The sequence below is a fragment of the Budorcas taxicolor genome, chromosome 7 (assembly GCF_023091745.1).
Source record: "Budorcas taxicolor isolate Tak-1 chromosome 7, Takin1.1, whole genome shotgun sequence".
Taxonomy (NCBI): domain Eukaryota; kingdom Metazoa; phylum Chordata; class Mammalia; order Artiodactyla; family Bovidae; genus Budorcas; species Budorcas taxicolor.
In genome coordinates, this window is record NC_068916.1 from 7,036,176 (window position 1) to 7,106,006 (window position 69,831).

Consider the following 69,831-nt stretch of genomic DNA (forward strand, 5'->3'; position numbering starts at 1 on the left):
CCCTTTGGACCCAGCGCGGCCCCAGCCTCCTCCCTGACCTTCCTGTCATCATCTGGTTTTCCCCAAACACACAAAGCTCGGGTCTCGTTCTTGGCCTTTGCAACGGCAATTGCTGCTAGGACCGCCCTTCTCCAGGTCTCCATGCCCAAATGTCACCTCCTCGGAGACGTGCTCCGGACTTAATTCTTTGTGGCTCTGGCCGCTGTGTTTGTGACTGCTGCGTTCACTGTTGTGCTTCCTCCATCAGACTGGGTGTCCCCAAGGGCGAGCCCTGTGCGGGCTTCAGCACCTGATCTCACACAAGAGGAAACTGAGGCCCCCCACAGGGGCAGTCGCTGGCCAGAGGCACCCAGCGGCGGCTGACTCAGAACTCGAACCCATGTCTGACCTCAGCCCACCGACACCTCCCCAGGGCCTTCTTGTTCTTGTGTCCCACCTATCACCCCCAGGCAGGTGGCCCACGGCTTTATCAGAGGCTGCCAGAGCCTGGGCTCTCAGCTGGATCCAGAGTAGCCTCCTTCTCCACAGGGCCCAGCATCTGCCAAGAGCCTGCCTCCCCACCTGACTCCAGCACTCTGAGCCCAAGGCCTGGAAGGACCTTTCTGATTCTACTTGTCTGAGACCTTCCCCTCCATTCTGCCCCAGAGAGGCCTCTCTAAGCCCAGGATCACAGCAGTCCCCTCCCCATGGAGTGACCTCCACCGAGTCCATTCTTCCCCTTGGCCTATGGATCCCTGAATTTAAATCCTGGCTCACCCCTCTTCACTCTGTGGCCCCAGGCAGATGGTTTCACTTCTCTGTGTCTCCCCATCCTACCCTGGTCAGGTTCTGGTGAAGAGTCGTCATTATATTGGCTGTATACAGCAGGTGCTCAATCCATGTTCATCAAAAACAGAATGGCCCTCCTCACTCATGTCACTTCCCCCTCTGGACCGTGACCTACAGTCCCACTGGAGCCTGACCCCTACAAGGTGCTCTGGCAGAGCGAGCTGGAGGGACGTCCTGACCTACTTCCCCTGCTCTCTGCAGGGTCCCTCTCTTGGTACCAAGTGGGACTTGTGCAGATGTCCTCAGGGAGGTGTGGAGTTCAGGCCTGGAAGACCACTAGGCTAGGACGGGACGGGCTCACCTTGACCCCCACATCCGGTCTGGAATCCCCAGGGCCCTGGTGTCCACTTCCCATGTTGCGATACGAGTGTCCACCAGCCACACACAACAGGCAGCAAGTGGGCTGGTCCTGCTTTATTTGGAACTGGCAAGGACCCCTCTCCTGGCTGCCCCACACCCACCCGGGGCCTGGAGAGAGCCGAGGGCCAGGGAGGGGCGTACCGCGGGAATCAGGGGACCAGAGGAAGCTCCAAGCTCCCCCAGCTCCCATCAGGGAGGAAGCAGACCTGCCCTCGCCTGCCGTCTGGCCCTACTCTCTGCCCGAACAGTCTGGGTGGGGTGCAGTGGTTCGGGCCCCAGTCCACTCAGCCCAACTCAGCTTCGGCTCCTTGAACTCCAAGAGGCGCCACTGTACAGGGCTTCTTGGATGGCGTGGAAGTGGCGGCCACACGATGGCCAAAATTGAGGGGTCCGGTGGCAGGCAGGGCTGTCACCCGCAGTCTGAAGGGGCCACGGGTGGCCACCAGTGTGGGGGACTCCGAGCCACCTGGTCTAGGGGACCAGAGCCAGGCCAGGGAGGCAGGGCGGGTGGGGGTGGGTGTATGGCTTGGGCGATGAGGCCAGGCAGGGCCTGCAGGGAGGTGCCCAACGCATCCAGGCGGCTTTCAAGGGCAGCCAGGCGGGCCTCAAGCTCCTCGTGCTGGGCGTGCAGCTCGGACATGAGGTCGTACATGACATTCTGGGTCTGCCGGACAGAGAGGCGGGAGAGAGAGGAGAAACCAGGTGAGCGAGAGGGAGGGATGGGCACAGAGAGACGGCAGGGCAGCCCCGGTTGGGTGGTGACCCACTAATTGGACCCAGCCCAGCCGAAGGTCTCCTGGGTGGACCCCAGGGAGTGGTGGGAGAACAGGTGAGGCGAGACACAGGTCTTGAATGCCAGGCTTAGGCCCAGCAGTCCAGGGGAAGGTCAAGGGGGTCCTGGGGCCCAGTGGGTGTGACCAGAGTTGCTCTGAGGGGATGAACTAGCCACATGGTGCATAAAATCAGAGGGTGGTCTTGGGTGATTCTGGACTGACATTGCTCCAGGCTGGGAACATGGTCGAGGGGGAGGAGGCTAGCTTGTGAACTGTCGCCCGCTTCCCACATTAGGCTGGGGGGGATGGGGGTCTTGGGGGAGAGGTGACCGCGCCAAGAATCTGACTCCATCACAGACCAGCGGACACGACTGCCACAACAGTCACTGTTACAGCAGGTGGTGGGGTGTCCCTGCCACCTCGACTGCTTCTCACAACCCAGCAAGCAGGGGTGTCCAACCAGATGAGCCGGGGAGTTGTAGGGGGAGGGAGGCGGGACACACACGGACAGCCCTCGGTGCAGATGTTGCTGTAGCCACCAGGTGGCGCTAGACCGCGGTCTAGCGTGGTCCAGTCTCAGCCCAGCTCTCTGCCGACTAGACCTTGTGCCCCGGTACCCACCCGCCCTCCGGTCCGCAGCTCACCACCCATTCTGGCCTCAGGCTTGTGTCACCCCACCCTCCCTCGCCATGCTCTGGCTTTGTGGGAGGGAGACTGGTCATCCACACCACAGCTCCTTTCTGCACCCGCCCCGAATCTTTACCTGGGCCTGCCTTCCACCCTTTTCTGTTACTGGTAAACAAATCCCATCCCAGGGTGAACAAATGCCTCTGGGGCCCTCCTAGGGCCACAGACCCTCATCCCAGCCTGCCTCAAGGGACCACACAGTCCCCAAGGCCAGGGAGTAACATCTGGAAGCATCCAGCCCTTGGACTGGAGAAGGAAATGGCAATCCATTCAGGTATTCTTGACCTGGAGAATTCTGTGGACAGAGGAGGCTGGCAGGCTGCAGTCCGTGGAGTCACTAGAGTTGGACACGACTGAGCAACTGAACAAACAGTCGCTGGATGGTTCTTTTTGGCCCTCTCTGAGGTTTAAGTTTTTATTAGAATATATATTTTGTTTTTGTTGGAGAGATACAAATTAAATCAGCAACCTTGGAAAGCATTAAAATTTAATACTGGAAAACATTTTAACCTCATTAAATTAAAAAAAAAAATTAGAAACCATATCATCTAATCCAGTGAAAGACTTACTTCAAAGAAACCTTCCTTAAATGTATTTTGAGAGGAGCATACTGCTGTAATTACAGGTTTAAATAACTTTTAGCAATTCACATTTTAATCATCTATACTCATGAAGTAAGGATGATAATGGATAGTCCAGACTATAATATACCTGAATTTTTCAAAGGCATTTAATATATATATTTGGAGCTGTTATCTCATTTGCATCAAATTAATTGGCCAAGGACTTCTATATGTTCTTCGGATTATGCTCTTTCTACTACCAACTGAATTATTTCTTCAGGCTTCTAGAATGTTTTTTCCTCTGTAACACTCCCTTCCAAATTAAGTTTATGTAGGTTAGTAGTAAATTAAATTGCATTCTTGTTTTATTTTGGCCATACTGAACGGCTCGCATGATCTCGGGGGGTACAGCAGTGAAAGCCTGGAATCCTACCCACAGGCTACTGGGGAACTCCCTTAAATTGCATTCGCTTGCTAATGATGAAGAGAGTGAGTTCAAAATGTGATGAGTATGACTAGTAAAATGGAAGAGGACTTCACATTTTCTAAGGATAATATTAAATTGGGCTCAGATCTATTAACTGATTAGGAGATGGAGTCAATTGGCAAAGTTCACACGTGAACTACTTGCGAAAGGGCAGATGGGAGTTGAGAAGAGCGAGACAAATATTCTAAAAGCTTGCCCAACTGAAGTTGAGTCAGCTGACATATCTTCTAATGGATGAATACAAAGCAAGAAATCGGAAGGGACCTGACGTTAGAACTACCAACCAGATCCATGTCTAACTCAAAGTGGCCTTACAGAGCTCTGGCGACCAGCTTTAATCCCCTCAAAGATATTTAATTGCTATACAAATAGGCTTTCTCCCGAGGCTCTGCTCTCTTGCTTCTTTAGTCGCCAGGTCATGTCTGACTCTTTGCGACTGCATGGCCTGTAGTCCGCCAGGCTCCTCTGTCCATGGGATTCTCCAGGCAAGAATGCTAGAGTGGGTATCCATTTCCTTCTTCGGGGGATCTTCCTGACCCAGGGATTAAACCCGGGTCTCCTGCATTGGCAGGTGGAGTCTTTTACCACTGAGCCGCTTGGGAAGTCTATAATTTGAATGTATATTCATAGCAAAAGAAATTTGTTTTTCTTTTAAACTTTAGAGCCTTTATGTAGCTGACATGTCTAAATATGAAAGTACCACTTCACCAATTTAGCCCGCTAATTACATATTCTTATTAGAGCTATTACTTCAAAGTGTAAAATAGCCGCCAACATTCCAAAATAAAGATTTTACACACAGATGTAGATTTCTGGCATCTCTCTAACAAGGCAGGACCCTTGCAGACAGGACTCACCTGCCCAGTGGCTGCCCCCTGCCCTGCACCCCTGGCCTATACCATGGGCACCAGCACTTTCTCCCTCCCTGGCAGGAGCTGGGCCTGGTTCTTTACTGAACACCCCTCCTCCTCCTCCTCCTCCTCCTCCTCCTCCTCTACCCGGCTTCCCTGATGGCTGAGACGGGAAAGAATCCGCCTGCAATGCAGGAGACCCAGGTTGGATCCCTAGGTTGGGAAGATCCCCTGGAGAAGGGAATGGCAACCCACTCCAGTATTCTTGTCTGGAGAATTCCATGGACAGAGAAGCCTGGTAGGCTACAGTCCATGGGGTCACAAAAGAGTCAGACATGACTGAGCAATTAATATTCCTCATCCTCCCCTGAAGGCCCAACAACCCCTTCTGACCCCCAGAGCTGCCCCACCTTGCCCTGCCCTCCTCACCTTGGCCAGGTCTGCGAGTGTGTTGGTCTGGTCATTCAGCTTCCCTTGCTCAATCTTCACACTCCGGAGCCTGGGGGACAGGTGGGCAGGTGGGGTTGTGCAGAGGCTACAGTGGGGTCAGGGGTCTTCCATGCAACTCACCCCACCCAGAGTCACCTTGTGGGGTATGCAGTTGGGGGATGAGGGGCAAGCTGGAGGTCCCCTTGCAGCCCGTCCCCTCCTGGCATGCAGGGGGCAGCAGGGCCTGGGGGATGGTTCAGCACACATGCACTAACCCCCAGGGAAGAGACTTACTTCTGCGCTCTGGTGGGACCCGGCGGAGCAGAGAGAAACCACAAGGCAATTTTAATCTCAGCACAGCTGGGCAGCCCGTACCCAACCCGGCCCACCTCCCATGTGCGCCACCCCATGGCCCTTCCTCTTGGGAGAGGTCCAGCCTCTGAGGGGGTGGTACCCGCCCTCAGGGATGCATCGTCTCTCTGCTTCCTCTCTCCAACAGGGCCCTCCCAGCAAATGCAGCTGCCTGCAGCCCTGCAGCCGTACTGTGTGCCAGCCTGTACCAAGCTCCTGGCCCTGGAGATGGCATTTAGTCCAGAAAACTGTGCCCACACATTTCCTGAGGGGGAAACCGAGGCTTAGAGCGGGGCAAAGCCAGTGCCTACTAGCCTCCTACCAGGACTTGAACCTGCACTGCCACCCAGCCTCTGGGACCTTGGGCCTAGGGACGGCTCCCTATGCGGGCGTGGGGGTTCGTCCTCACCCCTTCTCTCCGCCTCTTCTGTAGCCAGCCCAGGGAGACCATTTCAGGCAGGCCTCTTTTTTTCCTCCTCACTGGTCCAAACTCAACCCCTGCACATCCAACATGTGACAGACGCTTGGAGAGGACCCCTGGGTCCCACCCATCCTGGGTGTTGTCAGCAGCCCTGGGGTGACCTACTTCTCAGTCTGGAGAAGTGGAGGCAGATACTGGCAGCCCCAATACTGGAAGTCTGGGGGTGCCCTGGAGAGGAAACGGAGGCTTGCTAAGGACCCACGGACATGCCTGCCCTGGGGAAGTCATTCTTGGCATCTCTGGAAACTTCCTGTTGCAGGTTGGATAGTGTCCCCACAAAAGACATGCTGAAGTCCTAACCTCCAGCACCTCACAATGTGACTGTTTGGAAACGGAGTCTTTACAGATTTAATCAGGTTAAGATAACTGGTATACTGGTATCCTTATAAAGGGGGGAGATTTGGACGCACACAGGGAGGGCATGTGAAGATGGAGGATCGGAGCAATGCACTGGGGCTGCCAACAGCTAGGAGAGATGCCGGCGACGCCCTTCCCCCGGTGTCCTCAGAGGGAGAATGGTCCTGCCAACACCTTGACGGTGGACTTCTGGCCTCCAGAGTGGTGCAATCACAAGTTCTGTTTGAAACCACCCAACTTGTGGTACTTTGTTAAAGCAGCCCTAGGAAGCGCGTACACTGTATGCTGTCCCCAGTCCGTCCCCTCTGAGACCCTGTCTCCCTTTCCACCGGCTGCTCATACCACACTCCCACCGTGGGGGCTCTCCAGCTCAGAAGGTGCCACGGCTCCCTCATGCCTGCAGGCGGCACCTCTTGTCTGCTGGGCACTCTGCTCATTCCCACCACCCACCTTTGTCCAAACTGGGCGCGCTCCTTGGTGTGCATGCCCACCTCTTGGTTCCTACCCAAACCCCATCCATCTTTCAGGCCCTAGTCCAAATGTGCTTGATTTAATCAGCTGTTCTTATGAGGCTGATCTGAGGGGGGTGCCGGAGGACCTGAAGGTGAGTGAGATAGTCCTGCCCCAGAGCAAAAGAGCACAGGCCACTCACAGAGCAGGTGCCTTCGCCACTGACCTAACTGTCCTCAGTTCCTACCCTCCAACTTCTCCCAGAGAACTTTCAGGGATATCCCTTAGAGCAAGGTCCAGAGCAGAGACGTGTCTGTGCCCCGCAAGCCTGGCACACCAGCTGGTGGAGGAAATTCTTGTGGGATAACCAAATGAACATATCGAGGGTGTCAACAACAACAGCAGTCCCCATTTTCAGGAAATACTATGTGGCAGACAGGCGCAGGCAAGCCATCTGGTCACCCCAACTGTGTTCGATCCACACTCCATTCCTGGAGAAGAGGGATGTCACTACTGTTTCCACTTTACAGATAAGCAAACGAAGCCTGAAGTAGCATAGTCACTGTGCTCAGGCCCCACAGTTAGGTGGCAGAGACCAGACTGGGACCCCGTGGTCAGGAAACAATCTTTGAAGGGTCAACAAGGAGGGCTGTAGGGTCTTGTGAGCAAACAGGACAAACACTTGGGCACAGTGATGCCAAGTAAGTGGGGTACCGATTTCTTTCCCTGCTTTATAGGTGACAATGGAAGCAGAGGTTGGGGTACCATGTGTTAACTGAATACTTGCTCTGTGCCATGAACTATGCCAGGCATTTTTGCATATCACTCCATTTAGACCTCCCCACAGTCTTGTGAAGTAGAGATTGCTATCACGATAAATTAATTCAATCATAACAGTAAACACAATAAATGTAAATGGATTAAACTCGAGCTAAAAAACAAGAGTGGTACAGTAAACACAATAAATGTTAATGGACTAAAGTTTCTAGTTAAAAGACAAGGATGATAGGGGCTCAAGAAGACTTTCAGGTTAATGGATCTGTTCATTATCTTGACTATAGCAATAGTTTCATGGGTGTACACATATGTTAATACGGACCAAACTGTGCACTCTAACTAGCTACAGTTGACTGTATGATTATACTTTAATAAAGCTATTCTTTAAAAAGAGGCAAAATGAGTAAACAGGATTTAAAAAATTAAAGTCAGCTAGCTGAGCTTCCTCACTCACGGCCTGATCTTCTACGACCACACTACCCTGCGGTGCCCCAGTAGCTGACCATGCTAGCCACACCCTGGAGCCTCCCCACAGCAAGCTGCCTGACTCTCCTGCTCACACAGGGGTTTGCAGTGTTGCCTCCCATCTCTGTTCCTTATGGCTGACTCGATCGCCTTCCTGCTGTACTAGTTCAGGCCCTAACATTGTTTTCCTCACTCTCTGATTCATCAGCCCCTGAGTCTGGTGGAGTTCTTAGGGCAAGAATCCATCTGATTTTCCTGCTGCTGCTGCTAAGTCGCTTCAGTCGTGTCCAACCCTGTGCGACCCCAGAGACGGCAGCCCACCAGGCTCCCCCATCCGTGGAATTCTCCAGGCAAGAACACTGGAGTGGGTTGCCATTTTCTTCTCCAATGCATGAAAGCGAAAAGTGAAAGTGAAGTCACTCAGTCTAAGGAAGCCCAATTGTGAATGAGGTTTTCCAGAATGTAAGAGCTGGGAATGCATAGGCTCATTCTGAAAAGTGCCTTAAAACGCTTGAAAATTTTAAATCAGGTACTATGTGACTCAGCTCTAATTTATTGTTGAGGGCCGGATCCCATAGAATTTGGACCCGTTTAAATTCTAGGCTGCGCACTGTCCCATACCTCCTATATGTAGCCAGTGAACATTGAAATGTGACTTGTCTGAATAAAAACAGGTTGTAGGTGTAAAATACTCACCAGACTGCAAAGATTTAGTATCAAAAACTTCCTAAAATATTAATGATTTTTATATTACTCACATATTAGTAAGTGATAGTGATTTTTATATATTAGGTTGAATATATTAAAATTAATTTAACTTATTTCTTTTCACCTTTTAGAAATATGGGTACTAGAAAATTTTAAACTATGTATGTTACTCACATCATATTTCTTGTGGACAGTGATTGGCATATTATGGTTTATAGGCCAAATTCTGGGCAGCTGTTTGTTTTAGAAAACAAAGTGTTACCGGAGCATAGTTACACCCATTCACCTTGCTGCCTTCCTGCCACAACAGCAGAGCTGAGGAGTTGCAATAGAGGCATTTTGGCTCACAAAGCCTGAAATAATAAATATCTGGTCCTTTACAGAAAAAATCTGCCAGCTCTGGCTGAACACTGGATTCACCTGAGGAACTTAAGCTTGAGCTCAGGCTGTATCCCAGACTCTACTGTAACTGGCATTTGGTATGGCCTACGGGATTTTAAAAAGCACTCCCTAGGTGACCCCAATGCGCAGTCAACATGATAACTACTTGATTAAATAATTCTCAGGAAAAAGGGACAACAGAGAAAATTAAGTAATCTCTAATTACCCCCACATGATCATACAAATCAGGCCACAAATTTAATTCTGAGCTTCCTGGAAGCCAAAGCAAAAAGGGGAAGCTGCTTTCGTGTCCAAGGGGAAAGGCATTTTGGCTATTCCAGAGAATAAAATGTGCTTCCTGCCACTGATGTTGGGTGGTCTGCGTGATTTATCAGAGGTGATTGTCCTGGAAAAGTGCTGGTCCCACTATCCCACCCAGCACCGAAGCCGTAGGCCCCAACCAACCGACCACCCGGAACGGGAATGGTCCTGATGTATGTAGCCACGACGAGCTGCCTGGCCTCGTCTGCAGCCTCCTCCCCGCGAGCCAGGGCTGCCTCTGTGCCAGGTGGACACAGAAACGCGAATGGGAAAGGTGCTGGACTTACTGATGGATGGCTTGGAGGAACTTACGCTGGTGTTTCCGAACCCGGGCCTGGTCTGGCTTTTTCACCAGCCTGGTGTGTTTGTAGATGAGCCACGTCTCCCTGAGAACATTAGCAGCGGCGTTTTTCACCTGAGGCCGAAGAAAGAACAGTTCCTTCCTGCTGCTGCTGCTCACTCAGTCGTGTCCACCTCTTTGTGGCCCCAGAGACTCTAGCCCGCCAGGCTCCTCTGCCCATGGGATTTTTCAGGCAAGACTATTGGAGTGGGTTGCCATTTCCTCCTCCAGGGGATCTTCCCGACCCAGGGGTCAAACCTACATCTCCTGCATTGACAGGTGGATTCTTTACCACTGAGCTACCTGGGAAGCCTTGAGTAGGCACAAAACTATGGAGGGCTCTGGAAACTTCTGGAAACTTCCAGAAACTCCCAGAAACTGGAATGGAAGTATCCTTCTGGGGTCCTGGGACTGTAAGGCAGGGCCATGTTTACCCAGCCGCATCTGTACTGTGTGTGTGTGTGTGTGTGTGTGTGTGTGCATGCGTACCTAACAAACATCACTCACCACAGGCCAGGCCCTTGCTATACATCTCGCTAATGTTACCTCGGTGAACCTACACATGGTGGAACCTCTCTCACTTTATATGTGAGGAAACAGGCACAGAGAGACCCACCTGCTGAGGTCATACAGCTTATAAGTTGCACCTGGCTGCCTGCCTCTCGTTGAGCGGCCCACGGCTGGGCTGTGACTGAGCATGGAAGTGGCCGTAGCCACGACTCTGTGCACAGCTCAAAGGCGTTCACATGGCGCAGCTCAGGGCACTCGGCATACACAGGCAGCATGGTGTGACCCACGGGCACACGTGCAGAAGTAAGGTGGGGAGACTCAGCCCTGAGGACCAGGAGGTGAAATGGCTGTGTCGGGGCTGGTGTCCTTACCCGCTTGGTGAGCTGAGTGTCCATCATGAAGTTGTGCACGTGTTTCTCTGCCTTGGTGAGCTCCAGCTTCCGGGCCACCACAGCCACCACGAGGGCCGTGCAGCCAGCCCCCTGCATGAAGAAGGTGAGGGGGCATGTCAGAATCCACCTCATATGGGTCGCAAGTAGGACACCCTCCCTCCTCCAGGAAGCCTTCCTGGTTCCCCTCTCACCTTTGCCCTCCAAACCTGCAGGGTTGGCAAATCTCATCTTCTGAGTTCACTGACTCTAACCCCCTCCTTGCTTAACACCATCCAATGTCCAGGGAGTCTGTGCCATACATTAGTCCATTTGATTCCCAGCAACCCCAGGAGGCAGGACCACTCTTATCCTTCTTTGGCAGAGGGTAAAAGTGAGGCTCAAAGACAAAGAAAAGGACAAGAAGCAGGAAGGATCTGCCTGTGCATTTGGGGCTGATGCCCATGGAGGTGGAAGATGGGAAGAATTTCCATCCAGGCTTCAGGGTCTACATGATGGAGACAGAGACCCAGCTGACACGTTGCTGACCAGTAATGCGGTAACTGGTAGGGTAGAAGGGTGGTGATAAAGAAGGTCAGGTCAGCTGACCATGGTGGGGCATTTTCAGGGCAGCAGGGGCAAAGTATAGGTCCCAGGATACGGAGAAGTAAGGGTCGTCTCCCCTGTGATGGGGCTCCCTGCTCTTAGCAACCAGCCTCCCCAGTGTGTCCTGAATGACAGCCAGTCCCCCAGCAAGGGAAGGAGGCCAGAGAGGACTTGCTTGTCCACTTGGCAGCCACTTGAGAGGCAGAAGGGCAGGAGGGAGGACCCAAGGAGGAGGGCAAGGCTGCCAGGCAGGAGTAGGGGGTGGACAGTGAAAAGTGATGGAGGAGGGAGAGAAAGGGGGCATTCAGCCACTGAGAATCGGGATCCTGGGAGCACAGGACATCCAGCTTTCGTCCGCCCAGGAGTGGCCAGGGAGCAGGTGGCAGAGGCCGGTGAGGGGGGCCAGTGAGGGGCTGGAAGGCGGCTCCCTGGTTGTACCAAGGCTCTCTCTGGCACCTCAGCTGCCCACTGCTTCCTCCTGTGGGTGCTGCATACAGGATGGAAGGAAGGAAGAGACCCAAACCCAGCCCCTGGGGACCAGGGAGAGGCTAGTTTTTCTTACAGATGGAAGCAAACATTTGTGGGGAAGGGTGGGCACAAAGTCACCCCTTGAGGAGATCCCATCATGCATTTCTGGCCAGGATATGGGTCTTGGGAGGACTCAGGAGTCTGTGTTCAAGAAAAGCCCTGTCAAAAACATTCTCTGACATAAATCGTACCAGTGTTTTCTTAGGTCAGTCTTCCAAAGCAATAGAAATAAAAATAAACAAATGGGAACTAGTCAAACTTACAAGCTTTTGCACAACAAAGGAAACCACAAAAAAAAAAAAAAAGAAAAAAGACAACCTACAGAATGGGAGAAAATATTTGCCAATGATGTAACAGAAAAGGGCTTAATTTCCAAAATACACTGACAGCTCATACAACTCAACAACAGAAAACAGACAGCCCAGTTGAAAAATGAGCAGAACACATTAACAGATATTTCTCCAAAGAAGACATACAAATGGCCAATAGGCACATAAAAAGATGCTCAACATCTGTGACAGAAATGCAAATCAAAACGATAATGAGGTACATCCTCACACCTGTCAGAATGACCACCATTAAAAAGTCTACCAAGAACAAATACTGGAAAGGGTGTGGAGAAGAGGAAACCCTCCTGCACTGTCGATGGGGATGGACGTTGGTTCAGTCACTACGGAAAACGGTGTGGAGGTTCCTCGGAAAACGAAAAATGGAATTACCATACCATCCAGCAATCCCACTCCTGGGCAGATACCCAGACAAAACTACAATTCACAAAGGTACATGCAGCCCTATATTCAAAGCAGCACCATTCACAATAGCTAAGAAGTGGAAACAATCTAAATATCCACTGACAGATGACTGGACACAGATGTGGTTACATATACATGATGGAATACTACTCAGCTATAAAAAAAAGAATAAAATAATGCCTCTTGCAGCAACATGGGTGAGACTAGGCATTATCATACCAAGTGAAGTAACTAAAAACAAGAAAGACAAATGCCATATGGCATCACTTATATGTGGAATCTAAAACGTGGCACAGATGAACCCATCTACAGAGCAGAAGCAAACTCACAGACATAGAGAGCAAACCTGTGGTTGTCAGCAGGGAGAGGGAGGTGGAAGGGAGGGGTGGAAAGTGTGGCATTAGCAGACACAAACTGTCACATACAGAATGGGTAAACCAGGCCCTACTAATACAGCGCAGGAGACTATATTCAGTATCCTGTGATAAACCATAATGGAAAAGAATATTTAATAAAAATAATGTTTTCTGTGTATAACCGGGACATTAGCTATAAGCAGAGATTGGCACAACGTTGTAAATCAATGATATTTCAATAAAAAGTTAAAACTCCCTGTCAACTGGGGTGAAGAACATATTGGGAACCTCCATGTGGAATACTATGCAGCCAGGAAAAAGACGGGCTGCTGGCCAGTGTGCCACACAATAGCACAGATGCCACATCCAGCCAGAGACTCTGAGTTTCGAGGAGGCCATACTGGGATGCCTTGAAGTTCAAGGGTGAGCACATGTGTGTTCTGTAACATACTGGAAGGGGGTGGGCCACGGAACAGTGACAGGGAGGGGACACACTTGGACAAGGATGGCAGAGGAGACGATAACAGGAGAATAAGAAACAGAAGGTAGCTTGAAAGACCGAGGTGTGGCTTCATGTGGCGCCTGGCTATGTGGCAACAGAGAAGCAAGAAATACCCCAGGGTACAAACACTCCTGCATCTGCCGGAGCCGAAGGCCAGGAGTGAGCTGCAGGCTAAATACCAAACTCAGTTTCTGGAAGGAGGCTCATTCCAGTGGAGATAACACGGCTTTTCTGTTTCACTGTGGGTTTTCTGGGTTTAAAGTCATCTTATCTGAATACTTTGGTTTCTTTATTTGTAAAGTTCATTTGAGGTCTTCCCTGGTGGCTCACTAGTAAAGGACTCGCCTGCCAGTGCAGGAGATGCGGGTTTGACCCCTGCATCAGGAAGATCCCCTGGAGAAGGGAATGGCTATCCACTCCAGTATTCTTGTCTGGAGAACTCTATGGACAGAGGAGCCTGGCAGGCTATAGTCCACGGGGTTGCAGAGCTGGACATGACTGAGAGACTGACATGCTCACGTTTTTTCATAGCAGTGGTTGGGGGGTGGGTTGCTGATAAGGCTCAAGAGTGTGTGCAGGACCTGCGTTCCTTTAACCTGGCCTCTCTGGATGAGCTTCTGTGGTTCTCCTGATTGTCAAACTGACCTCTCTGGAATGAAGACCGCTTCTCCAAGTATTTCATCGCCTTCCAACGGTTGGAGGTTTTAGTTCAGTAGAAGAGCTCAAAGATACTATTATGTGTGTCCCTGAGGCAGAACCGGGACCCTGCTCCAAGGTTGCGCTGCAGGTTCCGGCTGCTCCTCTCCTGTCTCGGTATCCCCTCCCCTGGTCAGCCACTCTTTGAAAGGCTTCTGGGCCCACAGGGTCCTGCTCAATTTCAATTTGTGAAAAAATTAACACAAACAAGCCAAAGGAAGCCAACCTAATCCCCCCCGCAATGGTCCTTCCCAGGCCACTTATTTTCCTTTGTACAGAAATGGGTTTGTCCCTATGAAAGTCCATCATCGTCCCCACCATGGTTTTCATTCCTCCCGCAGAAGGAGGGGCTGTGTTTCCACTGGGCCCGCTTGGCCCCCTTCACTGCACGTTGACTGTCTCACGTTGTCACCATCTCCCCAGGCCCGTGGCTCTCTCCCCTCTTCGCCCTTTGTCTCTCTTTTTGGACATGAGCTGGGGGTACACATCCTCCTCTGGCCCTGACTGGGTCCTTGCTTCTATAGGCTAAGCTGACCCAGCCCTTTCTTAGTTAAAAGGCTTTATGCGTCTTTCCTTATGTTATTTCACCATCTACTCCAGCACCGCACCCCCAGAAAATTAAATTTGTTGTTGTTTAGTTGCTAAATTGTGTCTGACTCTTTGCAACCCCATGAACTATAGCCCACCAGGCTCCTCTGTCCATGGAATTTTCCAGGCAAGAATACTGGAGTGGGTAGCCATTCCCTTCTCCAGGGGACCTTCCTGATCCAGAGATTGAACCCGGGTCTCCTGCATTGCAGGCAGATTCTTTATCACCTGAACCACCAGGGAAAACTCCACCCTGGAGCCATTGCTATGAAAACGCTTCACCAAATCCTCCCGGGTTGGGACACACAGTTTTGAGGGGCACAAGCCTGCTGTGTCCCCTTCTGTCTGGCAAAGCAATAAAGCTATTCTTTTATATTTCACCCCAAACTCTATCTCCAAGATTTGATTTGAAATCAGTACACAGAGGCCAAGTTTCTGGCATCAAAATGAACATGTTAACTGGGCACTAGGGATAGGCGTTCCCTACCATATGTCAAACGAGTCATAATTCAAAATATGGAAAAGCACTTATAGAGATCAAAGAACCTTGGAGAGAAAGAAGGTTTCAGCAGGAAGGGATGGGCAGGGAACCTAATGATCGAATCACGGTAAAGACAAGGCACCAGACGTCAAAGGTTGCTCACACAAGCAGACGGACTTAGGAAGACTCTAGGGAAGACGGGGTGCTGCCTGGGCCCAGAGTCACATGAGATAAGCTTCACACCCAAGGGGCTCAGTGGGGATGCTCAGCACACCCTGAGAGTTAGGCAAGGATGGGGAACTGGGTTGTGATGGTAGGGGTCGGGGGTATTGACTGGGTATCTGAGGCATTCATGGCTTTAGACATTTCACAAAAATGAAGGGACTGAGTCCCTGCAAGAAGCAGAGGGAGTGGGCACTGGTTACAGCCAGGGAAACCAAGGCACAGAAGCATCAAGCCCCTTGCCCTGGATCCAAGGACCGTGAGTTACGTGGGCTGTGGGGCACAAAGGGGCAATGGTGACTCTTGGTTCAGAGTGGACCACAGCATTTGGCCTGGCAGGCACAGAAGCTGTATGACTCAGGCTGGAAGAAGCCAAGAAGAGATGTCCCCTGGAAGCCTAAAGGGGTGGGTTTCATGTCCCATCAGAGGGAAGGGGGGCAATGGAGGGCTGGCACACAGAGGAACTCTGAGCAGGCCCAGCTCGAAATGGGGGGAGCTCCTGTCAGTGGGGACATGCAGGGGCCCTCGCCCTTACCATGATGCCGGTGAGCAGGCACACGCCCTTCCCGCAGTAGGTGTGGGGCACCATGTCACCGTAGCCGATGGACAGGAAGGTGATGGAGATGAGCCACATGGCCCCCAGGAAGTTGCTGGTCACTTCCTGCTTGTCGTGGTACCTGAAGGGGAGCCAGGGAGGGCCTAGTCAGTCCACGCTGGTCCCTCTGCCTTCATCACAACCCCAGGGGCAGTGCCAGGAAGGCAGGGCCCTGGGTCCACCTGACGGCATGGGGGCCTTGACCGCAGGAAGCTGACCACTCTGGAGGCTCAAAGTGTCCAAAGTGTTGCTGTGGGGCAGTGTGGGGCAATGGTTAGTGCCCAGGACCGCCCCATGGTCCTCCTGAGGACACCCCAGGGCAGAGGGCACCCATACCCTCCTCCCCAGCATCCCTTCCAACACCCTCCTTTCACCTGACCACCAACCTGCTCGTTACAGGGCAGTAGGGGTCCAGGTGAGAGAGCATCCACATGTGTCCACACATAAGCACACGATCCCCCTCCCAAAGACAGACACACAGACAGATGCAAACACGGGTGGCCATGGGCACCAGAAGCAGCAGGAAGTAGAGGCGAGGATTCAGGGCAGACACCGGGAAGAACTTCCCTAGTCAGCAAGGCCCTGGGGAGGGAGGAGGGCTCCACGGGGAGACAGAAGCCTACAGGAGCAAGCCCTGGGGATGGGAGTCCTAGGACAGTCAACACGTGGAGGGCAACTGCTCCAACTTCAGGCCTGAGAATCTTCTGGTGTTAGGAGGGAAAGGCGGCAGCATGTTTAGCTCTGGGAAGAGACCTGGGACCCAACTTTAGTTATTCAAGACGGCAGATTCCAAGCCCTTGCAAAGGGACATGATTTTGTCCCAGTCAAAGCCAAGCCTGAGACTCTGGCCGCACAGGCTACAAACTGATGGTATCTATGGTCAGCCTGAGGCTGAGGGACTGGTGCTCTGGATCTGGGGGTGGTTCAAAGCTTTGCTCCAGCCCAGTCCCCTGCTTGCAAAACCCCTCCAGCTTAGGGAGGTCAGGAAGCCCTTCCCAGATGACCCCTCTCGTTTTGGGCCACAGAGGCTGGGCAGGGGGAGCTGGTGAGGAGGGCTGCTCCAGGCAGATGGGGCTGGGGTCAGGGGCTCAAGATAGGGAAGGGATGGAGACTTCCCCGGAGGTCCAGTGGTTAGGACTCCGAGCTTCCAATGCATGGCGCACAGGTCCAATCCCTGTTCAGAGAACTAAGATCCCACATGCCGTGGAGCGTGACCGAAAAAAAAAAAAGACGAGATGGAAACCCAAAAGGTGGGAAGGAGGGATGGAGGCCTTTCCATTCAGCCTGGGCTTCCAGCTGCCTGCTGGGTGAGGGGCACCAGGGACTGAGCCTCATCTTTCACTGTGGCACCCGAGCCTGAAGCTGCACCAGCTTCCACTTCTCCAGAGACCAGCACCTCACACCCAGGAGGCAGGAGGAGCCGGGAACCTATCAGCCATCAGCCATGGGCGCGGAGGCTCCAGGCCTGGCTGGAGCTCTGGTGGGGGCTACTGGGTCACCCCGGACCAGGGGGTAGGGGGCATGCAGGAGGTGCGGTGGGACAGAGCCACTGGGGTGGAGCAAGGCGGCAAGGGGGCGTCAAGCGGTGTCACAGGGCTCAGAATTTAGGATTGGCTGCCCCTGACCTTGCCCCGTTCCCCGCCCTCAGCAGGCGCCCCTGCAGTGACCCAGCCTGGACCTCATCGATGCCTGACGCGGGGCACCCTCTCCCACTCCCCAGCCCCCAGCCCTCGGGTCTGTGGGAACTGGCACAGAGGCATGTCAGGGGAATAAGGAGCCCCCATATGATCCTCAGCCTTGGTGACGGGAAGAGCTGGGCCCTCTCTGCCAGGAGCCCCACATCCGGTGGAGGCGGGGCCAGGGAGGGGACAACTGAAGGGGTGAGGATTGGGGTTCTGGGGACAGGTCCAGCCCAGGGACCTCCCGGGAAGCCAGTGCCAGCACCACCCATTACAGCCCCTACCCAGCTCATCAAGAGGCAAGAGAGACCCCCTCCCAGACAAGGCATTTCCCTGCCCTGAGAGATCCAAGGGGACCCTTCCCTCTCCATGAAGCCCTGGGGGTTTCTGGAGAGAAGCAGGAATTGGGCCCCCAGGGTGTCCCTTTAGCTCCTCAGAGCCTCAGCGTTTTCATCTGTAAGTTGGCCGGATGGCCCTGCACCCTCCAAGGCCATTCAGAACAAACCGCCGTATGGGGGTCTTAAAAGCTGGGCCTGTGCCCGCTCATCCCAGACCCACTGAAGGAGCTGTCCCTGCCCCCTGGGGCCAGCTGCCTCAACCGGGCACCAGAGCTAAACTCTTCTTCCCTCTACTCCCTTCTGCTGCCCCCTCCTTGGTGCCAAGGACCCCAGGGATGCCCAGAGCACCAGGCCCAAGAGTGACCCAGACCCACCTGCCTGGTGGCACTGGGACAAGCTCTCCCCACGGCCCATGGGCTCTGGGCGGGTCCCGGACACCCGCCTCCCCTTTCCACTCCCTCCCCTGGTGGCAGCTGATCTTAAATTCCTGGCGGGCAGGACAGCTGGCAGCTTTGCACACATAGCTCGGCTGAGGGTAGGACTCACATGTTTTCCCTACAGTCCGGCAGGGTGGGCAGAGGGGAGAAGGAGAGCAGGTTAACTTGTGGGGGATGCAGGTGGACGAAGGGGGTCCCCGTTCCTGCTGCCTCCACCACCCTGGGCCAGAGACGGGGCCAGTGGAGGGGCCCCTGGAGGGAGGGGAAGCGGGAAGAGGGATGGGGTCCTGGAGGGGTGAGGGTCAGGGCAGGAGTTGGGGGTGGCTGGGGACAGAGGGCTGGAGTCCCAGGGAGGAGGAAGCTGCATGTGAGAGACAGTCGCTGAGGCCAGGAACTGGGGGGAGGGGTCAGCAGGATCAGGGTTCACGGGGATGGAGCCATGGGTGGGTACGGGGTTCAGCAGGGTCAGAGTGATGGCTGGGGGAGCCCTGGGGTCACTAAAATTGTGGGTGGGCCTGAAGGTCATGGGGGGTCAGGGCCCAGGGGGTCAGGGGCGCACCTCTCGCAGACCCGCACGGTCCAGGCAGCAATGACCCAGGAGGAGATGCTGAAGACAAGGAGCACAGTGCCCGGGCAGATGGTCATGAGCGTCTTCATGACGAAGCGCGTGTTGAAGGTGATCTTGTTGAGGGCACCGATGCTGCGGCTGGAGGCGTCCGTGAAGATCTTGCTGTGCAGCAGCATGACGCGGCCCAGCAGGTAGAGACGCAGGAACATGGGCACGGAGAGCAGCACGTCCACGTCGGCCTCAGCCGCTGACGGTGTGTACGTGAAGGCCAGCCGCGCTGTCCACGTGAAGCGGTAGTGGCCAGGCACCGGGTGGATGGCGCACACGGCCAGCTCCAGGGAGATGAGGAACACGCGCTCGCACGTCATGGCGATGCGCCAGTCGTCAGCCCCGTTGTCCACCATGAACAGCTGCAGAGATCAGGTGGGCGGGACGCAGTGGGTGTTGGACACATTCCCAGGCCATGGAGGGAGGGAGACCCCAGCCCCAAACTGCACCAGCTTCTACAACAAACATGGCCTCACAGGCGAAACCCCCTAGTGCCCCGGGTTGGCCCTAAGTCCAGCTAAACAGGGCACAGGTGTTTCCCCAAAAGTCAAACACAGAGTTACCACTGACCCAGCCCTCCCATTCCTAGGTGTATGGGCAAGAGAGATGAGAACAGTTGTCCAAACACATCCTGTGTGCGTGCAATCACAGTAGCACTGTTCACAGGTGCTCAAAGAAGAAACTAGCCAACGTCCATCCAGGGATGGAGAGAGAAACAGAATGTGGTCCTTCCAGACACGGAACATGTCTTGGCCATGAAGAGGAGTGAAGCGTTGGCACATGCTACTCCATGAAGACATTATGCTGAGTAAAAGACGGCAGTCACAAAAGGCCACCGGCCAGGGTCAAGGAGGCAAGGCTGCGCCTCAGTAGGCCTGGAAGGTGGGGCGCTGAGCCAGTGAGGATCATTCTCCAGCCTTCACACCCAGTGGAATTTGCCTGGGCAGGTCTGAGACAAGTTTAGGACCTCTCACTCCTCTCCTTTCATATTTGTCGGCTTCGGGGATGGGAATGTCTATCCTACGCTAGTCCCACCCCTGTACTTTGGAAGCACGCAACTTATCTGGTTCACAGCTGGAGGAAAATTTTGTCTCCAGAGGAATTGTACCTCAAGTCTCACCCATGTCTGTTTTAGATGATACTTAGCCTGCCAATCTAGGAGATGTAGGAGATGCAAGTTTGATCCCTGGGTCGGGAAGATCCCCTGGAGTAGGAAACTGCAACCCACTCCAGTATTCTTGCTGGGATAATCCCATGGACAGAGGATCCTGGTGAGCTATACAGTCCACGGGGTTGCAAAGAGTCAGACACAACTGAGTAACAGAACACACACATTTAAATATAATCTTTCTTTCTTTTTTCCTTTGGCCACACTGCACAGTATGTGGGCTTTTACTTTCCTGACCTGGGATCGAACCTGGGCCCCTGAAGTGGAAGTGTGGATTCTTAACCACTGGACCACTGGGGAAGTCCCTAGGTGATATTTAAAGGAGATTTTGGACTTTGAGTTGATGCTGGAATGGGTTAAGACTTTGGGGGCTGCTGGGATTGATGCATTTTGCATGGGAGAAGGACATGGATTTGGGAGGTGGGCCAGAGTGGGGAGAGTTATGGACAGAACTTTGTCCACTCAATATTCAACTGCTAAAGCCCTAGCCCCCAATATGACTGTATTTGGAAATGTGGCCTTTAAAGATATAATTAAGATTAAATGACCTCATAGGGGTGGGGCCCCCATGCTACAGGACTGGTGTCCTTATAAGAAGGGTATATACAGGGGTATATGTGCATAGAAGGGTGTATGCCCATAGAGCAAAGGCCGTGTGAGGTCACAATGAGAAGACAGCCGCCTGCAAGTCAAGGAGAGAGCCTCAGGAGAAACCAACCCTGCCAGCACCTGACCTTGGCCTTCCAGCCTCCAGAGATGTGAGAGAATACATGTTGTGTTCGTCACTCAGTCATGTCTGACTGTTTATGACCCTGTGGACTGTAGCCTGCCAGGCTCCTCTGTCCATGGGATTTCCCAGGCAAGCATACTGGAGTGGGTTGCCATTTCTTTCTCCAGGGGATTTTCCCAACCCAGGGATCGAACCCAGGTCTCCTGCATTGCAGGCGGATTCTTTACTTTCTAAGCCATCAGGGAAGCCCCACGAGAAAATATACTTCTGTTGTGTAAGACACTCAGCTGTGGTGTTGCAAACGTATGGTGCTTCCTCCTTCTTTTGTTTGGCTGAATAGTATGCCGTTGTATGGACGGACCACCGTTTGTTTATCGATACATCAGTCAGTGGACATTTGGGTGGTTTCCACTTTTAGGCAACCGTGAATAATGCTGCTCTGAACACATGGGTACACATCTTTGTGTGGATGTAGTTGTTTCTCCTGGGTGTGTGACTAGGGGTGGAATTGCTGGGTCATATGGTAACTCCATGTTTAACTGTTGCTGTTCCCAGCTGTCCCTTTAGAAATGCTTCCTTTACTTCAAGGGTCACCGTCCTCCTCCCCTAACCCCTAGCCAGACTGAGGACCCCCTCCCGTGTACCAGACTCTGGGTGTCCGCTGACAGGTCTGCATACAGTACAACCTAGGTAGGATTTTCCTATGCCCATCTCCTGCCAGGCTGTGGCTCCTTGAGGTCAGGGGTCAAAGGCCAGAGTCAGGAGCCAGATCTGACCCCCTTTGGTGTCCCCAGGCCCTGGTGCTGGCCTGCTGTGGTAACACGTGCCTTATAAGCCCTGAACTTGCCTCTCCAGGGACCTGACCAGGTTTTGACCAACCCCTGAAATAGGAGAATCCTTGGCACATGAGAAATCTTTCAAACACAGGTCCAGTGGACTAGGAGAAGGAACCTGGGGCTACAAACACTGGACTCCATGGCTGCAAAACCTCAGAAGACCCCAGGGCTGCAAAAACAATCCACGTGCACCTCAGAACCCCAGCCCACTGCCTGCTCCCTCACTGTTCGTCTTCTTTACCAAATTATCGATGAAAATTAAAATGACGATGCGCATTCCAGGAAATTTAGAGTGATCTAAACAGTGTGTTTCCATGGAGATCTTTTTTTTTTTTTTTCTTCTATAAAGTGGCTATTGATCCCTCTATGTTTTAGAGGGTTCCCAGGTCCTGGGGGTTTCCCAGCTGGCGCTGGTGGTAAAGAACCCACACGCCAATGCAAGAGGTGCAAGAGAAGCAAGTTCAATCCCTGGGTTGAGAAGATCCCCTGGAGGAGAAAATGGCAACCTACTGCAGTATTCTTGCCTGGAGAATCCCATGGACAGAGGAGTCTGGCAGGCTACAGTCCAAAGGTCACTAACAGTTGGACACAACTGAGTGTGTACGCATGGAGGTGGCTGGTGTCGGGGGCTCCGGGGTGCAGGAAGGGGAGCTGCCCTAACCCCACTGAGCACTGACCTGGATCTCTCGGGCATGGTAGAGGATGACCAGGCCCAGCAGGATGACCGTGGAGAGGCTGATGAGGCATTTGAGTGCAAATGAGTACAGGGACTCCTGGGCAAAGAGAGAGCAGACGGCAGGACAGGCACTGTGGAGGCGGGCAGCCCTCCTGACCCCCCCACCTGGTCACTTTGCCCAGGAAGTGAAGCTCCGGTCCTTACTCCTGAGGCTTGGGCTCACAGCAAGGTGGCACTTCAGTTTATAAGGCCAGGCCTCACATGGGCACAGCACTTCATAGTTTATAAAACCAGGCCTCGAGCAGATGCAGCACTTTACAGTTTACAGGCTGACTTGGCTCTCATCTCCCTCCGTCCTGGCACCACTTGGGGACCCACAACCCGGCTCATAACCTGGCCCAGCTCACCCTCAAAAGGGGCAAAGTTCTTTCCCTGCTCCTCAAAGCAGCTCTTCTCTGGTGCTCCAGCAGCCCCCTTCCCACGTTCAGCGAAAGCGCAGCCCCATGGTGCAAGGTAGAGGCAAGGGGCTGGAGACTTTGGGCCCCACCTGAGGCCTTCCTGCTGCCCCCAGGGGGTGGAAACAACAGGAGGCCCTGGGTGCCCCCACCTTCCCACCTCCAGGGTCCCCTCAGCATCCCCCGCCCACGTCTCCTAGGGCCGATGTGGTCCCAGACCCCATGCCCAAGGGGGTCTCGGGAAGCCAAGTGGGACCAGCAGGGCCTCCCTGGGGTGCCAGGGGGAAGGGCCATGCCTACCTTGGTGTAGACCCCCCAGGACAGCTCCGTCTCTGTCACCATGACAACGATGCCGAACATGCCGAAGATTAGGGCATAGTCACTGAGGCGCTTCCGCTTCTCAAAGAGCGCCCGCCGGTGGCCCAGGCGGTGGCCAACGCTGGGGGGCTTCCCTGAGCCCCTCTGTCTGACCGCCTCATCTTCTTCCTCATCTTCTTCCTCTTCCTGGTCCTGGGGCTGCCCCCGGGGGCTGCCAGGCGAGGGTTGCGCCGGCTCGCTCTTGGCCACCACCAGCTGGATGCCTGGGCCATTTGGAGGCTGCGGGGGGTGGCCGGCCTCGGGGTCCAGAGGCTCTCGGCCCAGGGCACCCAGCCCGCCACCTAGTGGCCGTCCCTCGCAGCCCCTGTGTCTGTGGCTGTTCATGACTATGTGGGTGCTGGCGTTGCGCTTGCTGCCAGCCGCCTGGGGCCTGGCATGGCTCAGCAACTGGGCTCCCGCGCTGACCTGCAGGGCACAGAGAACACGGTCATGTCAGGGCCTGGCCAACTGACCAGACGGCTAGGGATCCCCACCCCAGAACATCCTGAGGCTGGAGAGGCCATGAGCCCATTGCAGCTGACATGTGGACTGACCACCCCAGAAACCAAGCCAACCTATGGCCCTCCTTGGCTCAGAACCTCCACATGGACTTCCCTGGGGTCTAGTGGTTAAGAATCCGCCTCCCAGTGCAGGGGATGTGGGTTCGATCCCTGGTCGGGGAAACAAAGATCCCATACGCTGCAGGGCAACTAAGCCTGCACGCTGCGACTACAGAGCCTACGCACTCTGGAGCCCACGTCACAACTGGAAAGAAGTCTGCGGCCCACAAACGAAGAGCCACATGCCGCAACTAAGACCCAGTGCAGCTAAAAATAAGTAAACAAATGCAAAACAAAAACAAACCTCCCCGTGGCTCTCCAGCACTGTCGCATAAAAACTCCTCCCTGTGGCCAGGAGGCCTCTATCGTCTGGCTCCTACCCATCTTATCCTTCTCACTTTCCCAGAGTCACCCCCTTTCAGCCACACTGACCTCCCCATCACCAGGTTCCAACAAGCCTGGTCCTGCTTCAGGGCCCTGGCACACTCTGAGGCACCTGCTGTACCCTCTGCCTGGAACACCCTCCTACCAGGCCTTTGCCCATGGACTTTTCTGTTTCCAAGTACCTAAAGCAATGGACGCTAAAAGCAATAAACACCTAGAGCAATAAACACAGGCAGCACTCAGTAAACACCTCTGAAAGCCTCAAGATGGAATTCTGCTGGCTGGTTTGCCTGGGAGGATTAGAGGCCACCTAAATGAGCGGTCTGGAAGCACTTTAAGGCGGTCTTAAGGTAAGACCACTTTACCTTAGCTTACCTGTCTCCTGAGAAATCTGTATGCAGGTCAAGAAGCAACAGTTAGAGCCAGACATGGACTGGTTTGAAATTGGGAGAGTACATCAAGGCTGTATATTGTCACCGGGCTTATTTAACTTACATGCAGAGTACATCATGAGAAATGTTGGACTGGATGACCCCCAAGCTGGAATCAAGATTGCCAGGAGAAATATTGACAACCTCAGATATGCAGATGATACCACTAACGGCAGAAAGTGAAGAGGAACTGTAAAGCCTCTTGATGAAGGTGAAAAAGGAGAGTGAAAAAGCTGACTTGAAACTCAACATTCAAAAAACTAAGATCATGGCATCCGGTCCCATCACTTCAAGGCAAATAGAAGGGGAAAATGTGTAAACAGGGACAGATTTTATTAATATTTTCTTGGGCTCCAAAAGCACTGTGAATGGTGACTGAAGCCACGAAATTAAAAGACACTTCTCCTTGGAAGGAAAGCTATGACAAACCAAAACAGTGTATTAAAAAGCAGAGACATTACTTTGCTGACAAAGGTTCATATAGAGTCAAAGCTATGGTTTTTCCAGTAGTCATGTAGGGATGTGAGAGTTGGACCATAAAGAAGGCTGAGCATTGAAGAATTGATGCTTTTGAGTTGTGGGGCTGGAGAAGATTCTTGAGAGTCCCTTTGACAGCAAGGAGATCAAACCAGTCAATCATAAAGGAAATCAGTCCTGAATATTCATTGGAAGGACTGATGCTGAAGCTGAAGGTCCAATACCCTGGCCACCTGATGAGAAGAGCCAACTCATTGGAAAAGACCCTGATGCTGGGAAAGACTGAAGGCAGGAGGAGAAGTAGGGGCAACAGAGGATGAAATGGTTGGATGGCATTACTGACTCAACAGACATGAGTTTAGAGAAACTCCGGGGGATAGTGGAGGACAGGGACGCCTGGAGTGCTGCAGTCCATGTGGTTGCAAAGAGTCGGATACGACTTAGCGGCTGAACAACAACCAGTGAGCCGTCACGAGGCGGTTCCAACCCAGACTTGACTCCTGACTTCTGGAATCTTGGACAAATTAATATCATTCTACTGAGCCTCCAATTCCCCACCACCACCACGTACAGCTATCCAAAGGCCTGAACATACTTACAAAGGTATGGCCAGGGAGATATTAGGGACCATGACTATGGCTGTGAGACCCTCAGCTCCCTCCTGCCTGGATTCCAGGACCAAAGGAACAATCCAGGGTTTAATTCTAAGATCCCAGAATTGAGGAATGCCCTGGCAGTCCAGTGGTTAGGACTCTGTGCTTCCACAGCTGAGGGCCTGGGTTCAACCCCTGGTCAGGGAACTAAGACCCCACAAGCCAAGGTGTGGCTAAAAACAAAGACATAAAATTTAAAAAGAAAAAGATCCCAGGGAACCCCATGGGGGTCCGGGAGTTAGGGCTCTGTGCTCTCACTGCTGAGGAACGGGTTCAATCCCTGGCTGGGGAACTAAAAACCTTGTAAGCCATGTGATGCAGCCAAAAGACAAGAAGACCCAGCACTGATTCTACAGCACCTTGGTCTGCCTGCGACCTTGGGCCAGACTCAGTTTCCCCACAAAGGAAACTGGCTACCGAGAAGCAGACAGGCTGATATGCTCTGACATCCTCAGATTCTGCGCCTGCCTGGGGCCAGGTCCCACGTGTCACGTGCAGGAGCAAGGACCTTGAAGACGGTGACGGGCACAGGATGAGCCTGCCTGGAGTCCAGTCTTGCCAGAGCCTCCACTGGTCCACCCACTCCAGCCCACTCGCTCACTCCTCACCCCCACAGGCACCCCCAGCTGCCACCACAGCCTGTGTTTACTGAACACCCACTCCATGCCGGGCTCTGTCCTTCACGTAGAGTTTTCTCCTTAATTCTCACAACATCCCCAAAAGAGGGGTCCTAGGATTTGGCCTGTTGTACAGATGGGGAAACTGAGGCACCAGTTTCCCTTCACTGTGCAATGAAGGATCCGTCTCCTTACAAGGCAGATCCTGCATCAGGCTGCCTTGTGGGATTCTCCCAAGCCAGGCGGCAGTGGGCTGTGGGTCCAGTGTTGTCCTCTTGGAAAAGGCTAAGCTGGCATGTGCTGGGAGCTCGGGAGAGGGGGCTGCATGCAGAGACAAGACACCTCCGTGGCCCTGAAACCACGTTCCTGGGGGTGAGAGACTCAGACAGTGTCACACCAAGACACACCACGATGAGCAAGGTTGCCAGGCAAGACGCCGGTGACCTTGGCCAGAGCACCAACCAGGGCACGCACTGCAGGACTGCCTGTGTCCATGTCCACCTCGCCGCCAGTGTCTGTCCCACTCACTACATGTCCCCAGACGAGGGCACCAGCACCCAGGAAGAACACCAGAAACATGAGTCTTAGGACACGTCCCACTCCATCCATCCTACCAACCAGGCTGTGGCCACCTGCGACCTGACGCTTCACAGTTTATAAGAGCTGGCCCCCCGTGGGCCCAGGACATTACAGTTTGTATGGGCTGATCACCTGCAGGCCCAGCACTTCACAGTTTCTAAGGCTGATCTTGGCCCTGATCTCTCTCCTTGTCTTCACAAGCAGTCAGGCGCCACTTCTTCTGGGGCTATGGTCCCTGCTAGCCACCTGAAGGGCTGTGAGCTGCTAGGTGGGACTAAGAGCCTGCCCCCGGGACACACACACAGCCCCAGCCCTTCTCTGCCCCAAGAGACAAGGAGACCCAGACAGTCCTCCCAGCCTCCCTCCTGAAGGTGCAGAAGGGTCCCTGCCCAGGGCTTGGGGAGAGCAGGCTGAAGAGGGGATGGCCTGGCAGACAGGACTGGGAGGGGGTGGGGGCGCTGCAAACGACCTTCTGAAACGCACCGATGAAGATGCAATTTGGGGATGTGACTCAGCCACCTAACACACAGGCCAAATTCAGCCACGCGGCGGCCATGCTCCTCCTTGCCTGGCGGCCGCGTCCTGACATGCCCTGGGCAGAGAGGGAGTGGGGTGGGGCATGCGGATAGGCAGCAGGTGACTTCCAGGAGGGCGGAGGCCTGGAGGGCCTTCCTAGGGCCCATCACATTAATGCGGTTATTTGTTATTTAGTCGCTCAATCATGTCTCTTTTGCGACCCCATGGACTGTAGCCCGCCAGGCTCCATTCATGGGATTTTCCAGGCGGACCAAGACCTTGGTCAGAATTACTGTATTTAATCCCTATGGCTACTCAGCGAGGCAAGTGGCATTCTTACTCACATTTTACAGATGGGAGACGAGACTCAGAGAGGTTCAGCATGTTGCCTGAGGTCACACAGCCAGGAAGGGCTAAGTTAGTGCAGTCTGGGGGTGGCAGGATCTGCCTTGATCCCTCTTGACCAGCGACTATTCGGAAAGGGAGCCAGTCTGGCGCAGCCCTTGAGGCATCACAGAGCTCAGGGCACAGGAGTGGTGGCTGTCTGACACCTCCCATGACCTCATAGGAAGTGGAAGGACAGAGAGGCCTGCCTGAGATCTCACGGAAGAAGGGGCCAGCCCATAATCTAAAGACTGGGTGGGACCAGAGGGCCTTGGGGACAAAAGACCCCACTCCTCCCCAGGTTCACCTTCCCCTCCCTCATTGCAACCTGAGCCTAAAGGTGGGATCCCCAGGATCCTCAGAGTTTTCCCAAAGAACCAGAAACTCCTATAAAACCCCAGCCAAGGTTTCGATGTCCATGAAAGGGTATGTTTTTCTGGGTGAAGGCCCCGAGTTCTTCAAGCACTTCTTCTAAAAAGGAAGAAACACCCTGTGGGCTGTATTTGGTTTTGAAGGTTCCTGGAATTGCTAAAAGTGTCTCACATGTCTGGGGCACAAGACCTCTGTTCCCTGAATGCTGGGGTGAGGAGATGAGCAGACCCTGCCTTCTGCACCATTTCAAGAGATGCTATGGGAAACCTGTAGGCCAAGAAGGGCAGGGGGAACCCAGGCAGGCTCTTGAAGCAGGGAAGACAGTGTGCAGGCAGCAGAGACCAAGGAGGCCAGCTCCTCTGAACTTTCCCACCCAAGAGGAAGAGAAAGAAATGACCAGACAGCAAAGGCCCTCGAGTGAGCTCTTTTACAAATGATGGGTTGATTACAGAGGGACCTTTGGGTGTTCCAGCCAGGACGAGGTCACTGACACTTCCTCAGCTACTTCTTTAGTAACAGGGCATCTTAGTGCCAACCCAGCAGGGTCGGTGACCAGAAAGAAATGAGATCTCACGTGGAAAATGCCTAGCACACAGTCATGGGTACGTTGTGGTGCCACTGCCCAACTCTGCAATCTGTCCTTCAGAGCTGGACCAGGAGAAAGTTCCCCCTGCCCATTACGCTCAAAGGCAGAGCCTCCCTGGGGCAAAACGCCCACCTCACTGCTCCCAGGAACTGTGGACAAGAGCGGTACATGGCAGAATCTTGTAGGTTTTGTGGGCAAGTTGTGGGCTGTGCGTCCCTGTAGAGCGTAGGGAAGGACCCCAAGACACTCCTCCACCATTACTCTTCAGGCCCTAGCTCTGCTGGGCGGACAGGATCCATTTGTCCTCCCACCCTCTGGGCTGTTGGAGAGTGGGTGCAGCAAGTCATTGGCTGACTGCCCCATCCCTTAGGCATTCCGCCCTTCACCACCCATCAGGGTGCAGTTAGCCTGCCCTAGCCTGCTCTCCCCAGTGCCCTCCACTCTGATGCGTCTCCATCAGCATCTCTGGCGCACCCCCAGCCTCCAGCACTCACATCTGAGGCCCCACCCTCCAGGACAACCAGAACAGTGCGCTGTGCTGGGTACCCGACCTCTGTCCTGGGAGAGCTAGGGGACCCGTTTTACGAACCCTGCCATGCTGCCCCTAACGGCTGGACACAAGGGCCAGTGGTGAGGGTCTCGTTCCTCCCATTTCCAAGTCAGTCCTGGGTCACTGCCTCCAGCCCGAGAGCTCCCCCACCGTATCTATGGAGTTTGGAGACTCACTGCTCTGCCCCCGCCAAAGTGAACCCAGTACCCTCCCCCTCCAGGATGGGGATCCGCGAATCGACTCACTCGGGCGGTGCACATACACACATTCCCCCACTGCGCTGTCCTCTCGGTTGCGGACCCCACGGAAATCCTCCCTCCTGGCCGCTACCCCAAACGGCATCTCACTCCGGGACACGTCTCCCTGGGTACCCCTGCCCATACCACTCATTACCTGCGGGACGCGGCGCGGGCGGGCGGACGAGGCTGGAAGGGAGAAGGACCCACGCGGCCACGGACCCCCAGGTCGGGGCCGGAACCGGGGCCGGGGTTGCGGACGGGGCGGGCAGCAGCGGGCGGGCGCGAGGCCCCGGGGCTGTGGGGCCGGGGGCAGCGGCAGAGCTCGCATCCCCCGCCGCCCTGTACACGGGCCCGGCCAGGGGGGCGAGCTCCCGCCCCGGCCGGGAGAGGAGGGGGCGGTGCGACGCCAGCGGCGCGGCCGATTGGTCGAGCCCGGGTTGGCACCGCCCCCGGCGACCCCGCAAGCCCCGCCTCCATTTAAAGATCCCTCATTCCCCGGTGCCCCCTTCGCCCCTCAGCGCGCGGCTGGTCCTCAAACTCACCCTCCTGCCCCGCGCGATGTAGAGAGTACCATGGCAAAGCGAAAACTCTCGTCCTCGATTGTCTTTGAGAACTCCTAGCCACCCGTTTTCCAAAATCAGGTCCCCAAACTCCAGCCACCTCTCAACATATGCGCACCAGGGGGCTGATCACAGCACGCACTTGCAGAGGTGACAACTTTGCCAAGTGACTGGCCACCTCCCTCCTGAAATGACCTCGTCAAACTTCCGCTCTGTGTGTGTGTGGGGGCGGGGTCTTGGGGTGGGGAAACAAGATGATGGCAAGTAGAAAGTGCCTTGGAGCTGGGTGTGGGGGCTTTCAGGGCTGGGGGTGGGGGGTGCTTGCTGGGGCAAAGGCCATCTTCTTTGAGAGGAGAGAATGCACTCAGATTTAACCCCCTCCCCCAGTCCTAAACTCCCCAAACCAATGCCAGGATGGCAGGCCAACAGGAGATTATTTTTTGGTCCCCCAAATGGTGCCCCTTTCCCCTGGTACTGAGGATGACCTTGGGCAACACTTATTCAATGTTCATGGAAGCTCAGAGGAGCCCTGGGGACTGGAAGGTGGAGAGCCCTTACCTCCTCTATTCTCAGGCAGCCTCACCACCTCAGCCTCACCCTATCCCCACCCTGTCAGCTGGGTGACTGAACCTGGCTCTGTCCTCCCCAGCCTGAGGGCTCCTGGGGGCAGCAGTTCCCCCGTCTCTCTCCCAGTCCCCCATCTATTTTCCTCCTGGCCCTGAGCTTTGGGCCAGGTCAGAAACATCTGACTGCTCACCACTGCCTTGGGGCATCTGTCTGTTCTTTCTGTGGTGCCCAGAAAATAGCTGGGCTGAATGAATGAGTGAGCGGACAGTGGCTTGGGCAGGGGTAGTCCCATGGGTCAGTGATGGCGGTGAGGGTAAGCGGAGCCAGGTGATGGGTGGGAGGTCAGCAGATGGGACTCCTGGTCCCTCATCTCCAGAGCCTGTCCTTTATCCCAGCCTGCTGGGAGCACCCTAAGGAAGGCCTAGCCATGGTCTATGCTAGTTTGGCAGTGGAGGCCTGGGGACCCCCATGCCCTGTTGTGTCCACAGGGGCTCCAGGAGTAGGATTTGGGAACTGTAAGGGGATGCATTCTCAAAGATGCTTCATCCTGCATCCCTCCATCCACTTACCAGCCCCCCTTCCCAGGCCTCCTCAGACTCCCCTTAGCTCACTCCAGGCCTTTGCACTTGCTGTTCCCTTGCCTGAGCCACTGGGGCCTCTTTCTGAAGCACAACAGTGATGGAGCCACCCACATCTCCCTCGGGGTCTGGCACACATCCCTGTGTCGCATTCAACGTCCTGGCCCCTGACAGCCTGTGCCTGCCCCCGTATGGGTCCCTGCCCCACAAAAAGCATTCTCGTCGTGCCCACGGATTGGCCCAGGCTTGCACAGACTGCTGTCATGCCCCTGTAGCACTGTGCATGTGTGCTGAGTCGTGTCCAACTCTTTTGTCACCCCCAGACTATAGTGCACAAGGATCCTCTGTCCACGGGATTCTCCAGGCAAGAATAGTGGAGTAGGTTGCCATTTCCTACTCCAGGGGATCTTCCCCACCCAGGGATCAAACCCGTGTCTCTTGCACTGGCAGGTGGATTCTTATCACTGCGCCACCTGGGAAGCTGCTGCAGTATCCAGTGCTTTCTGAATTCAAGTCCCCTGTATAAACAACCAGAAATTCACAAGAGCATCCACCACAGCCCGCAGAGGCCTGTCCACTCCTCCCATCCTACCAGACCCTGCAGGCTCTGTATTTACCATCTCTCTCTCTCTAGAAAGATCCCTATCTCTCCTTTGGGCTCACATGCCCCAAGAGATCAGGAAATTCTTTCACGGAGCTGCATTTAGGACAGTCAATCTGGTGACCGATCACCTCCTACCCAAATTGGCCCTGTTGTCTGCTTGAATCTCATCCCTCTGAGACAAGGCTGGCATTGGTGGACAGAGGTCAGAGGTGAATAAAGGCAGTGCTCTGGGCTTCCCAGGTGACACTAGTGGCAAAGAACCCGCCTGCCAGTGCAGGAGATATAAGACGCATGTTCAACCCCTGGGTTGGGCGGATCCCCTGGAGGAGGGCATGGCAACCCACTCCAGTATTCTTGCCTGGAGAATTCCATGGGCAGACAGCCTGGCAGGCTACAGACCGGGGTGGGGGTGGGGGTCACAAAGAGTCAGACACAACTGTAGCAACTTAGCACACACTGAGCGGGATATATCTGAGTTTCCATTCCAGGGCCTCTCCGCAGCCCACAGTTAGCTGGTAGGGACTCAGAGAGCATGCACATGAACTTCAGCTGGGAGACCCTCAGGACTCAGGCCCCAGGAAATGACCTACAGACTGGTAAGGGGGAAGGAGGCTAAACATGAAGCCCCTCTCCCAGGGCCCTGAGGGGTGGACCACAAGTTCAGGGCAGTGGCTGTGGGTCTGGGTGCAGGCGACCTGGGAGAACCTCACAGGAACTGAAGCACCCAGAGGCAGAGGCAATGGTCTGAGCTGGGACAGACTGGCCACCTTTCCATCCTGCCCCCAAGCTGCAAATTCACAGAAGTCTCAGACCCATCCTGGGTCTAACCAATGACTGCCTCAAAGGAGGCGGGACCCTGAATCCCCTGTGAGTGTGGGAATGCCAGAGTGGGGAAGGTATTCACTCACTCTCTCATTCATTCATTTATCCACACATTCACTCATTCATTCACACATCCACCGAGTTTCTTCTCCAAGTGTGGTGCAGCGGATGCAGAGTCTGAGACAGGTATAAATCTTCCCCTCTTGGGGCTGATCTTCTCGAGGAAGGGAGCAACCTTTACTAGTAAAGGACAAGTAAGGTTTCCACACAAAAGCATGGGAGGGACTTCCCTGGTGGTCCAGTGGTTAAGACTTCAAGCTCCCAGTGCAGGGGACCAGGGTTTGATCCCTGGTCAGGGAACTAGATTCACATGGCACAACTGAAAGACCCTGCATGCCCCAACTAAACATTCCGCATGCTGCAAAGACGACTGAAGATCCCATGTGCCACACCTAAGACCCAGCACAGCCAAATAAATTAACTTAAAAAAAAGAAAAATACCTTCAAAAAAAAAAAAAAAAAAAGCACTGGAAAAGAATCCAGTGAAGCTGAGAACACAAGAACGGAGGTGGGAGCCTTTAACTAGGGTGTTCCGGGGTGGCCTCTTGGAAGAAGGAACATTTGAAGGCGGGCCAAGAAGCCAGCCCTAGAAAAGCTGGAGAAGGGTACACCCAGAGGAAGGCACTGCAAGGGCAAAGGCATTGAGGTGAGACCACTGAGAAGGATGTGATGGGGGAAGAGAAGGGAGACTGGTGGGGCTAGAGTGAGGGAGCAAGTCGGGGGGGGGGGGGGGTCACAGAGGCAAGCAGGGGCCCCACTCTCGGGGCTGTGTGCAGGACTCTGAGCAGAGCAGAAGTCATGAAGGGTTTAGCTCCCTAGTGTCCTGGCAACTGTGGGGACTGGGGGGAAGGCATTCCAGAGGGTTTTCTTCCTGGGTTTTTCAGTATTCAGGGACACCCCCCCCCCCCAGAAGCTTCATTCATTCTATCAGCATTTACTGAGCACCTCCTGTCTTCAGGGCTACTGTGATGACGAAGACACCCCAAATCCCCCAAACGCAGGGTTTCAGGCCAGCGGGCAAGATAAGATATTGATTCAATCAATAAATACAACTGGTGCTTGCAGATGGCTCACAGGGGAAATGAGGCCAGGGAGGGGTGGGAAGGGACTGCGCCTGGCCTCTCTGTTACTTACCACGGGCAGCCCACTGAGGAGCCCTTGGTCCCTACTCTGGAGGAGGAGATGGAAGCCTGGGGGTGGCTCGCAGGCAGAGAAGCCTCTGTTACTAGCACAGAGATCCTGTGAGCAGCAGGGAGACCCTCCATACCCACCAGGGGACCTGCCCTGGGGCTGTCTTGGCTCATTCAGCTGGTAGCTGTATCCTTGCTCCAGACTCTAGCTTGCCCTCCCGCCCTTGCCACTCTCAGGCTCCAAGGGCTCAAAGGCTCCAGACTAACTCTTCCTCCCCAGAGTCCCCCACATCTGACAGACCAGTCCATGATCACTTCTGAATTCATTCCAGCCCACCCCTCTGTCCCCATCCCTACAGCCCCTGCCTCGGCACAAGGCTTGATTCTGAAGTATGGTGCCCCGCTGTGTGGCTCTTCTGATTTGAACAGTATCCCTCCCCCTAATTCTAGCTCATCCAGGATGTCAGAACGGGACCTTTTTTGATCACATTATTGGTCTTTGAAAATGTAGTTAAATTAAGACGAGGTCTTAATTTTATTGGCTCAGACAATAAAGAATCTGGCCGCAATGGGGGAGCCCCGGGTTCAATTCCTGGGTCAGGAAGATCCTCCTGGAAAGGGGAATGGCTACCCACTCCAGTATTCTTGCCTGGAGAATTCCATGAACAGAGGAGCCTGGTGGGCTACATTAGTCCATGGGGTTGCAAAGAATTGGACACGACTGAGCGACTAACACTTTTCACTTTCACATACTGCATTAGGGTGGGCGCCAATCTGGTGGGCACTAATAAGACTGGTGTTCTTATAAGACCACGTGAAGATACAGACATGCACACAGGGCAGAAGGCTACGTGAAGACAGAGGCTGGAGTGAGACAGCCACAATCGATGGAATATCTGGAGCCACCAGAGGCTGGAAGAGACCTCTCCGGGAGCCTCCAGAGGGAATGTGGCCCTACCATGCCTGGATTTCAGACCTCTGGCCTCCAAAATGCGACAGAATACATTTCTGTTGTTTTAAGCCAACCATGGTTGTAGACATTTGTTACGGCTGCCCCCACAAACTCTTGCCGTGGTCATGGACAAGGGGCCGTCCCTCTCTGAGCCTCAGTTTCCTGAACAGGGCAATGAGGACCCTCCAAGGGCAACAGGAAGAGTCAGGGAGCTAATCCCAATTAAATGTGCCACAAACACTGTGATGGCTGCCTGGATGTTCCCCGTTGCTATTGGCCTGATCATGACCTGGCCTTTTTTTCTGTGGGGGGAGCACACCTCTCAGCATGCAGGATCTTAGTTCTCAACCATGGCGCAAACCTGTGTCCCTGCAGTGGAAGCTTGGAGTCTTAACCACTGGATGACCAGGGAAGTTCTGATCTGGACCATTTCAAAAGCTCCTTCCTGGCCTCTTGGGCTCCAGCCTAGTCTCTGCCAGGTCCCAGAAGGGATCTTTGCTTGCTAAAATATGATAATGCTGCTGCTAATTCTGAGTGCTCAGCGGCTCCATGTGGCCCTCACAGCATCTGTGTGATTAGCTGCCCAGCATGGCTCCAGCTGGCCATTGGTAAACTCCCTTCAAGACCCAACTCAGGGATTCCCCTGGTAGTCCAGCGCTGGGAAAGACGAGGGCAGGAGGAGAAGGGGCAACAAAGGATGAGCTCGTTGGATGGCATCATCGACTTAATGGACATGAGTTTGAGCAAACTCCAGGAGACAGTGAAGGACAGGCAAGCCTGGCATGCTGCAATCCACTGGGTTGCAAAGAGTCAGACATGACCGAGCGACTGAACAACAGGGACTTCCCTGGTGGTCCAGGGGCTAAGAGTCCTCGATCCTACTGCAGGGGGCCCGAGTCTGATCTCTGGTCAGGGAACTAGATCCCACATGCTACAACTACGAGTTTGCATGCCACAACAGAGAACAACAATCCCAAGTGCCGCAACTAAGACCTGGCACAGGCAAACAAATCAAAAAAAAAAAAAAAAAAAAAAAGACCAGCTCAAAGAGCAAGCACACTTCCTCCAGGATGCCTTCCTAGAGTTTCCCCAGGCACAATGAGTCCCTCCTTCCCTCCCCGTGGCCCCTCAGCATCAGGCAGAAAATTGGCCCCAAAGAGTTAATCCTCCATGCCCAGTTTAGTCCAGAATCTGCCCACTTTTCTGCATCCCTGCAGCCCCAACCTGGTACCAGCCGAACTGACTACTCAGATGCCCCTTTGGCCTCCCTTCTGGCCTTCTATCACTTCCACTCCTGCCCCAGTAGTCCTTGTTCTCCACGGCAGCCACAGGGGCTTTTGAAAATTATAAATCATAATATATCTCTCCCCAGCTCACACACCATCCACAGCTCCCCACTGTTCTGCAGTCCACTCCTTCGCCACAGCCCCTGCCTGCAGAAACCCCCACTCTCCTCCTCCTCCTCCTCTCTCTCGCTTGCTTATTCTGTTCCAGCCACGCCTGTCTCCTCACTGTTCCTCAAACATGCCAAGCTCGTTGCTGCCTCAGGACCTTTGCACGTGCTGTCCCTCTGCCTGGTATGCTGCTTTCCTAGCTCTTGCCTGACTGGCTACACCTCCTCTCTTGTGGCTCAGCTCATGGTCAGCTCCCTGGAGAGGCCCAACTGCGGAAGCCTCTCCTACCCCTCAGTCATTCTCTAACACATCTCTGTTTTATTTTCCTCACTGTGTTCCCAGTGCCCAGCCCTGGGCCTGGCATACCATAACTGCTTAGTCTTTGTTGACTGATGAATGACCCCACACATTCGACACTGGCACCTGGTCCCTTCTATACAGGCAGCTCACTGCCAAGCCCAGAATGTCAGTCAATATTCACAGGAGAAAAACGGATCAGAAGAGCTGCTCCCTGAGGGTTGTCTCTAGGGAGTGAGGTCACAGGATCTGGGTGGTGGACACTACGGAGGTCTTAGAGCTACTCCAACTCAGTTCAACTCCCTCCTTCTGGCTGTGTGGCTGCAGGTGGATCACTCAGCCTCTCTGAGCAGGTTCCCCCCACCAGTGACCTGAGAAAGTGGACACTGACTCTCCAGAGAGGACTCCAGAACACATAGTCATGACAATAATTATTATTATCATCATATTAGTAGTATTATTTCAAAGGTTGGCACTTTGAAGTCATCATTTTTTCTATCCAACCCCTGGCCGACCCCCCTACTCCCAAAGGTGACCTGAGTTTGCGATCCACTCACCCTGGAGTGCAGGGGTCTTCCTGACGAGACACGATGAAAGGAGCTGTCTGCTTTAGTCCCACTGGGCTACCGCTTGGCTGGCAGAGGGCTGTGGCCACTTTTCTTTCCCCCCCTTCCCCGCCCTGTAGGGACCAGACATGGGTTGTGGGGAGGAGCCAGGGTCCCAGGAGGCCCCCAGACTGCAATGGTCTCTAGAACAGATCTGTGCTCTGACAAGCTGAGTTTTACCGTGTAAGGAAAACCTTCAGGGAAACCTGTGATCAGGAGTGGCGCTGTCTGTCCAGGTGGGGGCCTGTTTCCTTCTGCAGACCCCTCTTTGAACCGCTGTAGATACAGCCCCCACACTAGACCCCCCTCTCCCTGGAGGCCCCCTCCTTCCCCTGACACCCTTTCCTTGTGCGGGTCCCTATCTTCCTCTCCCGTGCCCCCCCCCCCCCACCGCACCCCCACCAATTCCTTCACCACAGGAAGAGCTGGGTGGGTGAGGCTGACATGGGCGCCTGTGAGGATAAAGGAGTCAAGGAATCCCCAGCTTGACCAGCTCTATTCTTGGCTGCCCCTTAATTCTCCCAGGTCTGCAGCTGCCCTGGGGACTGAGGCTCCCTCACGGAGTTCGCTGTCTCCAGAAGCCCCATGTGAGCACAGTAGCCTCATCCCGCCCTGGAGGAGAGGGCCGAAGGGGACACATGATGGTCCCACGGTGCCGCAGGGTTGGGGGAGACCTCAGAACGGGACTGAAGGGAAAACTCAGCCAGCCGTGAACATCACAGCCGCCCTTTCTTTCGCCAGAGGTCTGGGGTGGGGGCTCACGGCCAGGTTCATGGCTCTGGTGCTGCCTGTTCTAGCCAGGGGACCTTTTGAAGTTGACCCTGGCCCTTCGGAGGGCAGAGAATTGTAGAAGATCAATAGCGGGTGAGTGATCAGAGTGGAAATTATTCTATAGGCTCACAATGCTTGGCTTGCCCATCTGGAATTCCCCCCACCCCCAAGGGTTTCCTCCCAGGTCTTGGGCTGGCCTGGGGAGTGGGGCTAGGAGGCATGAAAGACCTGGAAGCCAAAAGGAAGGAGCCACGTCGGGGGTGTAGGGTGGGGAGGTGGGGGGTTCTCCATTCAGTCCCATGGGGCCTCTGGCAGGGCAGAGAGATTGGAGAGAATGACAGAAACCCTCCTCCCTTTCCAAGGCCCCTAGGGAGGGCCCTCACACCTGTGGTTAAACGTAGGGAGTGGAGGACCCTAGAGCTGACACCACCCGCTGGCTTCTGAGGTTAGTGAGCCATAAACCCCCGCTCTGCTCCTGCCCAGCTGCGTGACCTTGGCTAAGTGCTAACCCTCTCTGGGCCTCTCTCTCTGTCCGTGGGGGTGGGGGTCAGAGAAGAAGAGAGAAGAGTCTCGAGCTCCAAAAAGCAGGCGCTCAAACGCACAGTAGGCTGGCAGGTGGGGGTTTCCTTCTACTCCGCCGCAAGGCCGGCCGGGGGAATCCCTGCCACAGACTGGGAGAGAAAGACCGGGGGGAGGGGGAGGAAGTGGGGAGGGGGTATTGGGACCAGTCCTCCCCCTTCCCAGCACACTGAGGGCCGCGCGGGAGGGTCCGCATGTCTCCACCCTCACCTCCGTGGGAGGATGTCTCCGCATCCCAAATTCCGGGAGCGGAAGCCCCCTTCTCCGGGGTTGGGGGCCCTGGAGCTGACTCGGGGCTTGGTACTGAGTGGCGAGAGGGATGGAAGGGGGTTTCCTTCCCTCCCGCAGCTCCTGCTTTGAATTCTCCGAGTCGGGCAAACCCTGACCGGGACTCCCACCGCGGAGGCGGCGAGCGCCGCGGAGACCTCCACCCTGTGACCCACCCCTCTACTGTCTACTCACCGGCCGGAGTCGGCCGCGGCCGCTGGAGCCCCAGCGCCTGGCCCGAGCGCGAAGACAAGCGCCCGGCCGGGCAAGGGCGTGTGAGCCGGGAGGCAGTGTGCGCGCCGCCGCAGAGCTGACCCCCGCCCCGCCGTTCCGGGCCCCGCCCCGCCGCCCGGGGAGGGGGCGCCGACCGCGCCGAGAGGCAACCGGCGGCTGCCACCGCGCGCCCCCTCCCCCGCCACGCTGCTCCAGAAGTGGGGGGCGGGAATCCCCGTCTCGCGCAAGCCCCCTCCCCGCAGGGGCGTGCCAGCAAATCTCCGACCAGGTTCCAAGAGCCGAGAGGACCCTCTGCCGCCGCTGGCCCGCGGCGCTCATTTTTTAGGTGGGGAAACTGAGACCCGGGGCGGGGGGAGCCCCTGGCCTGGGTCCAGCGACCCAGCAGCACAGAAGACAGCTGTCCCCGCCCTCCCAACCCCCGGGGACCGCTCCCGGGATCGGGGGAAGAAGCCGAGGCCAGGGCGACAGAGGAAGGCTATTAAGCGCCCCCCCCTCCACGAACCTTGAGTGGGAGCCGGGGGCTCCAGGGGGAATCGGGGGTTTGGGGCAGCTGGTGATGCTGCCCGGGCTGGAAGGTCCCAGCGAGGGAGGGGAGACCCGGGATGTCCAGAAAACTAACCACAGTAAACTTCTCCGTATTACTGTTGCGTCGTGATACCCTGAAACCAGCCCTCTTAAATGCAGGATGCCGGGACCCCGCCGAACGTGAAAGGAAGAGGCCTGGATGGCAGGGTTTGTGAAGGTCACTGCCAAATGAGAACAATGCGGCTACCGAGGTCTGGGTCACTAGAGGATGGGGTACTGAGTCTCGGGCTCAGTCCTCCGATGACCTTGGCTCTACGCAAGCCCCTCTCCGAGTCTGTTTCCCGGAGGGTCTGGACTGGACAGTGCCCACCTCTGGGGTCCCTCCAGCTCTCGGAAATCTGTAGGGCTGCCGGCTACGTTTTGCTGGTCTCCTCCAACTTTCCCTTTACCTCCAGGAAGCGTGGCGCCCTCCCAAAAACCACTGTCTTCGCCCGCTGCCCCCGCAGCTCCGCCCGCCCCGTCTCTGAACCCCCCACCCACCTTCCACCTGGGCCTGGGGTGTGGGGAATTTCCCCTCGGGAGCCAGAAGGTTTCTAGGAGCCTACATCCCTTTTTTCGCTGTCCCCCCCCCCCCTTTTCTTCCATTCATTCTAAAAATAGCCCTCCCTCTCCAACCCCTCCCCCCCCCCTCCGGGCCGGGAGCGTCTCGTGAAAGGTACTGTGCTCTCGGGAGGGGTCCCGAGGCGGGGATCCCGCGGTGCGGGAGGGGCTGGGGGAGGCGACTCCCGGAGGCGAATGGGGAGGGGGAGGCGACTGGGAACGCTTTCTTCCCCCTTCCCATTATGTGTGTGTAAGCCGCGCTCAGAGGGAGCCGCCAGCGTGACCGTGCCCATGTGTGGAGGGAAAGAGAACAAAGCGGCGGGGGGCCTCCGGGGTCTGCATTGTGTGGGCAGAAAGGGGGAGGGCTGCGGGAACTCCACAGAGGAGGGGCCTCACCCTGCACTTCTCAGGGGTGACTTCCAGCGCGTGGGAGGATGCTGAGGCCCCTGTGAGAGTCCAGAGCTGGTGACAGGACACGCGTCATTTGGGGTGTCCCCCGCCCTTGAACCCCACCATTGCCCTGGAGAAGCCCCGGAACGCCCCCTCAGTCCCGCAGCTCATGTATCCCCAGTGTCATCCCACTGTCCCTTCTCTGATGCAGCCACATAATTCCATCGTCAACCATGTGACTGGTCACGTCCTGCCCCACATTACCGGCCACCTCCTCCCTGAACCAAAAGGATGATCCTTGTTCCTCCCCTCTTGCAAGGCCCACGTGGTCTGGTCTAACCCCAGCTTTTCAGCTGTCACCCTGTCCAGCCTTGGGGCCTTTGCATCTGCTGCTCCTTCTGCCAGGATCACCCTTTCCCAGCTCTCCTCACCCCCTATTGTCTTTCAGAAGCCCAGTCCAATGTCACCTCCTGCCTAGAGGGCTTCCTTATCTGGGCACATCAGCCTAGTTTGCTGTCCTCAATCCCTAGTGGAAGCGGTCGTCACTTACTCACCTTTGGCTTCCCCAGAAATGGGGAAGGGGAGAACGGGGGGCCCAGTGCCACCTGGGCCTGGCTGATGAGAGGAGATGTCCAACTCTGACCTAAGACCACCCCAGAAGTTACCCAGCTCCAAATAAAGGGATGGCATCACCCTCTGCCCAGTGATCCACCCCCAGGAAGCACCCCTAGGACATGGCACAAAAGATCCAGGATCTGATTCTGCAGGGGTATTGCCTAGGACACTGAAACTATAAACATAGTCAGGGCTCAAATGTTTCCCTTCTGAGGACTGCTGGTTTCCAGAATAACATGCCTCTGGGAAAAGTGATCCATGAGACCGAGTTTTTGGCCTGTTGGGCAGAAGCCAGGCAGGAGGTACAACTGAGTGTTCGGATGGCAAATAGATATGAAGGGCAAAGATGAGAAGTGGGGATTGAGGGAGGCATTGAGGGGCAGCCTAGGGCCAGGGACTGACCTTTTCTGTTATTAGCTTTCCTATAATGTTTTATTATCTTACTTGTTTTCAAAACCAAGGAGGAGGATAAAAGGCAAATTACTTTGTTGGAGGGTACAAAAGCTCAGACAAGGTGTGTGTGCCTCTAAGGTATGAAAAATGAAGCTGTGTTGAAGAATCAAATACTACCCCCAGGACTTGCCTCCATAAAATTACCCTCCAAAATTTTTCTACGTATCTACTATATGCTTATGTGCCCAGAGATTGAGGGGAAGCCTGGTGTAGGAGGGTCCTGGGTCTCAGGCTTGAGAGTAAGGAGCCCTAGAGGTTCCAGGAGAAGGAGGTGATGGCAGCTGGGATAGGCAGACATTAAATCATCTCAGCAGGATCAGGCCCATGGCAGAGAGTTTGGAGGGGCTTTAGGGGTTGAGAGAGACAGAGACAGCCACCCAGGGAGACAAAGAGAGAAGGCGGTGGAGGTGTCATGCCTTTGCTCATTGTATTGCTTGGCTAGGACTCCACCTCAGGGTGGTGTTCGAAGCCAGGATGGGAGATGGCAGGGGAGGGCACCAGTGTGCAGGCCTGTGGGGCACCAGAGAGATAAGAAACAAAGGAATCATCTATCTGAGAGGTCCCAGTGGCTTTCAGAAAGGCTCAAGGGACAGGCAGGGGATGGGGTTGGCCGGGAGGAGGAGGAAGTGGTCCGACCAAAATTAGAGCTGCTAGTAAAACCAGTGCACGGAATGGGCCACACTTAGAATAAAAATTATTCCATTGCTTAACTGAAAGTCAAGTTCAACTGGTGTGTCCTGTACCTTTTCTTCTAAATCTGGACATCTTAGATCCAGATTTCCTGGCTCAGCAAACCTGGGGTTTGCAGGTTGGCGGCTGGGGTGCCTTGAAGCTGTTCGTCCCCTCCCCGTAGCCACCCCTATACCCTACCGTGTTCCCTTCATAAGCTTCTCTTTGTTCCCCTCATACTGACCATGTCCTTTAGCTGCTCCCCCTGTTCCTCCTCCCTTCTCCTCCGTTGTTCCCTTTCCTCTACTATCTTCCTCATTAATCCCTCCTCCGACCTCATCCAGTACCCCTCTCCCCACCCCCTCTACCCTTTCCCGTGCCCCCCTACCTTCTCAGGCACCCACTCCGCCTCCTCTTTCCACCACCATTCTCCCCCGTTCCCCAGCCCCTCTCTCCGCGATCATTCTCTTCCCTGGCACCCACCTTCTCCAATCATCCCCACACACCGCCCCCCGCATCGATCCCCCCCAGGCGCACGAAGGGGAACCCCGGCCGCAGGCGCGGAGCCCCACGCAGGCGCAGAAACACCCGGTTTCCCCGAGGCTGCCGCCGCCCCCGCACTGCGGCCAGCGCGCCGGGTTGCCAGGGCGACGGCGAGAGCGGGAACCTGGGGAAGCCCCCACGCTCGCTCGCTCCCTCCCCCGCCCACGCCTCAGCGAACCCCACTCCAGTTTGAGCCGGTTTCCCCGCCCCGCCCCCAGTGCGCAGTGCGGCAGGTGAGGATTCCCTGGCCCACAGGGCGGGGGTCGGGCAGGGGTCGACGCATGCGCGCCGCGCGCGGTTTTTCCCTCCCCGACTCGAGCGCTACGGGAAAGCCCTGGCGCTGTAGTGACAACCCCCGCGCAGGCGCAGTGAGTGTCCGGCGTCCCCGCGGCCCCGCCCGGTCGTCCTGGCAACGCGTGGAGCGGGCTGGGAGCGCACGGAACTCCGGTCTCACGCCCCCTCCCGCGCACTGCGGCGAAGCCGGGGATTCCCTGTTGCCTGCGCGCATGCGCGAGCCCGGGATTCCGCGGGGGTGGGACCAGAAGATAGAAGTTTGTTTGAAACAGTCTTTGTTACCGCCGTCTTTGTGTCTGCGGAATGAAGGCAGTCCTCCTAGCTCCTGTCCTGAGTTTTACCTTCATTCTCTGGCCTACCAGCCATTCCCCTACAAGTCCCCAGCAGAGCTTGCCACGCACAGCTCTGGTACTCTTTCTACTCTGCTCACACATCACTATGGCTCTCCTTCGCCCGGGGGTAAAGCCCCATTCATCCCACCCTTGGCATCCAAAGTCCTATAGGCTCGGCTTGCTTCTTCCCTCCGATTACTCATCACTGGTTCCAGACTTTCCCTAATTCCTGGCCACAACAAATACCCCAAACCTGGCCATGCAGGAGGCTCCTTTGCCAAGACTTCTTCAGGATCTGCCCTTCCTAGGCACCATCTCCTAGATTCTCGAGGTAGCCTAGGCTTAGATACTGTTTTCAGTCCTATTTTATATAGGAAGAACCAGGCTCAGACCCATTAAGGCCTTGATCTAAGGCCCCCAGAGGTAAAGAGGCAGAGGCCTCCCTTTGTGGGGAGCCATCTGGGCTTCTCTGTTACTCAGCTGATACCTTCGAGCCCTAATTCTGGGCCCCACCTCCACACTGCTGACTGAGTGCTTTCTGAGTATGTGACACAGGCAGGCGCCTTTCTTTTTCCATCTAGAAAGAGGATCAGTGTAACAGGGGGCTGTCCCCAGGGCTCAGTGAAATGACATTTGTTGTTCAGTCGCCCAGTCATGTCTGACTCTGCAACCCAATGGACTGCAGCACACCAGGCTTCCCTGTCCATCACCATCTCCCAGACCTTGCTCAAACTCGTGTCCATTGAGTTGGTGATGCCATCCAACCATCTCATCCTCTGTGGTCCCCTTCTCTTTCTGCCTTCAATCTTTCCCAGCATCAGAGTCTTTTCCAATGAGTCAGCTCTTTGCATCATGTGGCCAAAGTATTGGAGCTTCAGCTTCAGCATCAGTCCTTCCAATGACTATTCCGGATTTATTTCCTTTAGGATGAACTGGTTTGATCTCCCTGCTGTCCAAGGGACTCTCAAGAGCCTTCTCCAACAGCACAGTTCAAAATCATCAGTTTTTCAGTGCTCAGGCTTTGTTATGTTCCAAATCTCACATCCACACATGACTACTGGAAAAACCATAGCTTTGACCATACAGACCTTTGTAGGCAAAGTAATATCTCTGCTTTTTAATATGCTGTCTAGGTTTGTCATAGCTTTTCTCCCAAGGAGTAAGCATCTTTTAATTTCATGGCTGCAGTCACCATCTGCAGTGACTTTGGAGCCCAAGAAAATAGTCTCTCACTGTTTCCATTGTATCCCCATCTATTTGCCATGAAGTGATGGGGTCGGATGCCATGATCTTCGTTTTTTGAATTCTGAGTTTTAAGCCAGGTTTTTCACTCTTTTTCACTTTCTGCCATAAGGGTGGTGTCTTCTTCGTAACTGAGGTTATTGATATTTCTCCCAGCAATCTTATCATGTGCTAGGCCAGGGTCCAGCATCCAGAGGATGTTTCTCACAGCTGGTCCAGTCCCCGACACCCCCCACCCTCAATGCTGCTCTCCAGACTCTGCTCCCTGAACAGCTCCTGCCCTCAAACCCCATGGGATCTTCCTGAGGTCCTTCCCGGACCCCTCACATGCCTCTAGTCCTGCCTCAAGAGTTGGCTCCTGAGGAAATCCCCAAACTAAGCCAGTGCTCAATATGTATGTTGGTTAGTTTTTATGTCAGCTGCTATTGTTTCAGGCTCCTGCTATACTGCACTTCAGCTGTACTCGATCATTAAAGACACCCCACCCCTGGCCCCGCTGAACTAGGAAGCCCTGTGTCTCAATTTTCCCCTCTGGAAATGGGTATCACAGGGACTTCCCTTGTGGCTCAGTTGGTAAAGAACTCGCCTACCAATGCAGGCAGACCTAGGTTCGATCCTTGGGTCAGGAAGATCTCCTGGAGAAGGAAATGGCAACCCACTCCAGTATTCTTGCCTGAGAAATCCCATGGACAGAGAAGACTGGTGGGTTACAGCACAGGGGGGTTGCAAGAGTCAAACATGACTAAGTGACTAACCAATAACAACTCTGTAGGAGTTGTGACCTCCAGGCCTTTGCACATGTGGTTTCTTCAGCCTTTTCTGCCCCTTGTCAGTGTGGAGAAGTCCCATACTTCAAGGCCCTCCCCTCATGAAGCCTTTTACCCCTCTACTTCCGGGCAGAGCCTGGCTCCCTTTGGCTCAGCCATGACCCCACACAGATGGGGCCATCTATAAAAATCTGCATCTGAGACCTGATGTCAGGGAGATGAAGCGTTCTTGGCAGGAAGAACTATGCATGTAAGCCATGAGGGGTAACAAGCCTGCTGTGCTGGAGAAGTTGAGAACAAGCAGATGATGGGGCTGGAGCTGGAGGGTGGCGGAGGGTGAGGGGATGGGGGCCAGTGGTGCAGAGAAGAAGTCACTTGGGTGGAAGCCCATAGTAGTGACATAGTAAATGCCTGGACCCCGCCCCACACACTTGGGCCCCGCCCCACACACTTGGGCCCATCTCCCAGCTGTCCTTCCTCTCCACTGGCTCCCTGAGGTCAACTAAGCCTTAGGAAGCCAAAAGCAAGTTGAGCTCTCACCCAGCCCTTCCGCCTCCGACTGGACACTCATTCCTACCCAGATCCACCTGCCCACTCCAGCTTCCAGGGCCTTGCCTGCCCAGCGCCCTGCCTCTGCAATGGAATCTGACTCATTTCCCACAAACGCCTGCTCTAAAGAAACCCTCCACCAGAAAGCCTGCCCAGGACTTGACCCAGATGCCTCCCGTGTTGGAATAACAGCAGAGCAGCCTACATCTCCTGACCTCAACACAGTATGTGACCTGGCTGCTGATTCAGGACCAGAATCTGAGGATGCCAACAACTCACCTCCAACTCTCCTCTGGTTCTATCTCTGCAGTACTGTGTGACCTGAGGCCAGTGCCTCAACCTCTCTGAGCTACCCCTTTGCAGCAACCCAGCAAAGCTTCCAAGAGATAATGGTATAGGCCTCTCACTGGCCCACTGGCCCAGGCAGAAGCAGAACACTGTCTGCTCTACACTATCTCACCTAGCCTGCTAGGACAGGAGCGCTTTGGGGGCCCCCTCGTTCCAGCTCTCCTCTCCCACCCCCCACTCACGCATCGACCCATACCCATGCAGACTTCAAGTGCACACTCTGCCGGTGAGGCCACCTTTATTAGGCACTCGGCCCCAGGATTCTGGCGCGCGCAGGAAGGGCAGGGGTGTCACTGCAGCAGGGGCCCTGTAGCGGGAGATGTGGCCAGTGATGCCACCGAGCCCCTAAGACACACGCCATGGCCCCAGGTATCTCTGTAGCCCTTGGAGCTGACCCAGCGGGATGGCGTGTGGGACTGCGACCCTGGCCGCCTGCGCGGGCGGCTCCTCCAGTTCCAGGCTCACTTGGGGGTGTTGAAGGGCACCGCCCGCTGGTTCATGGGATTATCCGGTGAGCGCAGCCACTCCTTTTTGAGCATCTGCTTCAGCTGCGACAGCCGCATATTGGGATTTTCTTGCTTAAGCCGCGGCAGCTGCGCCTCCTCAAAGGCAGTGAAGGCCGCCCGCATGCGGCGCTCCGGGTGTCTGTCCACCGCCTCCTCCGTCACGCTGGTGAAGACGCAGGCGTCAGGGGGGCTGGGGCGGGGGCTGCCCCGCCCCCGGGCCTAGCCCCACCCGAGGTTCAAGCCCCGCCCCCAAGGCCTAGGCTCTGCCGGGTACCTGAGCACAGCGATGGCGTCCTCGATGGTGCGCGCCTCCACGCTGCCCTCCTCCAGCACGCGGCGGTTCACGTTCTCCTCCAGCGGCACCTCCAAGTGGCTTTTGGCTTTCTCGGCTGCGGGCAGGAGCGGCAGGGGAACAGAGACATGAGCAGAGATGCTGAGTTCCAGGGAGATGAGAGAGAACGGAGGGGACCAAGTAGGGGAGAAAGGGAGGCAGGCAGAGGATTGGATGGAAACGCGACCCCTTCCCCAAGTCCCACCTATCGGGGTGGGCCAGTCCTACCCCTTAGCCCCCGACTTACTGCCCTGCAGCCCACCACTCAGGAGACACCTCCTAAGCCGCTGCTGTCTCCTCGCCTCGGGGCACCATATCAGCCTTGGGGACCCGGGAGAGCACAAGCTAGGGTCGGGTGCGGCGTAAGTAATTACACACGTGCGTGCCTATACCATCTGTGTTCAGAGCCAGACCTGCCGAGACCCCACCCTTGCAGAGCCCACACAGCTTCTCTGGACGTGAGGAGGCGGCCCTCTGGACTCAGTCCAGGGGGTGCGCCCACTGCCTCTCGTTTCTCAGGTAAAAGGGCAGCTCCAGCGTGGGCCCAGGCCCCACCTGGGTCAGGGCTTTCCTTGTGCTGATGGTCTCGGCGGAGAGTCTCCTCAATCTGGGCGCGGGTGACCTTGCTGGAGGCGGCCGCCCGGGAGGCCTTGCCACCCTTGAGCTTCGAGTCTTCCTCCTCCAGCAGCCGCTGCGTCTCCTTCTTGCGCTCCAGCTGCTCCAGGCGCCGCTTCTCCTTCTCCTCCTGAGGGATGGAGAGTCAGGCATGGATCCTGCCCCAGTGGCATGGGGTCCGGTTCACATCCCAACCCATGTGATGGAGACTCTGCTGTGTGTTAGACACCATGCTGGTCGTAGGGGACACGGGAGCACCATGGGCCTACCTGGGGGCTCCCATCCTACATGTCTATGGCAACCTTAGCCAAAGCAGTGAGGTGGATGGCTCTAGAAGAAAAAGTGATGCCTAGGCTGGGGAAGCGGAGGGTCCTTAGTGGGAGGAATGGCAGGTCCAAAGGTCCTGAGGCAGGAACCACCTAGCATGACAGGGACGGCAAAGAGTTAGAGTGAGGAGGGGAAGTGTGAAGGGAGAAGAGGTGGGGAGGGCAGAGGTGGGACCACGGGGAGCCTCAAGGGCATGGGGAAGGGTTTGTACTGGATTCCAAAGGCGACAGGAGCCACTCGAGGGTCTGGACCTGTCTGCCGGCTGGGGCAGTGGTTCTTTTACGGGCCAGCAGACCTTGGGGAGGCACTGCTGAAGTGTTCCCAGCTGAGCGTCACAGAGGCTGGGGCTGCTCCCACGCTGGCTCCCCAGGAAGGTTCTGATGCCAGCTGGTCGAGGAGACGTGTAGCCTACAGTACTTGTCCTCGGCTGCTGGCCCTCCACTGCTCTGGGGACAGCATGAGGTTCTGCTTCATCTGTAGTACGGTGTGGCCTCAGGCTTGAGATAGTCTCCTGCCGCCCACCCAGCACCCCCACAGAGCGCTGTGCTGCAGGCATCCTCGCCTGCCCACCCACTGCCTGCAACTCTGCCATCCGCCCTCCGTGCCTTGGAGATGGTCTGTGTGCTGGGAGTGGCCCCTGTGACAGGACTAAGGGCCCCAGAAGAGGGGTTCCTGAGGACACGTACTGGGCCTCTGACCTCCAGCCTGCCTGATTGATAGGAAAGGAGGAAGGTTTAAAGGTCAAGGCTGTTTGGACACAGCTGCTGGGCTCCCACATCTGTGGGCAGGTGCCTAGGGTAGGGCCATTGAGCTCTGAGTCTCAGTTTCCCCACTGGTCCCCGTGAGGCTCCTGGACCGCTGCGTGGTGTATGTACAGCCCATGTTTACCCTGTCCACAACACAACCCTGCCTTAGGGCCTTTGCACTAGCTGTTCCCCACACTTGCAGCGCCACTGCCAGCCTCCTCTCCTGGTTAACTCTGGCTCCCCCTGAGCTCCTGGCTCCCTATCCACCTGCTCTACCGCATGGCTCTTTCCTGTGTCCCACAAAATCCCTGTTTCTAGTCTTTCGATCATCTGGCTTATCCCGGAGGCAGGCCCTGGCCCAGCACACAGTATGTGCTTAAGTAAAAGTGTGCCGGACGAATGAATGAATGAATTCCAGAAGGCTCCAAGAACCCAGGAAGGGCATGCAGACTGTGGCCATGAGTCTCTTGGGACGTGGGACTGAGGAGCACACATAAGCATTTACACTCTGACATTCAGCAGAATTTTTCTGGAAAAGTCACTCCCAGTTTTTTACAAAGGGCAATTAACAATTGGCAGCATCTGGTGACGGGTGAAGGATGAGGCCACTGGTGGAATATTCCGGAGCCATCAAAAATGAGCCTCATAAATAATCGAGATGGAACCCAGAGAGTCACGTGCTGATCGCCGAGTTGCTTAATATGGAACAAATGGAGACAAAATGCTACCCTCCAGGCAGGGCGATGAATTACGGCCCAGCTTGAGGCCGATGCCTGGCAGCAGGGAGAAATCTGGCTGCAAGATCCCCCTTAACTGAGGACATGGCCTTTAGGGTATGGCACTGGGTGAGAAGAGCCTTTGGTGTCACATGGTGGCGGGGGAGGGGGGGGGGAAGGGGGGGTTGCTGCTTTTTTTAGTGCTTTAGAACAAACACGGATTTTCTTTTCATAGAAACTATCTTTTTAAAGCAACTGTCACGTAAGAAAGAAGGACCAGGTGTGCTCTGTAGACTGTGGGCCCCCTCACCCATCAGCAGGAAGAGGGATAAACAGAACCCAGAAAGTCAGCCAGTGGGGAAGAAGAACCATCAGAGGCTCCATGTAGAATACTCAGGGGGGAGAGTTCCCTGGTGGACTATTAGGATTCAGCACTTTTGCTGCTGTGGCAAAAAAAACAGGAGGGGGGACTGTCCGGGAGGGGCACGGGGGCTGGGAATGTTCTAGAGACCAGGGGCTGGCAAACTGTGGCCTGTTTTGGTTAAGTTGTGGTCTATCTGCATTCGGTGGCCTCTGCTACAACCACAGGTCGAGTGGCCTTGAGAGCCCGTCTAGCCCCTACTGCCTTTCCGGCCTCCGCCTGTGCGTCCTTCCAGGTATGCAACACAGGTGATGGGGCAGGCAGATGCTCCCTGGGCCACACCCCTGGGGCAAGGACACTCGCTGCAAACCTGAAGGCAGACGCCCAGCCTGGCTCCGGTCCCCACTCACAGCCCTGTGCCTGGGGCTTCCTGCCTTGTCTGTGCCTCAGTTTCCTCACCTGGAGGATGGGAAGCCCAAGATGCAGGCCTGGGGAGGGCTCCTGTGCTGGGCTGGGCTGCTGCCTCTGGGACTGTGGAAAGGTCTCTGGCTTTTCTGTCTAGATAACAGATCCTTGGCAGACGCTGGTTTTTCTTTTGGGTTTTAACTTTCCTGTGTTGTCAAAATGTTGACAGTCAAAAAAGACAGGGGCTCCCCTGGCAGTTTAGTGGGACTCTGCACTTCCACTGCAGGAGGCACGAGTTGGTAGGGCAACTAAGATCCTGTGAGCCTCCCCCCCCAAAAAAAAAGAAAAAGAAAATTGAAAGATGTCCATGGACCCAGAATGTAGCATGGGGGCGGGGAGATTGGGGAGGGGGGAGGGAATCAGTGATATTCAATTCCAGCTAAAAACAAGGCAGGACTCGTCTTTCCCTACACAGAAAGACAGTGGGAAAAGCCCACAAAAGCACCCAGGCTCTCCCAGAACTGGGCACGCACGGACGGTGCGTCACCACTGCAATGCTAGAGCCTGTCAGTCCTGGATCCTGGGACCCACCCAGGCGAGGAGGACAAGCGGCTTAGAATGGTTTCTGGCGCCACCTACTGGACCAAGTCAGCATCAGCCCTGAACCTTTCATCAATGAAGCACCCACTGTGTGCCAGGCACTGGGGCCCAGCAGAAGCCAGTCAACTATCCCTGCCCTCTTGTGATTTTATAAACACCTGGAAGAACCGCGTCAGCAGGTCAGAAACGGGACCTATCAGTGTGTCTCAGCCTCGGCACCGCTGGGTGTGGAGCACCCTCCCGTAGCTCGGCGCACCGAATGCCCGCTGTGACAGCTAAACCCGTCTCCAGCTGCTGCCAGGCATCCCCTGCGTGCTCAAGGGTGAGGCACTGCCAGTCTTGTCTAATCCTGGCATCCCATGAAGGAGAGAAACTAACCCATGGAGTGCTTGTGATTCCCTAAACGTGCCAAATCCCGGCCTCCTCCGTGGCCCTGCACAAGCCCTCGCCTCTGCTCCAGTCTCTCCCTGCCGCGCTCCCCGCCTCGCCCTTCAGGCCAAAGACCCGGGGCGTCCCGCCGCCTCCCGCCCTGCCCCTCCTGCCCCGCCCAGGGCGGGGCGAGGCCCGGGCCCCCACCTTGCGCTGCTCCTTCCTCATGACGTGTTTGTCCTCGTCCTTCCAGTACGCATCTTCCAGCTCCTTCTGCTTCTTGGCATCCGCCGCCGCCTTGGCCTCAGCCCTCCGTGCCCGGGCCGCTGCCGACTTGGTGTTCTCGCCCTGGAACTTCTTGGGCATCCCTCAGCAGGCTGTGAGACGAGGGCAGGGAACAGTGAGTCAAGGGCATCCACCGTCCAGAGCCTCACACTCACACCTCTGCAGCCGTGACCCCCTTGGGGCCTCAGTGGCTTCGTCTATAAAACCAGGGCTTCAGACTCACTAATCTCTCTTTCAAAAAAACTCTGAGGTGAAGTTCACATAATACACAAGGAACCGTCTTAAAGTGCCCACATCAGCGGTATTTAGCACGCTCACAATACTGTGAAAACCGTCGCCTCTATTTAGTTTCAGAACATTTCCACCATCCCCAAAAGGAGACCTGACCCCATCAGCCACCACTCCACATCCCCCGTCCCCCAGAAACCACTAATCTGCCCTCTGTGGACTTGCCTCTTCCGCACTTCTTTCGCTTAGCATCGTGGTTTCGAGGTTCATCCACGTTTGAGCATATGCCAGTGCTTATGTCTGAATAATATTCCACTATATGGACGGACCACATTATGTTTATCCATCTGTCCACGATGGTGGACCTGTGGGTGGTTTCTACTTTTCGGCTCTTACAAGTCATGTTGCTATAGATCCTATGGGCCAGTCTGAGAGGACCCTCCCACCCTGCAACCTCTGCGGCCTCACTCCTCTGATCCCACAGCTGAATGCCCCTCGCCCTGGGTAAGCAGTTCCCCCCTGGCTAAGCAGAGCCCAGTGACCCAGCCCAGGCTCACACAGGCATGAGAAGTTCTAACCGCCGTAAAGCTGCTGTCCAGTGTGGGCGCCTGCTGTGTGTGAGCCCCGCGCGGAGTGCTGGGGTGATCACGACACACTCAAACGGGAGGAGCCACCTTCCCCACACCTGGCCCCCTACTAAGCATTTTATATGGCCCAATGTCATCAAATGCTCCCAAAGCCTTAAACCGGCTTCCTAGGCAGCTCAGTGAATAAAGAATCTGCCTGCAATCCAGGAGATGTGGGTTCAATCCCTGGGTCAGGAAGATTCCCTAGGGGAGGGCATGGCAACACACTCCAGTATTCTTGCCCGGAGAATCCCATGGACAGAGGAGCCTGGAGGGCTATAGTCCATTGGGTTGCAAAGAGTCGGACACGACTGAAGCGACTTAGCACACTGGCACACAACACAAAGTCTTAAACACAGGGACTGTCCTTATTCCCTTTTGAAGATGGGGAAGTCAAGGTACCTAGCCAAGTTGCACAGAACTGAGCCTCGGGTCTCACCTCCAAAGCCTGCCTTTCAGGTGAGGAAGGGAAACCAAGAAATTAAGAGTACCCTCCCTCCAGAATGCTGACACAAGCACCGTGAGGTCATGGCAAAGCCTTCAGCTCTCCAAGCCTCAATTTTCCTCATCTGGGAAATGGGCTGGTGTTCCTCATTCCTGAGTCATTTTCTTCCCACTGAGAATCTCCAGCTCAGTCCCTTACTGAACCTTGGAGAAGTAGGCCCAGCAACCAAGAAAGAAGGGGAGAGAATGTGGAGTCCATCCTGACTCAGGACCACCAGGTAACCCACCCCCACCAACCTCCTAGCTGTGTGGCTTATGGAGGAGGGGAAATCTACCTCTGAGCCCCTCTGGAAACTCTTAACATCAGCTCCCACTTGCAGCAGCTGCAATGCTTTACACACAGTATCTTACTGAATTCTCACAACCCTGGCAGGTGATGGCCAAGCTGAGACCTGAAAGATGGACTGGAAGCAGCCCTGTGGGAATGAAGGGCTGAGACTCCTGGACAGAGGGCCCAGGATGTGCAAAGACCCTGTGGCAGGAAAGTCACACACTAGAGAAAGCATGGAAGCCACTGAGGCCAGTGTGGGTGAGTCAAGAGTTAGGAGAAGGGAAAGATGGGGAGGGGAGGTGGGCGAGGAGAGAGAAGAAGGGAAGGGGGAGAGAGAGACTGGGAGGGAGGAGGAGGCAGGGAGTGCTGGGGGGTGGGAGGGAGGCGAGGGGACAGGGAAGGTGCTGCTGCTGCTGCTGCTGCTAAGTCACTTCAGTCGTGTCCGACTCTGTGAGACCCCACAGACGGCAGCCCACCAGGTTTCCCCGTCCCTGGGATTCTCCAGGCAAGAACACTGGAGTGGGTTGCCATTTCCTTCTTTTCCTTCCTTTCAGGCATGAAAGTGAAAAGTGACAGTGAAGTCGCTCAGTCGTGTCTGATCCTCAGTGACCCCATGGACTGCAGCCTTCCAGGCTCCTCCGTCCATGGCATTTTCCAGGCAAGAGTACTGGAGTGGGGTGCCATTGCCTTCTCCGACAGGGAAGGTGAGAGGCTGATAGATCAGGATCTTAGGGGTAAGGAAGAACAAGGATTTTATTCTCTGGGCACCAGCGAACTTTTGGGCAGCTCTGAGCAGGTTATGAACACGTTCTGATTTATGCTGTCATTTGGGTGGGCGAGGGGCTGAGGGTGGCAGTCAAATGCTGAGCAAATTAGGATGGTGCTATGGGTGGAGCCAGAGGTTTGGAGGCAGATGGAGCTGGGCAAAAACTGGAACGCTGACTGACCGATGTTGCAGTCTAAATTATGTCATCCCCTGTCAGCAGCAAGGCCAGGTACTTGTCTTCCATTTTACAGAGGAAGAACCTGAGGCTTTGAGAGGGTGACACGCTCAAGGCCATCCTGTGGCTTAGTGGAGGGGCCCAGATTCCCACTCAGGCCCAGCCCCTCAGTCCCAACTTCGTCCTGTCTTGGACCTAAGTCCTCACCCCAGGCTGCCAGCTGGCCCTTCAGGGAACATCAAGGCAGATCGGGTCTCTGAGGCTGCTGGTGCCCCTGACACAGGGAGGTAGTCCCACCAGGCTGAGATGGGGGACTGAGTCCTACGGGGAAGAGCAGGGCAAAGTTGGGGAGATCAGTGGACCCAGGAGACTCTGGGTTGAGTCCTGGCTCTGCAGTTGTGGCTGACATGCTCCCCTGAGCCTCAGCTTCCTCATCTGAGAAGTAGGGTTGATTACAGTCCCTCTATGCACAGGATGTAAGACCTGCCACGGCTGGGCTGAGTATGCCAGCCTGATCCTCATCCTGCTCCTGAGCCCCCTAACTCATTCATTACTGAGCATCTACAATGTACCCACCAGAAAACCTTTCTGGACTCCCCAGGAGAGCTCTAAGAAGTCGGTGGGGATCACAGTTTCAGTTGAGGAAACTCCCCCATTTCGCCCTCACTCTCTCAGCAGCAGCCACACCAGCTGCCTTGCCTTTTTTCAAACCTACCATGCAGGTTCCTACCCCAGGGCCTTTGCACTTGCTGTGCCCTCCACATTTGTTCCTCTTTTTACCCAGTTAATTTCAACTGAAACTTCAGGGGCCCGACTCCAAAGTGTTGCCACCTTCAGGAACCCTTTCTGGAAACTCCCCTTGACTCTCAGATGACAAACTTTCTCTTGAGTTACTTGTTTGGCTTGCTATCTTATGTTCATTTACAGGATTATTGAACAAATGAAATTAAAAGATGCTTGCTCCTTGGAAGAAAAGGTATGACAAACCTAGATAGTGTATTAAAAATCAGGGACATCACTTTGCTGACAAAGGTCCATACAGTCAAAGCTAAGGTTTTTCCAGCAGTCATGTATGGATGTGAGAGTTGGACTGTAAAGAAGGCTGAGCACCAAAGAATCGGTGCTTTCGAACTGTGGTGTTGGAGAAGACTCTTGAGAGTCCCTTGGACAGGAAGAAAATCAAACCAGTCAATCCTAAAGGAAATCAACCCTGAATATTCGTTGGAAGGACTGATGCTGAAGCTCCAATACTGTGGCCTCCTGATGCGAAGAACTGACTCACTGGAAAACACCCTGATGCTGGGAGACACTGAAGGCAAGGGGAAAAGAGGGTGGCAGAGGATGAGATGGTTAGATATCATCACTGACTCAATGGCCATGAATTTGAGCAAACTCCAGGGGATAGTGAAGAACAGAGGAGCCTAGCCTGCTCCAGTCCATGGGGACTCAAAAACAGTCAGGCAAGACTGAACGACTGAACAACCATCTTCCCCACTAGGCTGAGAGCTCTGCAAGGGCAGGGCTGGGACTGCCTTGATCAGTGTCCTGTATAATGGGAGCTCAAAAAATGTTTTGAGCAAATGAATAAACCAGCATTTATTTCCAGGGTGCCCTCAGTATTTACTTCACACCCTGTGTTGTGTCCAAGCTCAGCTTCTCATTTCTCTTCCCACTCACTTTCCTCCCAGCCTCTGAGCCTCTTCTCTAGCTGTGCCTTCACCTGATACGCCCATCCCCCTCCTCCTGTGAAAACCCTGTCCACTCACAGCAACTCAGATGGGGCATCCCTTCCCCTCCCCCTGTTGCTTAAGACTCTGATTCCATCCCAAAACCTGAAAAGGGCTTTTTTGACCCCCTCCTTCAGGCCAAGACTGAAATAGTTATGTCCCTCCAAAATTTACACGTTGATTTTGTGACTAACACTCACTGTAACTGTATTCAGAGACAGGACATCTGAGGAGGTGATAACGGATAAATGAGGTCATAAGAGTGGAGTCCTAATCTAACAGAGATGGTGTCCCTTCAAGAAGAAAAAGACACCAGAATTTGCTCTCTTCACCCTGTGAGAACACAGTGAGGTGGCCATCTGCAATTCGGGAAGAAGCCCACACTAGGAACCAGACTGGTCGACAACTTGATCTTAGACTTCCTAGCCTCCACAACTGTGAGCAAATACATTTCTGCTGTTTAAGCCACCCAGTCAGTGGTATTTTGTTATAGTAGCCAGAGCTGATTAAAACAGACAGCTTTTCTTCTGTTTAAGAAACACACACACACTTTGTCATTCAGTAAACATGCACTGCTGGATGGACAGGGAGGCACGACCTGCTGTGGTTCACAGGCTGCAAAGAGTCAGACATGACTGAGCAACTGAACCGAACGTGCACTGCAGCACCTACTATGAGTGGGATGCTGGGAAAAGAGGCACTGCTGATGGGCTTCCAGACTAAATGGGATTCCCAGGCTGGGTGGCATACAGACAACAGGAGTGTTAATTCCAGATGAGAGCTGTGATGGGGCCAGGCAGGTGGCAGGGGAAGTCGGGAGGGAGCTTCTGACCCAGGGGGTGTCAAAGTGCTTCCTGAAGGAGACATCAAAGGAAAAACTTAAGGGTGTGGGGAGACCCAAGCCCCCAGTGGTCGGGGGGAGGCAGGCTGGGTAGAGCGGACTTCTATTCCAGGGTAATGGGAAGGTGCCAAGGACCTCAGAGCCCTCTGGGGCTGCTGAGGTGGTGAACGGACGACTGAGAAGCACGAAGCTCAAGCAGGAGGGTAAAGTAGAAGCTCAAGCAGTTTTGGCTAGCGCAGGGAGTACACTTAGGAGGGAATCAAGACCCACGTGGTTGATTAGATGTGAACGTAAGACAGAATAAAACATGAAACTCAACACCGCCTCCTCCAAGAAATCCTCCAGCTACCCCTTCTAGGCTCCTCCAGCCCGTCGTCCCTCTCTCCAGCTCCGATCCTATTGCATGAGGCCAGGGATGTCCGTACCCAGCTCTGTCACCCCCAAGCCTGTAAGCTGCTCAGGAGCACGACCAGAACTAAGTAGCTTCGAACACGACGCTGTCCCGCTGGATCTCAGTCGTCCGCTCCGGGAAATGGGGATAGCCCCCGCGGGAACCCGGGAGACTGGAGGTCGGAAGTGCGTTCGTCTCTGAGAACCCCACCTCCAGCCCTCCCGGGGAGGTGGTCTCAGGTCCTGCTACCCCGCGGGGCTCACCCGCACCCCGCCCCCCGGCTCCGCCCGCGCCGCTGCCGCTCCTACCTCCTTCCCCCGGCGCCGGCCCGGTCGCACCTCCGTGACGTCACCGCGGGGCTTGCGCATCGACGCCCCCAGGCGGCGCGTGCTGATTACGTCTAGGGTTCGTCGCCATCTTGGTAGAGGAAATGCTGCGTTGATCTCCAATCCAAATCAAGGGCGTTAGCTATTTGTTTTTGTCTTCAAGAAGCGAATATTTTATAAATCCTCATCTCTTCCGCTCATTTCATATACTAACTAGTCAGGAGAGGGGAGCAGAAACTACAAACTGGACCATTGTCCTTACCGAGATGGCCGTTGCCCAGAAGAAAAACGGCGTCCTGGGTTTCACACGTGGGTCTGGAGGCGTCAGTCCAGAGTTGCTTGGCCGGCAGGGCGCGCCAGAATCCGTGGTCCCCGCGTGGCCGGTATAAGCGCTTCGCTTGTGGAAGCCTCCTAGGCCCTTTGCCATCGCTTTGTGCTTGCTCTCCTACTCCTGTCTGCCTCCCTACTGCGAAGCTTAAGCGGTAGGGAGCAGAAGAAAGGGACAGAGAAACTAAAACACTGCGCCGTCCAAGTCGAGGAGACAGGCTTACAGACCAGGAATGGAATTCGAGCAAAATGTAATCGAAGGACTCAACGTTCCTAGTGAACCGTTCCTCTGGGATTGCTGTCCACCACCCCTGCACACACCTTACCCTTTTTATTCAGCAATTAGGTTTGGGGCGGGGCGCAGTTTGTCGTAGGCACCTATGCTTAAGATTTTCTGCAGTGTCCTCATCTATAAAAACGGTAGCAGTAGGGGTCTGAAAATGATTACAGGGGGTCTAGCTATAGCGGGGATTTGGGGGATTTAGACAGGACGATTTAGGCAGGACCACAGAGTCCATTCTTCAAAAAGCAACACCAGTGACATTGCTGGGACCTAAGTGGGACTGTATATCTCCCTTGCTCTTCAGCCTCAGATGGTTCCCCACTGCCCTGCAGGACTCACCGCACCTTCCCATCTCATCTGCCGCCTCTTTATTCTCTCTCAGCTCCAGCCACACCAGGCTCCTTTCTCCGATTTGCCAGGCACAGTCCTGCCTCAGGGAATTCGCCCTCAGCTTTCCCCATGGACTACTCCCTCACTTCCTTCAGGCCTTGGCTCAGATGTTCCTTTCTGAGAAAGACCTCGGACCTCTCCAAGTAGTTGGTGCCCCACTCCCAGCCCTCTTTTTATTTCCTGCATCGCATCAACTTGCTTTGTTGGTTTGTTTCTTTTCAGTCTCCCCTTTGGCTATGATGTCTGGGAAATGGAACCTGATATCACCTGATATGATATTTGTCACCAACAAGAACGGGCTCAGCATCAACATTTATCATTGTTCAGTATTGGGTGGGGTGTGGAGATGCCAAAGGCAACACCCAATTAAGCTTCTGCTGGTAAAGAGCCAGGTTTTTTTAAAAAAATATATAATATATTTTTTAAATTTCAAAAAAAGAGCCAGACTTGTCACACCTTCCTGAGGACAAGGAGCCTCTTAGATCTATTGACATAACTGAGGGGGTGCAGGTCGAGTGAATCGTTCCAGAACAAGCTAAGTCTTCTGCAAGGTGACTTCTGCCACCTCCCAGGCTAGAGGTCATGTCTCCCAACCCTAAGGGCTCTTTACTTCTATTGTTCTGACATTCTACAGCTCTTAGGTGCTCACTGCTGCTGGTGCTGCTTGGTGCTAAGTCGCTTCAGTAGCGTCCGACTCTGTGCGACCCCATACACGGCAGCCCACCAGGCTCCCCCGTCCCTGGGATTCTCCAGGCAAGAACACTGGAGTGGGTTGCCATTTCCTTCTCCAATGCATGAAAGTGAGAAGTGAAAGTGAAGTCGCTCAGTCATATCCAACTCTTCGAGACCCCATAGACTGCAGCCTACCAGGCTCCTCCATCCAGGCAAGAGTACTGGAGTGGGTTGCCATTGCCGTCTACCTTAGATGCTCACATTCTCAAGTAAATATTGAGGATCTACTGTGGGCCTGTGTTGGGAAGACAGTGGTGAATGAGATATCACCTTCCCTAGTCTCCTGGGACTCAGAGTCAGGAAGTCATACAAAAAATGATTCTAACCTTGGCTGGAAGTTGTGCCCCTTGTTGAGTGGGTTACAGAAGTCTGCAGGTAGATTCTTCATGACACACAAGGTTTTATTTGATACAATGAAAACTTTGGTTTCACTGTTATATATTTGTATTTTCATATATCCGTAGTGCCTACTCACATACAGAGATATATTAGCAAATCCTGCACTGCAAAGTGATACGTGAATAATGTACACAATGAGGAAAATTCGAATTTGGGTCTTGGTTTTCCTGTAGAATGACTGTTACTTGATGTGAAGATAAACAGATGGTGTCTTTGGTCCCTCAATTTTTGTTAACTCTCATGCTTTTTGAAATGTTCCCAAATTTTTTTTTGAAAGAAACCTTTACTTTTTTAAAATTTGTTAAACAATTTTATTTTGTTAGCTGCATCAGGTCTTAGTTGGGGCAAGTGAGATCTATTTCCCTGACCGGGGATCAAACCTGGGCCCCCTGCATTCAGAGCTCAGAGTTTTGGCCAATGGACCACCAGAAAAGTCCCAGAGATCCATTACTTTAAAAAATTAATAAATCCTTAATAGCCATTGTTTATTGCTGTGAAAATAGTTTCTTACCTATATGACTTAAATCTTTTCTCTAGCCAGTCGTGGTTTTACCTTTCTCAAACTCAGAGTAACACTGATTTTGGCCGTGGGTGCAGCAGTGAGCAGCAGCTGGAAGCAAGGTCTTGGTTTCCCAGACCAGGAGTTCTAGCCACTGGACCACAGGAGACAGCAATTAGGGCTAGAGTCCCTAGTCTTTTCCTGCCTAGCCAAGAACGGATTCAATCGAGGAGGCAGAACGTAAAGAATAATGTAAAAAATTTATTGAAAAGAAAAGTACATGTGGAAAGGGGCATGGGCAAGCTCAGAGAGAGAGCTGTGCCTTTGGGAAGTTTAAATCCTATTTTCTCCATCTGTGTCTTCCCTCAGGCCATCACCTTTTTTGTCCCTGCTGGTTAATTTGTCTCAGGACCCTCCCCTGGAGTGCGCATGTGTACCCTCGCCAAGATGGGTCTTGAAATGAAGGCTTCTGGGAGGAGCAAGACTCATTACGGCCTGGAATTACCCTCTGACTTTTGACTCCAAGGAGCCTTTCTGCACAGGTGTAGTGTCTCCCTTATCAGGCAGGGATTCTTCCTTTGTCCATGCCATGATTATTCCCTTAAGGTAGGAGACAAAGCCTGGCTATTACCCTGTTTTTGTTGGCTGTAAATTCTTCAACTGGAGCCCACCCATATCTCATCTCAGGGAATGCCAAGGGGAAGGTGGCTGATTGTAGATGGCCAACCTGGAGCCCATCTATGTCTTACCTAAACATAACCCTGAAGATGTCTTTTATGCCTCAAATCCCTTTGGGCTTCCTTGCCTAGAATTCTCCAAATTTTAACTAATTTCAAACTGTTAGGAGAGCTTTTTCATTTACTAAATTTAGGATTAGTTTTAAAAGTGACAAATCAAAAAGAGAGCCACATTCCTCCATTCATTGTATTGAAATAAAATATGCTAAGATAAATGTCTTTCAGTGTATGGTCATCGTATACTTCTCAGGTTAAAAGAAGCACAGCCGCTTGGAAGCACAAAGATCACTTTTAAAAAAGCAGTTTCAAAAGTTTTTGTTTTGGAACCTGGTGGGCTACAGAGGGCAAAAGAATCGACCACGACTCAGCAACTAAACAACAAACACACATTTCTAACAGAAACTCTTAAGAAACTAGAAATAGGTGAGAAAATTCTCAGCCTAAACAAAGCAAAGCAAAAAGCCTAGATCCTAGAGCTGAATTATAAAGGGTTTAGGCAATAAAATGTCCCCAACAGTAGTGTGAGCAGTGAGCACACAAGAGGAGTAATTTTTAATACTCACTCAATAGAACAACTTTCTTGGAGAAGGCAATGGCACCCCACTCCAGTACTCTTGCTTGGAAAATCCCATGGATGGGGGAGCCTGGTGGGCTGCAGTCCATGGGGTCGCTAGAGCGTCGGACACGACTGAGAGACTTCACTTTCACTTTTCACTTTCATGCACTGGAGAAGGAAATGGCAACCCACTCCAGAGTTCTTGCCTGGAGAATCCCAGGGACGGGGGAGCCCAGTGGGCTGCCATCTATGGGGTCGCACAGAGTCGGACACGACTGAAGCGACTCAGCAGCAGCAGAACCACTTTCTGATTACATTCATAAATTAAAGGGAATAATACTGTTCAGAAAATAAATATAGTATAAAATCTATTGATCATTTTATATCTAATTATGACTGTAAAAGTATAAAGGAATTTTTAAGAAAAGACATCTGCAAAAGATACAGTTTAAGCAGCCCCAATTAACGTAAGTTTTCTTTGTTCCATAGTCTCAAAATAACTGAGGATTAATGAATTTCACTTTAAAACATACTTTTCAAATTCAGCAAGATATTTTATGTTCAAATATAAGAAGATTTTGTACTTTTCAAGCCAAAAAAGTTTGTACCTTGCAGTGAATACTTTGTTTCACTGATTTAGACATAAATAAAGCACATTGTGTGTCTTCACCTGATTTTAAAGAAGTATTTGTTTCTTGCATTCTAGATCCACAAATTCTTTTGTTTTGTTTTTTGTTGTTGTTCAATGAAAGGGCTGGAGAGAACAGTGGGGTTCTTGACTCAGTCACATGGGAGTCCTCCAGCACCATTGTTTATTTTCAATCGTTCACTGGATTCTGTAACCCTGTGTAAGAGCCAGAGCAGCAACAGCAGAATTTGTGGGAGCTTCAGCGACTGGTTTCTGGGGTCTCCGCTCAACTTATTGGACCCCATACCTGCAGAATGCACTTCAGACAGAAAGCAGCATGTCTCAGCTGCCATATTGCCATATTCCTGCTCTCTCCTTCACGTGTGACTCTCCATCACCATGACACTATAAACCTGGTCCTCCTTCTCTCCTCCCCGGAGGAGAAGTCACAGTTGCCTCCCTGTATTATGGTCCTGTATTATGTATGTGGTTAAGAGTCGACCTGCAAATGCAGGGGCCTTGGTTTCGATCTCTGGTCCAGGAAGATCTCACATGCCATGCAGCAGCTAAGCCCAGGTGTCACAACTACTGAGGCTTCCCCAGCTCCACGAGAGAAGCCAGCCCCTGGTCTGAGAAACCTGAGCAACCGCAATGAAGAGCGGCCCTTGCTCGCTGCAAGGAGACAAAGCCTTCACATAGCAATGAAGACCCAGTACAGGCAAAAATAAAAATAAATAAATCTTAAAAAAAATGATCTCGACTGAGGGACAACCTTATAGAGCTGTGCTGTCCATTAGAAATAAATGGACTTTCATGGTGGTTCAGCAGCGAAGATTCTGCGCTCCCAATGAAGGGGGACCAGTTCAGTCCCTGGTCAAGGGAACTAGATCCCACATGCTGCAACCAAGAGTGCATGCCCCAAGATGCCATGTGCCACAGCTAAGACCCGGCATAGCCAGTTACATTTAAAGAGAAGAAAGAAAGAAAGAAATGTAAGGTAAGCCTCCAATATGGCTTAAAACTTCCTAGGGGCTTCCCAGGTAGCTCAGTGGTAAAGAATCCGCCTGTGAGGCGGGAGATGCGGGTTCAGTCCCTGGGTCGGGAAGATCCCCTGGAGAAGGAAATGGCAACCCGCTCCAGTATTCTTGCCTGAGAAATCCCATGGACAGAGGTGCCTGGTGGGCTACAATCCATGGGGTCACAAAGAGTTGGACACCACTGAGCAACTAACAGCAGCAGGCAGGCACCACAAAAAGTAAAAAGAAACAGGGGGAATTCATTTCCTGATAGATTTCCCTTAGCCTAAAATAGCCAGGATATTATGACTTCAACAACTAATGGAATTCTAAAAGAAAGCATAGCAAAGATCTCAGAAACCTTCCAAATTCCAAGATTTAAACTTGCCAGTAGCCTTTATTGGGCGTGAAAAATCAAACCTCGCAAGGACCTGAAAGTTCTCTCATTGTGAGTAAACAGCAGACTGTCCTGTGTTGATGGTCCCACTCCCAGGCCTGAAGTCTACCCTGTCACAGGCCAATGTGACTAAATACTGGAGGAAACTCACAGGACATTCACACAGTATCACTGACGCATGCAAGCCGCTTTTCCATGCAAGTGGTCCAAGCATCACCTGAAACCTCGCGAGATGGTGTTCTGAAAAAGTCGTTAGAGGAAATTTGACCTTGAGCCTCAATGGAAATAGTTTCATCAGGCTCTGTAAATAACAAGCACAAAAGTAAGATTCTGGTGCAGACGGGAGGATCTGTGTTTTCCAATTAAAAACCCTATGTCATCTTATCCTGACCAGTGGATGTCCATTCCATTGGGAGACCTTAAGTTGAGGATTCTTGAAATTTTCTTGGACTCCAAAATCACTGCAGAGGGTGACTGCAGCCATGAAATTAAAAGACGCTTGCTCCTTGGAAGAAAAGCTATGACAGACCTAGACAGCGTATTAAAAAGCTGAGACATCACTTTGCCTACAAAGGTCCATTTAGTCAAAGCTATGGTTTTTCCAGTCGTCATGTATGATGTGAGAGTTGGACCATAAAGGAAGCTGAGCGCCGAAGAACCGGTGCTTTTGAACTGTGGTGTTGAGGAAAACTCTTGAGAGTCCCTTGGACTGCAAAGAGATCAAACCAGTCAATCCTAAAGGAAATTAGTCCTGAATACTCATTGGCAGGACTGATGCTGAAGCTGAAACTCCAATACTTTGGCCACCTGACACAAAGAACTGACTCATTGGAAAAGTGCCTGATGCTGGGAAAGATTGATGGCAGGAGGAGAAGGGGACAAGTGAGGATGAGATGGCTAGATGGCATCACCAACTCGATGGACATGAGTCTGAGCGAGCTCCGGGAGTTGGTGATGGACAGGAAAGCCTAGCATGCTGCAGTCCATGGGGTTGCAAAGAGTTGGACACGACTGAGCAACTTGAACTGAACTGAACTGCCTTTCCTGAATAAACTTACTTCTGTAGTAAAATAACTGGCTATTTTAAATGTCAGCACCCCTTACCCCCCACTCTGTAACCATCGGATCAAGCTGATGACTGCAGCTTTGGACAGCTTCCACCCAAAAATACAAGATTAATTTTCTGATTTCACAGCTTGTTTTTCGTCTTCCCCCTACATCAAATGGCTAAAAGTTTTCTCAGTATGCTCTTCCTCATCATCCTGCACTACAGATCTCCACGGTTTTCTTCTGCCACTTAAGTAGGAAAACAACTCTCTTGTGTGTTTCACAGACCACAGCTACTCTTCTGGAAAACAGCTGGGATTGTTGCACCTTCATTCCCCACCTGATTCTGCTGACAAAAATGTAACAACTATTCCTTTGAACAATTCAAAAGGTAGATGTTGAGGGTTGAATTGTTTCTCCCCCAAAAACCTGTTCAGATCCTAACCCCTGGCACCTGGAGATGTGACCTTATTTGGAAATAGGCTCTTTGCAGATATAATCATATTGCATTGAGGTCATAGTTGATTAGGATGGGCTCTAATGCAGTGATGGTGTCCTTATGAGAAGAGGAAAGTATGGTCGCAGACACGCAGAGGAAGACGGCCTTGTGAGGATGGAGGCAGATTGGAGTGATGCTGTTGTAAGTCAAGGAACTCCAAGGACTGCAGGCAGCCACCTCAAAAGCTAGGAGACAGGCCCGGAACAGTTTTCTCTCCCAGTCCCCAGAAGGATCCAGCCTGCTGACACCTTGATTTCAAACTGAGAAAGTCAGAATGTCAGCTGGCCAGAAAGTTTGCTGGGGCTTTCCCATAGCATCTTACGGAAAAAACCCAAATGAACTTTTTGGCCAACCCAAGAAAGAGCGGTAGGTTTAAGCCACCCAATTTGTGGAACTCTGTTACAAGCAGTCTGAGAAAACAAGTTGAGTAGATTTCTTCCTTTAGGCCCCTCCTACTAGGCACACTTTCCTCACCTACTTAATCCCAAATGTCATTTGGTAAAAAATTAGAGCTTGATCTAAGATCAACAAAAGGCTTCTGCTGAGGTCATTACTACTGTATCAGCTAACCCAGCCCATCAAGAACGGAGACAAATATTTGGGTTATCTTCCCTACGATAATCAGTGAGTTCCTCTTAGAGACGCCTCAGCCAGCCAGTTCAGAAAAGCTTTCTTGTTAAGAGACAGGTGTGTGACATGTCTGCTGTGGTAGACAGTGCTTGTGTTCCCATTCAAGCCTCTCCTTTTCTGGATTACTGTTTTTTTCTTTTAGGAAATAATTCCTTATTTGTGGCTGTGCTAGGGTCTTCGTGGCTGCGCAGGCTTTCCCTAGTTGCGGCAAGTGCCGGCTGCGGTCCAGTTGGGTGCCCCGGCTTCTCGCGCGGTGGCTGCTCCTGCCGTGGAGGACGGGCTGCAGGGCACGCGGGCTTCGGTAGTTGTGGGATCTTCCCGGACCAGGGACCAAACCTGTGTCTCTGGTATCGGCAGGCGGATTCTTTACCACTGAGCCAGCAGAGAAACCCTCCGTATTACTGCTTCTTCAGAGATCCAGCTTCTGCTCTGGAGGTCCCACATACCCGTTTCAATTTCATTCGCCTGTCTTGACTTCCTCATTGTAGCCGCCCCAGGGAGTCTATGCTTTTGGCAAACACTTCCTGCTGCACAAAATAATACTGCAGGTCAAGCAGAGCAGTCTGACCAGAAGAAAGAAAAAATGGCTTAAATCTCTAGCACAGACCCCTAGCTGAGCTGGGACATGTTTTCTTTGCCTGGATTTGGTCAGCTAGGCTCTTGGCTTCGGGGCCCACAAGGGCAAGCTCTCAAGATGGCTCCCATTGATCCCCCACCACTCAGTATTTTATGCCTGTGCATAAATCCCTCCGTTTGGAGCGGGCTGGACTTATTGCTTTTTGTTGCTGTTTGTTTAGTTTTTCCCTGCTGCACCGTGCAGCTTGCAGGGTCTTAGTTCCCTGACCAAGTATCAAACCTGAGCCACCTGCAGTGAAGTCCAGAGTCCTAATCACTAGACCACCGGGAATTCCCTTGCCTTGCTTTTCCTTCCTTTTAATGTTTTCATTTGTTTATTTATTTGCTGCACTGGGTCTTAGCTGTGTCGTGTGAGATCTTTTGTTGTGGCGCAAGGACTCTCTGGTTATGGCACACTGGTTCCAGAATGTGCAGCTCAGCAGTTGCAGCTCAAGGGCCCAGCCGCTTGTCTACACTGGGATCTGAGTTCCCCAACCAGGGACCGGACCTGTCTTCCCTGCACTGCAAGGTGGACCCTCAGCCACTGGACCAGCAGGGAAGTCTCTTGACTTGCTCTTAATAAATATCACACAACAAAAGTGATGAGATACCACTTCCAAGATTAGGTTTCTAAGACTGTGAATACCTACACCCCAAACTCCTAGCCTCCTTTGCACTAAAGGAGGCCATCTACGCTGTGGGGATTTCGAGGAGAGCTTTTCTTATCGTGATACAAGGGAGATGCAGCTGGCGCTCCCTTCCCCATTCTTTTTGCCTTGAAGGTAGATGTGATACCTGGACGTGCAGCAGTCATTTTGCAATCAGAAGGCAACAAGCCTGGAGATAAAGAGGACACACGAAAGAGAGCAGAGCCAAAAAGGAAGAAGTCTGTGGTATTGTGGGGCAGGTGAAAAGACACCTGCATCTGCCTAGTTCTGGATTCTGGTGTTTTTGTTACGTAAAAAAATACATCCACGTGTTTAAGCAAAAAAAAAAAAAAGGACAATGACTTCCGTCTTGGGTGTCCTCTCTTGGAACACTTACCCTGGTGGAAGCCAACTGCTGGGTCATGAGGCAGCCTTGTGGAGTGAGTGAGCATGGAAGTAGATGTCTGACCCCAGTGGAGCCTTGAGCTGACCCCAGCCCGGGTTGCAGCCTCACAAGAGATCTTAAGCCCCAAATACCCTGCGTGAAACTGAGTAAAGGAAATTTCATTTAAAATGGAGTCAGGAAGCCAGAGCAGGGGCTCTCATGCAGTACCACTTGATGTCAATTACAGATCCCAACAGGAAGAGACCTATCTTGCATTCCCAGCAGGAAATTATCTCTACTTTACGACCCCGACAGGAGGAAGAAAGTTTTCTTCTTGCGCAGTCACAGCCCAGACCATGAGAATGGCCACAACTCAGCCAACCAGAAACCATCACTCCCCTGAACTCTTGCTGTCTTCCAATGGACTTTCCTTCAAAGCCACCCCTCCCAAATTCCCCCTTTTCTCTAAAAAGAACATTCCTGTCCGTTGTTTGCTGGACTCGCCTTTAGTTTTTGTTATGGTAAGCTTGTCCAAAATTGCAGTTCTCTGCTATTCCTGAATAAACCCATTTTGTTGGTAAAATAACTGGTTATTTTATGTTTAAGGTCAATGCCAGATAAGCCACTCCCAGATTCCTGTCCCACAGAAACTGTGAAATAAGTGTTATTTTCAGCTGCTGAGTTTGGGGGTCATTTGTTACACACCCATAGATAGCTAATACAGGACTTGCATGCGTGAATGCTCAGTTGCTTCATTTGTGTCCAGCTCTATGAGATCTCATGTACTGTAGCCCACCAGGCTCCTCTGTCCGTAGGATCCTCCAAGCAAGAATACTGGAGTGGGTTGCCATTCGCTTCTCCAGGGGATCTCCCCGACCCAGGGATCTAACCCACGTGTCTTATGTTTCCCGCGTTGGCAGGCAGGTTCTTTACCACTACCGCCACCTAGGAAGCCCCTTAGCTCCTTGAAGTCAAATGTGAAAACAAGCCTGGTTTTGAACTCTGGCTGAGAAGCTCACAGGTCACCGTGGTGTGTGTCTTCCTGGTCATAAGGAGCCAATAACCCAACTCACACAGCGTCATCCAACCAGAGCTCGTGGCAGGACCACGAGAGGGTGTCACAGACAACTGGTACTGCCTGCTGTGGTTCAGAGCAAAAGGTTTTTGCCCCTAAAATCCCCCAATTCTAGGAATCTGACACTTGAAAACTCTAGATTCTTTTCTTAACTTGGGGTAAAATATATATAACATGGGCTTCCCAGGTGGCGCTAGTGATAAAGAACCTACCAGCCAAGGCAGGAGCTGCAGGAGACGTGGGTTCCATCCCTGGGTCGGGAAGAGCCCCTGGAGGAGGGCATGGCAACCCACTCCAGTGTTCTTGCCTGGAGAATCCCATGGACAGAGGAGCCTGGCGGGCTACAGACCACAGCATCTCAAAGAGCTGGACATGACTGAAGCGACGTAGCATGCACGCATGTGTACATAATGTGGAATTTATCACTTTAACCATTTTTCAGTGTACAGTTCAGTGACACATTAAGTACATTCATATCGTTATGCAAAACTATCACCACCATCCATCCATAGATATTTTTAATCATCCCAGACTAAAACTCTGTCCCCATTAAACATGGACTCCCTATTTCTTCCCTTATAGCCCCTGGCAACCCTCATTCTACTTTCTGTCTCTATCAAATTACATATTTATTTTTCTTTATTGAGCTGAAATTCACACGACATCAAGTTCACCAATTACAGTGTAAAACTCAGTGGCGTTTAATACATTCATGATGTTACGTGACCCCCACCCCTATCTGATTCCAGCGTATTTTCATCAGCCTGAAGAGACCCAGGCTCTAATAGCAGTCTTTCCCCTCTTTTGCAGTCCCTGGCAACCCCCAACCTGCTCTCTGTCTCTATGGATTTGCCTGTTCTGGACATTTCGTATGAATGGGAGGCGAGAGTTCTACCACTGAAACCCCAATGCCTTGCAAGTGAATGAGTCACACACCCTGTGACTTTCTGCGGTTGGCTGCTTTCACAGAGCACGATGCGTAAAGGTTCATCCACTTCGTAGTGTCTCTTAGTACTTCATCCCTTTCTATGGCGAGGGCTGGAGTTGCTGAGTCCGTAGCTCCAAGTAATGCGTGTTCACTCACCGCAGGAGTCCTGGCCCCAAGTCTTAGGCCTGGAGAGAAGCCTATGGATCTAGTCACAGGCAGTCTTGGGCAGCCCTGGCTGGGTGCTTCACTCCTCCTCCAGTCCAGCTGTGGGATCCAACCCTGGCTAAAGGGCACGTAAGGCCTCTCCAGGCATCTGGTCTTGAAAACAAATGTTTGAGCAAGCGCTGAATTCAGCAAATATGCTGCACCTGTGTGTGGATGTCAGTGACCGAATGGGCTGGGGTGGGGATCAGGCGTTGACCCGTGACCAGCCCCCTAGAGGACACAAAGCCACTGTTTGCTTTCTGGGGTTGGCCCTTCTCCCCTCAGACCCTGTGGTCTCCCTGGCAATACCTCCAGTAAAGGGCAGTGCTTTCACACAATCTTTGGAACTCACACCCACATTTGTGGACTGGAAAGCTGAAGCTTCCGGGAACTCTGAGGTGCCCGGTCACTTTAGCTGGTAAACACCAAAGTCAAGATTTGAACGTAGAGTCCTGCTTGTCTCTCTGGGAGCAGAGATGAAGAGGGGAAGAAGGAGAGAGAGGGCAGGGGGTCAGGTGGCT

General features: G+C 53.6%; 2 protein-coding genes across 5 annotated transcripts; both read right to left on the reverse strand.

Annotated features, from left to right (window-relative positions):
- Positions 1 to 1,240: 1,240 nt before the first annotated feature.
- On the reverse strand, positions 1,241 to 29,695 carry KCNN1 (potassium calcium-activated channel subfamily N member 1). Of its 4 annotated transcripts, XM_052643189.1 has the most exons (9): positions 29,608 to 29,695; positions 23,049 to 23,531; positions 22,295 to 22,390; positions 18,827 to 19,245; positions 15,754 to 15,895; positions 10,491 to 10,601; positions 9,557 to 9,684; positions 4,979 to 5,048; positions 1,241 to 1,852 (listed from the first exon to the last, which is right to left on the reverse strand). In XM_052643189.1, the coding sequence occupies exons 2-9, from the start codon at positions 23,448 to 23,450 to the stop codon at positions 1,598 to 1,600; spliced, it is 1,623 nt and encodes a 540-aa protein (XP_052499149.1). In that variant the 5' UTR covers positions 23,451 to 23,531; positions 29,608 to 29,695; the 3' UTR covers positions 1,241 to 1,597. The 4 variants fall into 4 exon arrangements, with proteins under 4 accessions (XP_052499149.1, XP_052499150.1, XP_052499153.1 ...); XM_052643190.1 differs by lacking the exon at positions 4,979 to 5,048; XM_052643193.1 differs by lacking the exon at positions 4,979 to 5,048 and having other exon boundaries at positions 1,672 to 1,852; positions 9,582 to 9,684.
- A 16,726-nt stretch (positions 29,696 to 46,421) lies between these two features.
- On the reverse strand, positions 46,422 to 57,338 carry CCDC124 (coiled-coil domain containing 124). Its single transcript, XM_052643708.1, has 5 exons — positions 57,299 to 57,338; positions 51,384 to 51,553; positions 47,593 to 47,782; positions 46,981 to 47,095; positions 46,422 to 46,869 (listed from the first exon to the last, which is right to left on the reverse strand). Exons 2-5 carry the CDS (start codon positions 51,540 to 51,542, stop codon positions 46,662 to 46,664), a joined length of 672 nt encoding a protein of 223 aa, XP_052499668.1. The 5' UTR covers positions 51,543 to 51,553; positions 57,299 to 57,338; the 3' UTR covers positions 46,422 to 46,661.
- Positions 57,339 to 69,831: the final 12,493 nt, after the last annotated feature.

Coding starts and splice junctions, on each gene's coding strand:
- CCDC124 (XM_052643708.1), bottom strand. CDS start 51,542: ATGCCCAAGAAGTTCCAGGGCGAGAACACCAAGTCGGCAGCGGCCCGG. Junction 47,783..51,383: donor TGAGGAAGGAGCAGCGCAAG/GTGGGGGCCCGG, acceptor TCCATCCCTCAG/GAGGAGAAGGAGAAGCGGCG. Junction 47,096..47,592: donor CAAGGAAAGCCCTGACCCAG/GTGGGGCCTGGG, acceptor TCCTGCCCGCAG/CCGAGAAAGCCAAAAGCCAC.
- KCNN1 (XM_052643189.1), bottom strand. CDS start 23,450: ATGAACAGCCACAGACACAGGGGCTGCGAGGGACGGCCACTAGGTGGC. Junction 19,246..22,294: donor ACCATGCCCGAGAGATCCAG/GTCAGTGCTCAG, acceptor TGATCTCTGCAG/CTGTTCATGGTGGACAACGG. Junction 9,685..10,490: donor ACACTCAGCTCACCAAGCGG/GTAAGGACACCA, acceptor CTTCGGCCTCAG/GTGAAAAACGCCGCTGCTAA.